At 33.2% G+C, this 53,172-nt stretch overlaps 2 protein-coding genes across 2 annotated transcripts; both read left to right on the forward strand.

Moving 5' to 3' along the window:
- The first annotated feature begins 29,273 nt into the window (after positions 1-29,273).
- Positions 29,274-41,213, forward strand: LOC147388376 (uncharacterized). Its single transcript, XM_086420369.1, has 22 exons — positions 29,274-29,685; positions 29,810-29,950; positions 30,589-30,668; positions 30,942-31,028; positions 31,192-31,242; positions 31,379-31,496; positions 31,582-31,638; positions 31,753-31,817; positions 31,998-32,081; positions 32,170-32,220; positions 32,358-32,420; positions 32,501-32,547; positions 32,634-32,703; positions 32,797-32,859; positions 34,474-34,563; positions 34,750-34,788; positions 34,891-35,118; positions 35,252-35,337; positions 39,857-39,905; positions 40,051-40,131; positions 40,214-40,307; positions 40,687-41,213. Exons 2-22 carry the CDS (start codon positions 29,818-29,820, stop codon positions 40,881-40,883), a joined length of 1,833 nt encoding a protein of 610 aa, XP_086276495.1. The 5' UTR covers positions 29,274-29,685; positions 29,810-29,817; the 3' UTR covers positions 40,884-41,213.
- Positions 41,214-50,506: 9,293 nt separating this feature from the next.
- Positions 50,507-52,247, forward strand: LOC147388377 (Exostosin family protein). Its single transcript, XM_086421861.1, has one exon. The coding sequence runs from the start codon at positions 50,588-50,590 to the stop codon at positions 52,004-52,006; it is 1,419 nt and encodes a 472-aa protein (XP_086277987.1). The 5' UTR covers positions 50,507-50,587; the 3' UTR covers positions 52,007-52,247.
- The last annotated feature ends 925 nt before the right edge of the window (positions 52,248-53,172 follow it).

Here is a 53,172-nt window from a genome sequence, read left to right on the forward strand (position 1 = left end):
CATGTAGGGATATATTGGAGTTTTATTCAGATATATGTCCATGATATCTTGTTGAGATTATTTGTCTACTTGAAATTTATGGTTTAGGATAGTATAAAATGGTTCAAAAGTATAACTTTGACTTTGAGAGTTCCAAAATTAGATAGTCATAGATGAGATCGTGGGTTGGAGGTAATCAAAGTAAAATTATCAGTATCACTTCAGAGTTCAAGGAAAGAAATTTTATAAATAGGAAGTATAATGTCAAATTAAAATTGATTTGTATTTAAGACTCTCTGATAGAAATCATCGATACTTAATGATAAATAAGTTATCATCAACATCAAATTTTAACATGAATCAACTAACGAGCGCTCAATGCACATCCTTAAAAAAGGGAGAGGTCTTGAGTTCAAATTATAAGAATTTATCCATACTTACTTGATATACGTGATTAGTGGGATATTCCATGTATTAAGGGGATTTATGCAAGATATGATGCATTAAGAGGTCAATTAATTCGGCCCTCAAGTTGGGCCTACGGTCCAGAATCCCATCATAAAAGAAAAAAAAGAAAAAAAAAATTGAATCATTGATAATCCCAAGATATTTGTGATAGACAAAAAGATCACTTGAGAGTAAATATCGAAATCCTTAAAAGTAAATATTGGAACCCAATGATAAAATAAATGGTCCATGTTAGAGGGGCAGCCTCTCATGAAATCATCTACTAGAGTTTATGCTGTCGGCTGTTTACTCACCACCATGACCCTCTCTAAACCCTATTCATTGGCAGAAATGCACGTTGATTTCTATCGACAAATATTATGAGACACGTGTCTGGTCAAATATTGACCATCAATTGGGTGGGCCCTTATTAGCCGTACAGATTCAACTGTCAACGTGGGGGCACAAATCTGGAAGCAGATGAGATAGCCACGTGCTTCTAACGTGGCAACGGTTGAAAAAATTGACAATTAACTTCCTCCCTCTCTCTCTCTCTCTCTTTCACGCTTCCATGTGAGGCTAAAAGTCCTAGGCACGTTGGTGTGGGCCCATTCAAAGGATGGCGTGGCTCTATTAGATGTAACGTCATAATAGCAGACACCTTTCCATGTTTTTCTGGATACCTCTTTGTTTTTAAATTGATGACATGCCCCCTTGACCTCAGACTTCTTTAATAGATTAATGAAGAGTGACCTAAATGTCCTTGTCTTGAACATGGTAGTTAAAAAAACTCTATTTTCCTTCCCAAAACTAATCATCTTCAACCTGTAAGATCCTATTTACTTTGACATTTACCACAATAATAAAATAGGATTTTGGAGAAATAAAAAACGATAAAATTTTAAATAGAAAAGTTGAGTGTTTTCTACAATTGATTGAAGCAAACTTGGAAAACGAAGAAATGAAGATAAGGTGACTCCAAGTTGAGCAAAGTAGAAGACAAACACCTAAATCGTCATAGATACTACATGATGGGACATGTCAAACACCATCTCATGGATGTCACATGGTGTGTAGGAGGGGGACAAGAGAAGATCTTGAATTCGAATATAGACATCGGTTTCGATTTAATTTGATATATTTATATTGAGAACCCATTAATCTAGGTGAAATTTTGTTTCAACTTGTTTATTTAAATGGTGATTAAAACATACCTCTTAAAGATTTGGCCAATATTTGAGATATCCTATGTTTGCATGGTGAATTGTCCTCCTTGATGTTGGTCTTATTGTATAAGTTAGTACCCTCATACTCAACCTTCAAGCCTCTCACGAAAAACATAATTTCTTTGGATAGGAAAATCAGTAGTTTTCTACAAGGAGTCATAGAATTTCAAGACTTTAAAGATGAGAAAAAATTTGAAAAAGAATCGAGTGTTTTTAGTTGTAGAGATTGAAGAACAAAAGAGGGCATTTATGCATATTTTTATGGGTTTCTCAAGTATTCACACCTAAACTTGAGAGATTATATCTAAATAATCATTTATTTAAAGACCATAATTAGGTCTACTTTTGACTGGGTACATATATTTAATGCGATTATTACTCTAAAAAATAGAGTGGTTATTACTCTAAAAGTAGATATTTTTCACCCATAAATTTTAATTTCAAATTTGGGTTTGGGAGTTTGGTAGACATCCATTTTCAACATCTTGGATCAAGCTAAAAAGAGATTGATATTTTTTTCGAATATGAGTTTTTCGATGAAATCTAGAAGGTTGGTTGTTGGATTGTCAATATGATAATCCATGTGGGCCCAATAACCCTGTGTAAGATTTGAAATCTTACTAAGTTTGTTATTCTAACGTGACTCTTTGAGAAACCCTTTCTAAAATCCTTAGTTTTTGGACAAATTTGTCCTTATAAAAAAATCTAAAATCCCTATATATCCCAAGATAATTGACCAACAATTTATGTTGGAAGATATTAGTTTATGATTGTGTGATTTTATCTTTAGTAATGATATTTTATTTTGTAGACACCCCAATTTGAACGAGCCCTCTATTCGAAAGGACAAAAAAATATCGATTTTCCAAATAAGATTGACCAACGGACCTCAAAAGCCCGAATCACTAAAACATGACATTTTTATCAAATTGAGAGTCCCTAAGACCCCTTAAGGGTCTAATGGACCCACTCAAAAGACTTGGCCTATCCCATACCTTCCCCACCTTCACTGCTCCCCTCCCGAATCCAAAATTACCTCAAACCCGTTCAAAGCCCACGAACCCTCAACTCACAAAAAATTCATTTCTCACCTTATCCAACCTAACCTAAACTTAATTCTATATTACCCAAATCCTAAAAACCGTCAACCATTAAGCCTCATCCTAAAATAAACCCTACCTAATCCCAAATAACCTACAATCTTACAAAAACCCAAACCCAACACACTAAAGCTCACAAATCATTATTCATACTAAACCATATCCATAATCCATAACCCTAACCCACAAACCATTATCCATATCAACCAATCACTCTTTTGATCATCAAATATGACACATGTCATCACCTTAACTCACCTCCCTCATCCAACTACCTATCCCCATCACCTTTCTCTAACAAATCATCAGCCCACATCACCTCTCTCTAAAAATCATCTCAACCCATACCCTTCCCTAACTTACTCACATCTTCTTCTCGAAAAAATCATTTACCCCAATCTCAATCCATACCCTTATCTAACTTACCCTCATCATTTCTTACAAATACATCTCCACAAACTAAACCCACACTCTTCTCCAATCAACCCATCTAATCACTTCACTTCTCTATCCCTTTTTGACACATGTCATCATCCCCTTAACCCTCTCAAAATTCAATCAATTAACCCCTTACACAACTCATTCTCCTACTCTAAACACCACTCCCCTTTAACCTACTTAACACTCCATCAACAAATCACTCCCTTATACCTCCATTCTCTCTATCACACATTACACATCACTCATCTCACATCACCAAACACTCCATCCAAATGGATTGGGTAGAATCCAAATCATTTGGATAAAAAACCTATCCATTTACCCTTCTTACACAACTATTCCCATCCTCACTCTAAATTTCATACCCCCCACCCTCAAAACCCATGTCATTATCTATTCTTCCAATACGTCACCCTATTATATCCTTAAAGTAACCTCCAAACACCTATAAATACCCCATTTCCTTTCAAAATGGGTGACCATTTCTCACACTAAAAAACCTACACTCAACTCCACTCTTTACTCATCTCTTCTCTACTCCCTCACTTTATTTACTCTAAAAAATTACATTATCATAACTCAATAAGAACTAAAAGAAGAAGAAAAAGGAAAGAAGAAAGAAAATATCAAGTTAAGGTCTCAAGGTGGGTCAAAGGAACACATACCCCCCTCTCTCTCTATCTTTTCCATATCCCTCTTCTACTATCCCCTTCATTTCTTTTTTTTTTCTTTTAGAAAGCCTTTAAGGTGTGATGTTCCCCCTCCCCTATCTATAGTAGATCGGATTTCTGTTCAGTTAAAAGTATAGGAGTTGTAACCATTTTCAAAACAAAATCGATTTAATCATTCAAATCGTTTTGAGGCAATCGACATTTGAGTTCTTCTCAACTCATGAGAATAGACCCGTAACCAAAGCTAATACTTTTCAAATATGTGTTATTTCCAAGGCTAATGCCCATTATGATCATTTCCTTCGATGAGATGATTCTTATAAGCTAAAGTCGATAGTAAATCTCTACTTAGGTCACGTCGTCGATACTTGGCACTTTATTTTATTTTGCATTTTTATCCAAAAATGATTGAGTTGTGTTGAGGTTACTAGGGTTGCAACTTAATTCGGTTCAAACCGAGAACCGAACCAAACCGTGAAATTTGGATTGGTTTGGTTCGGTTTTAATTAATATCGGTTCGGTTTCGGATTTAGAAAATAAAAAATCGATGAATTCGGTTCGGTTCGGTTCTCGGTTCAGGTAATATAAAAACCCGAACCAAACCGAAAATCGAATTCCTATCAATTTTAAATAAAATATTTAATTTATATTTAATTTTTAATTTTTAATTTTTATAAAAACTAACCTAACCTTGTCTCGTCTCTCTCGTCTCTCATGCTAATCTGCAACCTGTTGCCAACGGCTGCCAGCCTGCCACCTGCCGATGAATCAATATCTTTCTCTCTCTCTCGTCACTCTCGCTGGTCTCTGCAACCTGCTGCCAGCGGTTGCCAGCCTGCACCAGCTGATCGCTGGTCTCTCTCACTCTCGATCGTCTTTGCAACCCGTCGACAGCGGCTACCACCGGCCGATCAATCTCTCTCTCTCTCTTCTCTGCGACCGGCTGCCAACCTACCATCGACTGATCTCGTCTCTACGACCAGCTGCTAGCCTGCCATCGACTGATCTCGTCTCTACGACCTGCTGCTAGCCTGCCACCGGCTGATTTCTCTCCCTCTACGACTACGATACACGACCAAACCGTAAGTCTCTTCGCAACCATGGAACCGAACCGAACCAAACCGAATAAAGGTCGGTTTGGATTGGTTCGATTTTAGAATAATTCGGTTCGGTTCTAGTTCTCATATGATGGAACCGATCTTGATCGATTCAGTTCTGATTTTGCTCTAATCCGAACCAACCCGAACCGAGTTGCACCCTTAGAGGTTACCACCACTTGGTGGGGAGAAAACGGTGCCAAACATTTTCCCTTTTCTTCAATTGATTCGCTTACCCCGATCTCAAGTTGATTGATACCTTATCCAAACGAAAGTCACTGAACGCCAAAAATGACACTTTTCTAAAAATGAACATTAGGTGACTATTCACACCCTTTTACAAAAATGAATGGTGGCGACTCCAAATTTTAATAGAAGTGGTATTTGAAAATCTAAGAATCACGTATCTACATATTTTATATGGTGGAAATAGAAATTATTATTTTTCACTTATGATTAGAATCTTATTGAATAGGTTACATGTGTCAAGTCGAGTTACCTATTTAATAAATAAGTTGGGTTGGGGTTAAATTTTTTACATGATTATTAAAAGCGTCTGTTTGTGTTGGGTAAATTTTCAAAATACTCTTACCTTGACATGGCACGAACATGACAAGACCCAATCCATTGTCACCTCTAATGCCCCTTTGACTTTGTCATTCTTTTATAAAAGTAACTTAAATATTTTCATTTTCAACATCTAATAAAAAAAATAAAAAAATATTTTATTTTTCGTCCTAAGAACCACCTTTGAGCTCTTTAAACTTTATGATAAATTAATTTCAATCTATTTAAGCTCGTCTTCAATCCATCATTTGAACCCCACCTTAATCCTCTATAAAAAAATCTTATAATTTTTATCAAAAAATCCCATCGTCTTCACTTCAAAATTCCTATATTATTCTTTAGAATTTAAGGTTAATTAATCTTAAGGTGTTAGGATAAAAAGTGAGGATGACATGTTGATCTTAAGGTGTTAGAGATTGAGGATGACATCTGGATTTTAGTTTTAAATTGAAGATGAGGGTAATGGGGTCATTTTGCAATTATTTATTAGAGAAGACCGAGGTCAAGTGGTAGATAGGTGTTTCGGTGAGTATTTGAAATATCCTAGACTTTTAAACTAACACTGCCTTCTTTGATTTAGGTATTCTCTTATAGAATATTGGGAAATGACCTAAATACCCTTTCCTTCAACTTCCAACCAAAAATCCTATAATTTTCTCTCCAAACCAGACTTATTCAAGCACTTCATCCTTACCCGTGAAGTATAATTGACCCCCCTAGAAGAAAATATTGGTTTATTCCCTGATCGTCATGGACTGAGGCATGGAACATAAAGATCAAAAGAAGTTGGCCTCATAAGCACAATTTTCACTATTCTAATAGGAAACTATGTCTAATTCTTAATTATGAAAAAGTTGTATTACTCCCTTGGATCACTTATTACTTTATTGTCAGAGTGTATGTATGAAGGAATGACTTTTTCTATTGGTAAGAAAATCAGGAGAAGCCTAATGCAATGGTATTGTGAGAAGTGGAGAGGCTTTTCTTGAGGAATAAGCCACTTAGGAGGGGATTTAGAAAGTCATTTCCTTAAGCATGTCTTGAGCACGCATGAGCTCATAACTGCTTAACCGAATTGACTTTAGGTGAGTGAATGACAGAGCAAAAATGACTTGCATATAGGTGAATGAAAACCAAGGCAATATTGACATTTACAACTACCAAGTAAAAAAGTAGTACAAGAGATCATTTGCCCTTTAGGTGACCAACAACCAGGCAAGCCTAAGCTTAGTCTTTGGTTACTAATAGACATGCTTAAATTAATATTTTGATCATACTTCTAACTTTCTCAATGGGTCCCATTTGATTAATCAAAGTTCTTCTATGTAATTGGGTTCGACTAAGGTCTCGAACTTGTTCAATCAAATTGAGGTGTCTACAGATCTATTACAAGAACCCCAATAGGATTTATCAGGGGCGGAGCTTGTGGGAGCAATTGCTCCCATAAAACTTTGAGACAGTCATGTATTTTCAACTAAATACATGCCTCATTTGCCCCAATTCACTCATCTCCCTCCTTATTTGCCCCCACCCCATTACCTCCCTCCAATTTTTTCCCTAGCCCCCTTACAGTTTTTTAAGATGACATTGTCTCTTGATTGGGCCTTCTCTCATGGACTAATTGAAAAAGACCTAAATAACATTTTCTTTAACTTCCAACAAAAAATCTTTGAATTGCTCTCCAAAACTATTAATATTCAAGTTTTTCAACTGTACCATTAATTATAGTTTGCCCCCATTACAATAAAATCTAGGCTCCGCCCCTGGAATTTATATTGAAGACAATAGAAAGAAATCATAAGTAGAAATAAACTCTTAACTCATTTGATCTAACTCTAATCTTAAATTATTTTAAATAAATCTAATATTTTTTAAAATAGGATTGTGTATCACAATAGACCTTATTGCAATGTATCGTAACATAATACTCTTATACTCTACCTCAAATTCATGGAATGAATATCATATGAGTTTGACACAATTTAAATCATTAAAATATTTAAACTTCATCTTGTAAGATAAGAATCACTACTTATACCAAATTTGAGTTAATGAGTAGTTGAAATGATTGATTGTGAGATTGTTGAAGAATCATAGTTAGCAAAACTATTATCGATGAGATGATAGTTGTACAATGATTAATCCCAAAGAGATACGATGAATCAAATACCGACCCATGTGTAGAAGAAATGAATGGGCAAATAATAACTTTATTTAAATGGAGCTCGACAGGTTGAGACATGATTGATTTAGGCTAGATTGAAATCTGTCTAATTTTAATTCGGAAATGCTTAAGAGAATCAAATTATTTCTATTAGACTAACAAATGGACTCTTGTATAATTGGTCATTATTTTAAGATTAAATAATATATACTTTTTATAATGCAACATTAGTAATGTGACAAGTACGTGTTTAAAGACAATTGGATCTAACTAATATCGAGGAAGAGTGGGAGAAATTTTCGGTGCCCAAGGTTTTATAATTGAGTGGTTTTCTTTTCTCTCTCTCTCTATCTCTGTGTGAATGATTAATTAAATTTAATGCATTGTGTCGTGTTGTTTATAAAACAAACAAAAACAAGGCAGTGGTGTGTATCATTTTTGTGTTTCGAAGTTCGTTACTTTGGTCTTCTTCTACGAAGCCAATTAATTAATTAAACCTTTAAATATTTTCCTTTCCTGATAGCTAATTTCAAACTTTGTCATTTCTTTTTAATATTTCTCATGCAATTTTGTCATGTTTCTCTAGCAACAGAAGACCATGCATGTGATGTCAATCACAAAGCTTCACGGACACTTAAGTTATAATCACACACCCCTTCTTACCAAAAGTACCTATCCAAGCATTTTTTTATATTTTATTTTATAAAAAATTAAACAAATATTCCATCAAAAGATACATTATCATCCTATTATTATTAAACTATTCATAGGATCCGGGATCGACGAATCGCATGTGACTGCATGTATTTTTTGGCATTCAAAATTACCCACGTTGGACTTGATGTGATGGGCAGTGGAGAGCTACAAAATCTTTGATGAAAAAAATTTGTGAGTAAAAAATCCCTACATTAGATTCTGTATTAAGCCCACCATAGAAAGAGAATGCATTAAAACCTTGCTAAGTAAATTTTTAATAGAAATTTTAATAATTGGTTCATATAATTTCATAAAATGTCAGAAATCATGTAAATTATAATATGTATTTTTTTAAATATATAAAATTTTGAAACTGATAGGTTTCGAGTCCTAATAGCGAGATCCAATAAAAACCCTATTTGACAAATGTCTAATGCTATAAAATCCAATCCAGAAACAACCCATTAATAACCATATTGTCCAATTGATTGCACCTAAGATAATCCACCCAATCCCTTAATTACAAAACATTTTCATTATATTACCTTTAATATTTGTTAGATTACACAATTAACAACAATCAAAGCTAGCTAATTAATAAACATTCAAAACCCACAACACATGATATCTATATATCATTTGTACACTTTCCTTTAGATCAAAGGATTCTTGAGATTTTCTCTCTTTTTTTTTTTTTTCTTTCGACATTAATTAATGATCTAAGAATATACTTTTCTTCACGACGACTAGTACTAGTTTAAAGGAAATTGCCGGCCGGCCATTGCTTCACTTTTCCTCGCATATAATTCTTTATGTCACAGTCAAAATAAGGATATTTGGAAAGAAGGAATGGAAGAAAAACCTTAAAGCAGTCAAAGTTTCCTTCCTTTCTCACTTTCCACAAGGTCCCTCACCTCAACCACTTTTCCATGCACCTAATGACTTTTCCTCTCTCTAAAATTTAATGCTATTAGTGACATCAAAAGTTAGATGTTTCTCCAATGGAAATTTGCCATGTATCTCTAAAACTTAAAGTTTATGCTCATGAATTAACTATATTATGCATAATTTGTCCAAATTATGGATTGTTGACCGATTTCATGGTATTCAGACCATAGTTTTAAAATTTGTCTAGTTAACTCAATTAGATTTGGAAGTTGACTCTTCCCAAAATCACAAAGAATCAACTTGGAAAATTATCCAAGTCAATTTGGAAGTTGACATAATAGATCTAAATCTTCCATCATGTACAAGTCGTCACATAGATTGCTTCAGACGACCCATAAGGAAATTCAATGGAGCGGATCCTCTGTAGCCCCCCCCCCCTTTTTTTTTCTTGTAGCGTTTGTTCTATAGTCCATAGAACATCATATTGAAGAAAAGACTAATGATAAAATTGTTGGAATTTAGAGGGTTGGATTTGAAAACCCTTTTGTAATATCCCAAGTTTTTAATTCGTATTTCGAGAAAATCGAATGGTGAAATTTTGAGAAAATTTTAGAAGAGGAACTTAGGGAAAAACACTCAAATTTTATTTTGTTCATTTTTAACGAAAACTGACTCCGTCGTTGGATTCAAAATGGTCACAAACATACTTTAGCCTGTAAGCACGCTTGAATTTGAGTTTGGATGAAAAAGTTATAAAATCCTCGAATTTCATGTTGGATGGGACTTAAAAGAATGAACTTTCGTTAGAGAGAGAATCAGTAAAATTTGATTGCACCATTAGTTCTGCAATGAAAAATCATTAAGAATCGAGTATTCATTCATCGATTTTTTAGTTCGAAAAATCAAGTTACGGTCGAACATAAAAACAAACAAATGAATACAAAAAATACTCCTCCAGCTCTTTATAAAAGAATAAATATATTCTTTTATTTCATTTTCTCTTCTCTTCCATGACTCAAACCTCAACCGATTTAACACCCAAGGGTTTCAACACCTTCTCATCAAGATCCATTGTGAACTAGTCTGAATTGAACCTCGACAAAGAAGGAAAAGTTATCGGCTTCGACAAGATCTACAACTTCACTATCGTAGATTGTCCATTTCTGTTCTTCTTCCCCATACTCCATAAAAAATTAGCTGCATAGTTCTAATGGATTTCAACGCATTCTCTTTGAGGGTTTCATCAAGTTAGAGTTAGATTCATCTTTTATCAATATTTTATCGTAGAAGAAAAAGGAGAGTACCATCATTGAGAAGCTTCACAAACCATCGTTCTTTTGCAACCAAACACACATAACCTCGAGTTCCGTGCTATCAATTCTCGACTTCTGTGTTAGCTTATCACCTCTGACAACCATGACATTTAGTAGGGGATTCTCAATTCCTAGTAATAACCGTAGAGTTCAAAACTTACATCTAGGGATTTTATTGAATGTGTGCGTGTTTATAAATCGTAAAAGTTCTTTGTTTTTATTTTCAAATTCATGCTAGAATTACATATTTTATGTTTTTTTTAATCGTATTTTAACAACTATATGTGGGTGGGATTGTATGCCAAAGAATCGTTGAAGAAACCCAAAGAAAATTAGATGAAAATCCAATTTTCGCGCAAGCTGTAGTAAATGTCATGTTTAATTTTTTTACTTTCCATTTACTTTAACTTCTTTAATGAAATTAGAATTTTATCCTCCATTTCGAAATAATGGGAATGGTTTCAATATCCCAATCTCAAAGGATCAAAATCTAATTTTTGGTTTCAAGAACAAAATGTAAATTTCGACGTTTTTGTCAAATTTTCAAAAGTCTATATCTTTGGTGTTACTTTGAATTAAGCTATAAAATTGATATGATGTCGAATCTTATGTTCAAGGCTTTCATTTCTAAAATTTTATTTTCAATTTAAAGAACTTTGAAAAAATACATTTTTGACACTTAGCCAAATTTTCATCAGCTTTATCGGTTTTGACAGTTTAACTTCGCGCATTTATTGGAATCCCGTTTTGACTAGATTGTGGTAGTTTTTTTATTGAATGATCAAAATAAATTTAAAAGTTTGAAAAAAAAATGTTGTATTCAAAAAAGTGAAAAATGAAAATAGGAAAAAAATGAGAAAATTGCTGAAACGGTAAAATGTCAGAATCACATCCGATGAGTGATGTCTGCATTTTACATTGTTATGTTGTGTGTGGATTGGTGAACTGATGTCCAGGGTAATTAATTGTGGTTACATGTTAATTTCCTTTCTGCAGCGCAAGACACAGTTTATTTTTTATTATATTATTTATTTTAGGTCGGTGGACCACAGTTGCATAGTAAGAAATTTGATATCCATTCTCAACCTTGTAATGTTAATTTCTCATTTGTTTTCAAAGAAAAACGATATGTATATGTAATTATTTTGTGAGTTATTAAAGAGCTTGTGAATGTTTGAAGGGATAATGTTTCATATCATCCGGATTGATATATTATCCCAGATGTACGGTAGGGACAACCAAGCTCATTCGTGGAATAGGACATGTATGAGAGTATATTTATAACTAGAATCTAGGTCCATTCCTCTCTATCTTTGTTAGTGAACTTGTAATATAAAAATAGTCGTACACGAATGGGGTTATATAATGGGAATCACATGCACGTCTGATAGGCATAGACGAAGATGATTAATCAGTGATCACTAACAATCTAGAGTAGTCAAACGTTTTGACACATCAAAAAGAGATCCATTGCTTACGGTCACGTCAAACTGTCAGTCTAAGCCAGATAAATGGTCCCACAAGTGTAGTAAACAACGACCATCCACAAAATCAGAAACTAATACTTTATTTTGGAACATCATGTCCCAACTAGGAGCGATCCAGTCGTAGAATCCCAACTCTCTAATTCCACTACTCCACCATTGTGTATTTTGTATTTGTTGCTCTATTTTAAATTATAAAATGAAAATCATATTTACTGTTTCAATGTTATAAATTAGAATGGTATAAAAAGAAATGCTATAGTGAGTATTGCTGATTGATGTAATGTGAATCTTTTAAAATGTTTAGTTGTTCATCCCTAGTTATATGCACCAGTTAATCGTAGTTTAATTTATAAAATGTTACATGTATTGAAATGTTTCAATATGCTTACTCGATCATGTTTAGGAGATGTTATTAGTAGGAATTGTGTATAAACTTACTAGGTCCATCATTACCCACTATTATTTCCTTCTTCTTTTTTTAGTTTCAGAACCTATAGTTACCGAAACGAGTATGGAGCCGGTGAGTAAGGAACATCTGGTTGGTCATATAGACGACCAGAGTCCGTTACTTAGTAAACACTAAGGGCCTGTTTGGATTGACTTCTCTAAGTGCTTCTGACTCTTGCGGGGAGTCAGAAGCACTTACTCTATTGTTTGGACATCCGATGTTTTGAAAAAGTAACTTTTTAAAAGAGTCAAAATAATACTTTTATGAGAAGTACGAAAATTGGTACTTCTCAATTTCGTCTTTGCGGAGAATAATTTTTTCGTCAAAAATTTCTGTATTATTCTAATTTTACCCTTCCTTTTTTATATTTTCCCCCTAACCTAACAAAGAGTAAAACAGAATGACAAAGTGTAATTGAGTAAAACAGAATGACTCCATATGAAGAGTGAACAGATCGACTCCACACCACATCATAAGGAAACTCGTTTGACAAAACCCTCAATAAAGTCTGAGAGTGATCTTTCTCCCTCCGACTGTTTTCTCCCTCGGACAACTACAGTTGCTGGTTCTCCATCAACGGAAACCCTCAACGGAACATCGACAGAACCCTCTACGATGGCGAGATCTCTCTGATCTTTGAAACCCTTGATAAAACCCTTTACTGAACCTCAATAGAGAGAGGTAACCCTCGTCTGAACTTTCTTTTTGTAAGAGTTCTTTTTATTCTCTTTTTGGTTTTTTATTTTCACTTTGAAATTCTCGACCGAACCTCGACAGAGAGAGGTAACCTTCGTCTATTCTTCAATGGATTGAGTCCAATTTTCTTCTATAATTGATTTGTCGACTGAACCTCGACAGAGAGAGGTAACTTTCATTTGAAATTCTCGACTGAACCTCGACAGAGAGGGTAAATTTTTTGTTTTGTAAAAGGTTGAAAGATTGATACAAACTTTCATATATGTTATATGAACAGAAAGACAATTAGACTGATACCATTAGAATGTTTGTATCTGTTATATGGGTGATTCATATATAGCTTGTGGGTTGTATTGATTTTCACAAATTTGCATAAATAATAAAATCCATATATTCTAAGATGATTTTTGTGTTTTGATCTAAAACATGATTTTTTTTCCTCAGAAATGTGGCTATTATTTGGAGTTTCAGCTTCAATATTATTTTTTATTAACAAATTGATTATGAATAGATTGTTTTTAATTTTAAAGCTTTTTGACAAGCATCATTGTCTTTTAGTAAATTGTTGTCGTTAGGATAAATTCTCGAGTTCTATCCATGTCTTTTAAGCTTTTTGTTGTATAAGAGTGGTACACGATAGCTTATTGAAAGAGAATTATCATATTTTAGAGGAATATAACCACCTGTGATTAAAGGTTTTAGATAAGGAGAAGAGAATCCTATTTTATTGATATTTATTTGCTCAATTTGACCTGAATAGCTAACTCGTTCTTATGGATTTGTTTGTTTGGTATGTTTCCTTTGCCCTTATTGACTAAAATCTTGGAATGAAATTTAATTATGTTTTATTAGTGTGCAATTTATGGCATTAAATTACTTTTCCAGGCTTAATTTTGTTGAAGAGTACAACTAAAACTCAGTTACCAAAGTGCATTGTCAGTCATGCGAGACAGTTGCATATTCTATTTTTTATATAAAAGAAACCTACCTTGGTGGTCAATGATCGCTAATTATTTTCTTAGTAGCTGATCATATATTTTAGTTCACTTCATATGTTGTATTTCTCTTTGGATGTCAATCCATCATAATATCTTTCAGCTTTTTTAGAGGAAAGAATGCTCAAATGATTGATATAATACTTTATATCCATCCTAGAAATATTTGATAATTGGATACCCCTTCTGTTGCATTTTTATGGTTCAGTATGCGTGGCGTGTGTCTAACTTGGATCATCGATCCATGATCCATGGTTTATGAGCTTTTCTCATTAATTCTTTTGTTCCATTTTCACATTCTCCATCCATTTCATAGATACAAGAAATCAACATACATATATAATTTTTTACTAAATCAAACTTTATTAAGATAGGATGAGGTGGCCTTAAGAATACAAAGACTATAATATCTTATTACTCATAAGATCCCACCTAAACAAAAATAATCTTAAAAAAAAAAAACCCTAAACTCTTTATTTTATTTAAACCAATCAAGAAAAAGTCCAAACTCTTTATTTTATTTACACCAATAAAAGATAAAGTCTATAATGGAGAAAAACACTTCTTGAAGAGGAAGCTCTTTCCTATAATTATTCTGTTTATTTCTTTTCATAAGTCCCAATAAATAGTAAAAGGCACTAAGTTCCAAAAAAACCTTTCTATACCAGACAACTTTGTAGCCCTCAAACTAGGAAGGAGCTGAATAATTGACCTAGGTGTGCATCAAGACATGCGGAACAGATGAGGAAAATGAGACCACACTGAGGTTGCACAAGCACAATGTGTGGAATCTTGTTACACCAACATCCTCCCAAATAAGGAATGCGATTATCATTGCCCACTTTGAAACAGATGTGTTTTTTGAAATCAAAGATTATATTACACACTCCTCTCCTATCCCACAACCTTAAGGCAAACTAGTCTGATGACTATCCCGACCTATTGGATCTTCCTCTCCATAAAAGTGATTGATGGAATGGTGAGATAGGAAGAGGTTTTCTATAGTATTGTCTTGATGCATGTAGTCATGAACTCCCCGCTTACATAAATTCTTTAAAAGATATAATCTGGTTCAGATTTTCACATTTCATAAATCCAAGCTTCATCAATTATATATGTCATGTTATTTCTTCCAAGTCTAATTTCCTTGGCATAAAATTCATAATCAATTTGTTGTGATTAATTTTTTTTCACATGATTTATTTATGTTTTTCTCTAACACGTGATTAATTTTTTGTTAAATATTTATGTACTTTTTTTCACATATTTGCTTGTTTTCATTTTAAGATGCCTTCTAAAACAATAAATATGAACAAAGACAAATAAGTTGCAACACAAAATGACAATGATAAAGTAAATTGGAGTCCGTATTTACACAAGACTTTTGTTGAACTATGTGTTAAAGTAGTCACGCAAGGTCATAGGAATATACCAACTTTAGACAGGTTAGGATGGAAGTTTATTCGAAATGAATTTTTCAAGAAAACAAGATTTAAATTCTAACAAAAATAATTAAAAAATCATTGGAACAAAATAAATTAGATTGGAAGGCTTGGTCCAATCTAATAAATTTAACTAGAATCGATTGGAACGGCTATTCTATCATCATGAGCGATAAATGGTGGATTGAACAAGAAATTATAATACATATTTTTTAATATATTTAATTTCACTTATGAAGATATCAATAAATATCTATTAATAGTATTCATCATTTTTTTATAGCAACATTCTGGAGATAAGAAGTTTTGTTATAAGGCATTGGAACACAGAAATGAGTTGGACAAATTATTTGGTGGCACCACAGCTACCGGATCTCGTGTTCGATCTTCTATAACGACAAACATGATGAATGAGTCAATTGTTGTTGATGTCGATGATGATACTCCTGAGTACATTTTAACGACACAAGAAAATATACTCCCAACTCACCCCCGATGTTGATATTGATGAGTCACCAAGTTCAAGACCATCACAGAGAAAGTCGTCAATAAGTGGGGATTCTAGATCAAAACGCAAAAAGAGAGGAAAATCTAATTTATTCGAGGTTGAATTCAGTAGTTTGGTGGATCTTTTCCAATAAAAATTCATAGGGATGAACTTTCAAATGAGCAAAAAAAACTTACTCCCGATGAATGCTTGCCACTTCTTAATGAATTAGTGAATGAGATTCCTATAGGTAGTGATCGATATCATTATGCGATATCCAAATTTGTGGAAAGTCTAGATTTTATGAATGCCTTCTATAACTTACTGACAAATAATGCTCGTCTATTGTATCTTGATTTTGAATACCGTTGTTATTGTGGTGATCACTAGAGGGTAACATAGTTTTTTTTATAGGTCGATCTTTTTTGAACCATTTTTTTGTGGACTATGTGATTAACAAAAAAAAGTTTATTTCATGGATTATATTTCTATTTATTTTTGATTTGTAGATTGTTGATTATGTCTTATGGATTATAGTTTGGTTGTTAAAAATATTTGTTTTAATATTTTATGTGATTGTTTATAGATTGATATATTTATGTGATTATTAATATAAAATATTAAATGATATTTTTATTAATAATGTAAATAGAAACAAGATGGATTATTCAAATTCAGACAATGAGATTATATGTATGGATGCACTTGTTGTAAAAAATCATTATCGTGCGACTCGTAAAAATAAATTAGTTCGACAACCCAAGACTATTTGTAATTTTACTGGATAAAATTGTATAAACTATGTTTTGTCTGGGAATAATGCAATATGTCATGAACAATTTCGAATAGAGAAACATGTATTCGAGAAATTATGTAAAACTTTATATGAAGATATGGGTCTCAAAAGAATAAAGAATGTTTCTTTAGAAGTATCCTTAGAAATGTTCTTAAAGATATTGGGACAAAACAAGGGCATGCGAAGTATTGGTGATCAATTTCAACGTTCTAAAGAAATCGTAAGCAGATACTTTCATAGTATCTTGAAAGCTGTCCTTGAATTATGCAAAACTCTTATTGTGCCCCATTCTTTGGACAAGATCCCTCATCAAATTCGCATAAATCTAAGATTCTAGCATTTCTTTAAGGTAATTTAAAAATTAAATTCAAAAAAATTATAATGTTTAATCTTTAATATAAAATTTCTTTCTATATGAATGATTGTGTGAGAGCGATTAACGGTATTTATATTAGGACACGAGTTCTAATAGCGGATCAACTTTATTATTTATATTAAAAGGGTATAACGCAGAATGTAATGGTTATATGCTCTTTCGATATGTTCTTCACATATGTAGTTATTGGTTGGGAGGGACAAGCAAATGATGCTAAACGTGTTCTTAAAAACCATAAATAATCCCAATTTGGGATTTCCTCACCCTCCGTCAGGTTGGTATTCAAAATTTTACTTACAAGTACATTCAATTTTACACTATATATATAAGAAAATAAAATTATTATTCATTTCTAAGCAAATATTACTTGGTTGACTCTAGCTATCTATTGATGGATGGGTACATGACACCATATAAAGGTATTTGTTACTATTTACAAAACTTTTGACGGGATGCATGGTAGAAAGAAAAGGAGTTGTTTAACCATCTTCATTCCTCATTGCGCAATGTTATAGAGGTATTTTGGGGTATTAAAAATAAGATGGGCAATTCTTAGGGACATGCACACATACTCCATTGATACTCAAAGGGACATCGTCATTGCTTGTATGAGACTGCACAATTTCATTCGAAATGAAGCTTTGGCAGATGTTGAGTTTGTTATATATAAAGAATTAGATTATATAGATGAAGTCGTCTCTACAAGTGTAGATGAGCCTGGACCCTCGAGACATTCACAATGGGAAGGACATAGAGAAATGAAACGTAGGAGAGAAGTCATTACTGAAGCTATAAAAAAAACTTATGATCGACGTGAGATAATTATATAATTTTATGACTTAGAAGTTACTATTAATTGAATAAATTATATTTTTAGGTATATTTAGTATGTTTCTACTATATGAACATATTTATTTATTGGTATGACGATTATATATAAATTTTGTTTATGAATGTTTTCTTTTCATTTTACATATGTTAGTGTGATTATTTCATATGATTTTATATATGATGATACATGTTTTATTATATGATAGTTGTCATGTTTTTATACAGGTTTTATTTTTCATATGTCTAATATTTAGGGGAGGTTCTGTCAAATTTAAAAAAAATAAGAATAAGTATATTTTGAGTATAAAATGATGTTATAATATTTTTATTTGATAAAAATAGTAACTGTTACTTTTTTTGAACATATGTTGTTGAGTTATAATGTAAAAATAGTAATTATTACAGATAAGGGCATTCTAGTCATTTTAACAAAATTCAGAATAGTTTTCAAACACAAAACTCTGTGAGAAGTAGTTCTTGCAGTACTTCTCAGATCCTGCATCCAAACGTATATCACGTATCCAGCTACTTCAGATAGTACTTCAGAAAATACTTTTAGAAGTACTTATGTTTTAAGTACTTTTGACTTCTGTATCCACACGAGCCTTAAGATTACACTCATTAGTATTTTCAGTTTCATTCAGGATGTATATAAATTTTAGGACGAGTGTTAGGTTCATGTTAGAGTGAGGGTATTTTTGTAATTTTGTATATTGTTAAATTTCTACACTTTGATCTACATTTACATTGTTAGATGTATATAACCTTACATTACTTGTTTATTTCTTGGTATATTTTTATACAAGGTATTATGTTTATTTTCAATCAAGTTTTCAAGTGCCTTGAAATGCTAACATAAACAGAGGAAACCATGTCAAAATTTCGAGGCACCACATAGTACCTCAGGATTTGACATTGGATTTTATGTTAGCGTTGGGCGAAGCACTACACCTTTGATATTCAATGTGTTTAAATCATAGGGTAAATCAATACTAACTTTTCTTTATTGTTTTATACTTTTTACTTTTTGCTTTAAGCTTTAATTGTTAATATTAATTTTACCTTGTGTAATTTTAGTCTCACATCAATTAGGAAAATAATTGATTTGTAATTCTTAAATAGTTGTACTTTAATAGCTTTAAAGTTGATAGAAGTAGTAGATGGGCTTGCGCAAACACATGGGGGGTCTAAGAGGAAAACCCAAGATTCCATTGGGATTTGGATCTACCAGTCCAAAAATCTTAATGTGTATGTGTGTATAGGGAGGGTGTAAAATCTCGAATTTATACCTCATGTGGGTGCAAGTGAAAGCCTAGCCATTTTAATTCGTTTGTATTCATTGTTTTATCACTATCAGTATACTTCTATTATTTGTTGTGAGAACACACAACATCGTCGGGTTCGAAGTTACGTTCCAATTAGAGTACTACAATAGGGACACATTTTGTTTTAGGACAATGCTTAATGCATGCCTCAATCATTAATTTTAGGTAACAATTTGCTATTACATTTAATTTAAAAATCATGAATTATTTCAAACTTCTTCTCTTTTTCCATAAGAAATCAGTACACAAGATTATAACAAAAATGACACGTTAAAATAAAATGTATGTGGTTGACGTGGCAAGTGCATATAATTGTAGATCTTTTTCCTTATGTATCCCAAAGAAAAAGATTTATTGTTTTGTGCACTTGTCATGTCAACCGTGTACATTTTAGCACGTCAATTTATCACAGCTCAATCCTCTTGGACTCATGGTCTAGACTAGATTTCAAAAAATAAAATAAGATAAAAATTACTTCCTTTTTTTTTGGGTTCTAATCAAGTATTTGAAAATGGACAGTTATTGAACCCTTAAATTTAAATGATTGGATATAACCGTCTTGATGATGTGACACACCCTCAACCATTGATAAGAGCTACATAAAAAAGGGGTGATAGAAGATTTGCTCCTCTCCAAATGAGGGTATGCAAAATTGCACTCATCTCTCTTAATCAATGAACTTATTCTTTATAGATTTTGTTTGTTACAATAAAGTTATGAAAATCATACAATTATTAGATGAAGAAAATATTCTTTTGTACAATGTAATAATTGAAAATATATAACTACATCTTTAAAACTGTTCGTGGGATATGATATGATTTTCTAAATCAAATTTTTTTTAGAAGATTCAATGGTGGGTGAGACCTTTCAGATCTATTGAGACTTCTCAACAAGGGGCAGGCAAGCAATCCGATATAATTCTGGTGGCTCAGATCGCGGGAAAGATACAAATTAGGAAGATATGTGAAAGACGATAAAAAAAACATGTTTACAAAGAACGAGTCACTCAAGAAACAATAGGAGGCTGAGCAACTCGCCAAAAAAGCAATAATGGACTCTCCACTTGGTCGAAGAGTCTCAAGCACACTATTACATAAATGAATTTAGGCATCACTTTTAAAATGATTTCCATAAGAGTGATTGATGTTTATTGTTTTAACGAAAAAAATGCGTAAAATGAGGTTTCATACATCAATTTTTGCAAAATTGATGTCTAAAATTCATACACAAACAATGTCCAATTCTAGCACATTTTGGCACAATCCCTCCACCTATGAAAATTACACTTTATATGTGATTTTTTTATTATAAAAAAATCGATATCTATTTTAAAAAAAAGTGATGCTTAAAGTCTTGTTTCTAGTGGCACCTGAGAGAATTGTGGAAGCTGTAGTGATAGCTTGTACGACTACCCCATTATAGTTGCCCATGGGTTTGACGAGGGAATAAGTGAAAGAAATGATCAGGAGAGAAAAAGATAACTCTAAGGGGGCAAAGGTTGATCGTGCGGCTATTAAGGCCATGATGGATTTCCAATGATTCTTTTTTTATGTCGAAATCTTGGCGCTTGAACCCCAAAGTAGTCTGAGGCTCTTCGTTTCAACATTTTCAATGAAATGAATGACCTATTAGAGCACTACTATCACTTTTTCTAGATGTTAGTTATTTAGGAGGGAGGTTATTCTTTTCATGCATCACGAAAATGTACTAGCGTAGTGTCATAGGATCCTCAATAGGTCCATCTCAAATGTTGAAGAGATTGACACAACTTTGTGGCCTAGTACACCAACAACAAAAAGTAGGGAAATGATGTAGATTTTCTATTTTATTTGAAAATGTTAAGTAGTAAGTTACTAAGATTGCGATTTTTTCATAAGATTGCAATATTTTACATCTACAATTTATCGTTGTCCATGAAAAACTTATAAGGAAAGAAACAACTAACTCCATAGCAATAAGGACTAGGCAAATAGAATAAAGCAAAACTACCCCTAACATCAATCCTTTCTGGGTTTATGATTTTTACCAGACCTTGTCGAGGAATGGATCATAGTTGTTGGTATGATTATTTGATAATTATAATTATGCAAATCTATATCTTTGCACATCTATATTCACAATAATGAGCATAGATCTAACATGTAGTAATTTAAGCTTTATGGTTTAAAGTTTAAACCTCGTTATTATGTGGGTTTGAGAGTTGCCACTGTTCAAAAAGTTTAAGGTGTGAATGGACACCATAAAAACAGTTTTAAAAATCATTTTTCAAGGAGTTGGTGACTCAAATCTGGTCTTAACCTAAAGGTTCAGGTAATGAGGTTCGGTTGCAAAATAGAGAAAAGGTAAGGCACCTCATTTTACCTATTAGTTGGAGAGTGTTTTTAGAACATTCACCTTATATGGGTACATGAGTGGGTTTGTGTAAAAGTGAATGCATGCAAATGTCCCATAAGGAGCTTATTATGGACTTAAATGGAATGATTATCTCACATAGAGGAATTACTCTCTAACCACCATTGTCATTCAAGAATTCTTACAATACATGATGCATACAAAACTTGAAAGCAACTTAAAATGGACTTATAGATTTTAAGGATTTCCCTTAAAGGGATTAACTCTCAACTTATACTTTCCATTGAAAATTATATTAAGGTATTTAAAAAAAATTCAACATATCTTAAATTTTTTGAATATTTTAAATAAAATATAAAATGACTCAAATGCCTTTACCTTAAGATTATATCTATTTCAACCTTCAAACCTCAAGAACGTACAAGATGGGAGTTTTACAAAAGAAAAGAGCATCAAAATGATGGCTTTTAAAAGGAAAATAAGGTTGAAGATGTGGGCATTTAAGTCATTTTCAATTAGTCTGCTAAAGAAAACAAGGTCAAATGGTATGTCTTGAAAATCATATTTCAAAATTCGAATTTATCCTGAATGTCCCCCGAGAGAATCATAGGTAGAAATTTATCGTATCTTAACAAACAAATTGAATTCTTTTTTCTTTTCTTTTGCAAAAATTTATAGAGAAATTCTATTGGCACACCAAATTTTATTTACAACACACCAATCCCTTTTGAAATTAAAAAGTATGTATAATTTATAAATATAATTATGCATATAGATTAGTGTGTTATAATATAAGTTAAAAAAAAAAAAAAGTTTGTGTGTTAGTATAAGCTCTCTATTTAAATTAGTGAAGAGTTATGTAGTTTTAAAACTCTTTTAATTTTCTTTTGATAAATATTCAAGTTCCGTTTCATAATTGTCTTCTGCTCCTTCACTCTTTTTCTTGCATTTCGAGAGATCATTATTAATCTGTAATTTTCTTTCCATCTCCCCCACATATAAATTTTCAATTTCAAAGTTATCATCGAAAAAGAATTAGAGAAAAAAAGAAATAAGATTCAAAAGCATTCAAATCATTCCTCAACATTTGAAGAAATCTACATCGAAGACAAACTTGTTCTTACACTTCATCCTCCAACAATACCTATACCATCAACAATACAACATCTTTCTATCTTCAACAACCTTTTGATGCAGACCCACCAAGTCAAAAACATAATTCTTCACCTACCCATACTTGTATCTGATCTCCCTACAACAAAAATACTGGCATCATTGAATCTCCATATCAATGGGCAACTAACCAACATGCAAAAATTCACAATCTCAAAACTTTCTTATCGAAAAACTTAAAATTCATTCACAGTGAAGAAAGAAGTGCAATCATACTTGCACCATTGGGTTCGATTTGGAAATCAATATAAGATGATGAATATGCAAATCTTCTCAAAAAATATAAATGGTAAGGATCTTCCTACAAAGGGATTAACTCTCAACCCATACTTTGTAATGGAGGCTAAACATTATACTATATAGTTGCAATGAAATAAAATTTGAAGACAAAGTAAAGAAATTAGAGTAAGGGGAAGAAGAGGAATTGATGGGTATGCAAGTAAATAAAAAATAAAGTGCAATCCCACCTTGGTCTTTTTCTTTATTTTCTTTTTTCATTTTTTAAGACTTCAAAGTACTTGAGAGAGTATTTGGACAAAGTTTTAGGACTTTAGAAGGTCTCAAGAAGAGAATTGGACATACTTATGTGAAGATAGATTATTTTTTCTTTTTTATCTAAAAGATGTCTTTTATTTGTTAGATGACGCTTAGAGATATAAAGGTTCAAGCTTCACAAGTTCAACTTAATTTTAAAAAAAAACTTTAAAGAATGGCCTTGTTTACTCTTAATCAAAGAGTCCTTGATGATCATTTCCACCATTTTGAGTCTTGTAAATTATGACAATCAAATGATAGAAATTTAAATGCTCACAATATTCTAAAGAATTTTTTTTTAGGGGGGCAAGGCTCTCTTACACTTTGAAAATAGTCAAACTCCAATGAAAGTGAGACAAATATCATGAAAATTTTCTAATAATGGGGGGTTTTAAGAGTTAATTACTCTGAATAGAGTTTCAACAAACTTGAAAGTAAGAGAGTAATTGCTCCTAGGTTCTAGAAATCTCTAGGTAAAATGATCTTGATTCCTTGAACTTAGTCAATTTGTAAAGAATTCTTGAAGGATGACCTTGAATTATGCACAAGAAGGTGGCCTTAATGGTCAATTACCTTAGATTAAGTTTCAATTACCTAGATTATTTTAAGAATTCTAGTTGGGTTAGGAGTTTAATTTGTTTTCTATATAAAGATACCCATAACCATGAGTTAATATGTGTTGAATTTTGCCTTAGAAAAAATAAAATTTTATATTATTTTATTATTTTCTCTCCTTCATCTTCTATGTGGTGTAGTGTGTGACGTGTTTCTCTTTGTTTTATGTTTTCGCAATAATAAAAGCTCAAGAAAATTTTGACTCTACTGTGCAGAAATCTTAACACAATCTACATCCTAAATTGGTTACAAGGGGCCACTAAGCCAAACTCAACTTATTGAGAAATTCTGATCCACATTATAAGTTGGTTGTGAGGGATCACTTAGCAAAGTCTGACTTACTAGTCCAAATCCTAAGTCGATCTTGATGGACCACTTAGAGTAACTCAACTAATTGAATAAGTCTGGTCTAAATCCTAATTCGATTGAGGGGGACCACTTAGTGCAACTTGACTCATTGAGGGAGTCTGGTCTAAATTTTGAGTCAATCATGATGGACAATTTATTGCAACTTTACTCATTAAGGAAGTCTAGTTCAAATTTGAAGTCAGTCGTTAGGGACCAATTAGTAAAGCTTAATTGTTTGAGGTTTCTTTTGTCTATTTAAAACACTCAGGGTATGTTTGATTGCATGGAAAGTCACTTTCCATGAAATTTGAAATCCATAAAAAATTAGTTGTGGAAAATAGGTAGGGTTGAAAAATCAAATTCCATTGTTTGATTTCACTTGGATAAAATCATAGAAAAAATATGAGAAAAAAGAAGAAGATGAGAATGAGGAAGAAGATGAGAGGAGGGGGAGAGGAAGAAGAAGATGACGAGGAAGAGGGAGGGGGAAGGATGTGGCGACGGTGGAGAAGAAGGTGGCGGCGACGGCGACAGTGAAGGCGGCGACGATGGCGACGATGGAGGTAAGTGAGGAAGATGGGGGGAGAACGTGGTGGTGGTGGTGGTGGAGGAGGTGAGGGATGGAGAAGAAGAAGAAGAAAAAGAAGAAGAGAGAGAGAGAAGGTGGTTGGAGACGGAGCCGACGGGGACGGCGATGGTGACGACGACGGCGAGGTTAGTGTAATGGTGGTGGTGGTGATGGTGGTGGTGGTGGTGGTAGGGAAGAATTGAATATGAAAAATATGGGTGGATTTCATTTTCTCACTCATATGGGTGGGAAAGTGAAATCCATAATTTAGTGGACTTTTTGAATGGGGTGAAAAATGAATTTCCATTTCCATGTGCAATCAAACACTTGAAAAATGTCATTTTCCATGGAAATTGATTTTCCACTCTATTTTCCATGTGCAATCAAACATACCCTTAGTTCATTTGTAGGTACTAAGTCCAACTATTAAGGATTAGATCTGTTGAATTATAAGTCTTGTATCATTGAGAGAGCAAAGTTCAACCCTTCGAGGGTCAAATTTATTTACTTAAGAAGACTTGGCTCATGGGAGAGTCGAGCCCGATTTGAAAAAATTCAAAGTTATTCACTTGATGTCCTGGCTGATTGAGAGAACTAGACCCAACCTTTTGGGCTTGAATTTAGTCACCTAAAAAGTTTAGGTTCATGAGTGAACCATCAACCATTAGGGGTCGATCTTGTTCAACATAAATTTAGGTATTGGTTCATGAGGGAATTGAAGTTGATCATGGGGAGTTGACCTTTTTCAAAATTTAAGCCTTGGTTCATAAGGGAACCAAACTCGATCAATGGGGGTCGTTGTTGCTCAATTGATTAAAATCTTGGTTCACAAAGGGAACTAAGCTTCCACCATTGGGGGTTGGATTTGTTTACTAAGACACTTGGATCATTTAAGGAGTTAAGTCCAACTATTAAGAGTCTGTTTTATTTATTATAAGCCTGGGTTTGAGAAGGGAACCAAACATTGGTTCATTTGAGGAGTCAAACTCAACCATTGCAGGTCAGGTCTATTTGATTAAAGGCCTTGGTTCATTTTGGAAATCAAACTCGACCTTTTAAGGGTCAATTTCATTCTATTAAAATGACTCATTTTGGAATCAAACATAATCATTTTGGAAACAAGTCGGTTATTAAAAGCTACTAATTTGGGGAGTCAACTCCAATCATTTGGGGGACGATTTTATTTAATTCACAGAACTCATTTTGGAGTAACGTCCGACAACTTGGTATTGGACCTGTTCAATTCAAGCCTTGGCCTTTTTGGAGCCAAGTCTAAATCTCAAGGGATCAAGAGTTCTAGAATTGGGGTTGGTTCACATTCAAATTCTAGTTGGTGTTCATTCAATCCATCTTTGGGAGGATTTCCGACAATTTCAAGATTCTTGAATGGGAATGTTGATTATATCAATATTCACCTTTGAGAAGGGGTAATTATGGAGGATTAAAATTGTCACTAACATCTGGACCGTTCATATGACACCAACCAATTCGAATCTTGATGTAGGTATGGATCAAGAAGTCCATATTGATGTGTATCCCTAGATTTATGTCGAATACATTGACTGTGCGATGTGTCATTCTTGAATTGGAACTTATCTAATCTGAAAAATGATTTCAATATGGAAGGATTCTTTTCCTAAGGATAACTACCTTATTTGGATAAGATTAATGAAGTAACTGTAATTTAATTAAGATTACATTTCTTCTTTCTAGGTTTAAGATTTCTATCCATTTAGAGGGGGGAAATACATTCCAAAGGGGATAGATGGAAAAATGGATATAGAAAAAGGAAGCCTAAGGACTATCATGTAACAATAAAACACAAGTAACAAGGATATGAATTATAGATTCGGCTCCCATGGATTCTGATATAGGCATCTTTGTCGAATCACGTAAAATCTTTAGTATTATTTGTTTTTTTTTATAGATTTATTTGGGAATCATTCTTCATTTTGCCATCTTTAGTCTTTCTACTCATTCATCTCCAACTTTGTACTATTTAATAACCATCTCAAATCCCGTTTTCAATTCCTCATGGGAGATAGAAGAACTTCCAATTGGTTTGAACCTATTTGGATAGAGAAGCAACTACTTCCGCTTATCACTTCCCATGGTTGCTATAAACATGTTCTAAGGGAGCATAATCCTAGAGTTAATCCAAATAGGACTATTCACCCAGTCATCACTTCAAAAGTATAGTCAATTTATTATCATCTTATATAATATTCTTTTGATTAATATGTTAGCCATGTATCATTTTATACATAATATTTGTACTCTTTTTTGTGAGGCCCACATGAAAATTATGTTCAATGATCCAACAATACAATGTGTAGTATGTATCGGAGAGACTTCATACACAAATTGTTCGGTTTACCTAATATTTTCACCAAGTTAAAAAAAAAACTTGCTTATTCGATCGAATTGTTTCTTTGTGTATCTTGGAATATACTTTTTCTTTCCTTTTTTTTTTTTTTTTCATAACAAGGATAAATTTGCAATGGGAATTGTGAATATAATTTCTATGTAGGTGGCCATAAAGCAATTAGTACCCCTTTATGGAGATTGGTGCATCCATGCATTTACGTATCGTCGATACATATGATTAGACAATATATTCATTCTTGACCATGTGTAAAGGAGAATATCGACCTTGTGATATAAGGATTGACCTGACCTATTCCAATAACAAAAAAACAAAAACAAAAACAAAAACAAAGAATTTTTACAAAGAAAATTATGTTTAGAAGATTCTTCCTTAACTTTCTACAACTTTACTTAAACTTTTAATTCCACGTTCTACTTTTAAATGTGAACATAAGTTTTCTTTAACACTAAATTCTAGGTTGGCGAAAAGTAAATAGTTAGAAGATGTGTAACGACTAAGGTGGAGTTAAAGAGAAAAGATAGTAATTAAAAAGAAGGTCAAGTCATCTCGACAAGAATTCTAATCCCCCTAAAAAAAAAAAATTTTATTAAAGAAAAAAAAACTTGGAGATATTTTCTCTCGATTTTACACAACTTTACTTAAACTTTTAATTTGATTATCTACTATCAAATGTGAACATAGGTATTTTTACACTACATCTAGGAAGGTAAAAAACAAATAGTAAAAAAGAAGGGGATTCTTAACAATTAAGGTGAAATCAAGGAAAAAAATAGTCAAAAAGAGGGTCAAGTTGTTTTGTATTTATGTTAGCCCCACCACCTACCACTAAGTTGAACGATTAAATTCAAAATCTCTCTCTCACATGATAGACCCACCTCAAAATTTTAATTTTAAATCATAATGATAACGATCAAGATGATGATGAGGGAATGTAAAAGAGAAGTGGAAGATTATAACTATTTTCGTAAATCACTTTTATAGTATGACCCACCTAAAAAGAGTGTGTCTCACCACTTGAATTGTTTAAAAAGAGTGAGTTGGTTGGGGGCCACTTATAGAAAATGAGAAAGGGAGAGTAGGGAAGAGTGATTGAGTAAAATGGGTCCAAAAGAGAATGGAGGAGGAAAAAGTTATTCATACTTTAACAAGAAATAAACATTTTCACAATAACTCTAATTTAATCACAATGTCATAAATTAAAATAATATTACGTGTACAAGAAGTAAGCCAAGTCACAATCGAAGAAGGCTTATACCCAATTAGCCCAAGCCAAGATGAAGACGGCAAGATATAATTACCATAGACCATTTAGTTTGATTGTAAATTGCTCCAAATTGAACAGAAACAAAAACAAAAATAAAATGTAGTTGTCGGATGCTTAATTATCCTCAATCCACAAATCGTCATAAAATTTTATCTAATATTTAGATGCCGATCTTTTTCTTGTAATTTTGTTGTAAGTATATATGAAATTTTATTAATAATAAAAAAAAAAACTATAAATTTTATAATATAAAACTTTGCAAATTTATTTGCAATGATACTAAGCATGACCCATGATTTTTTTAATTTTATTTATAAGAGGTTGGTGTAGGGAACGGGGGGAGATGTAACCTTAGAAAGGGATAATGTATTTTATTAAATAGAGAGATTAAAAAATTTCTAATCACTTTTGTTCAAAAATCTATGTATGTTTAAAACAAACAAATGGGACCATTCAAAGACGAAAGAGTAATAGAAGGTATTTGTTGTGTAATCTTTTTTTTTTTTTTTTTGTTCTCCCTCTCTTATTTCTTATAAATCTTAAAACCCAACCTAAAGAAACCCTAAAAGCATAAATTATATAAGAAAGAAAGGATGGGAACTCGGTGTGTCTCTTAAAAGTCTGCAACAGAAAAGAGGAGGGTCTTTGGGTAGATATATATAAAAATACATATATTCCCCCAACACCAAACAACACCACCAACACCCTCTCTGCCTCTCTCTCTCTCTCTCTCTCTGTATCACGGTCTTTGGAAGAGGTTTTGAAGATAACTGTAACAACTACTTGTTGGATTGGATAGATAAATAACAGAGAGAACGAGAAGAATGTGTGACTGACTGACTGACTAAGTCAGTTGTTTTGAAGATAAGAACTCAAGAACAGTACCACCCACCCACCCAACCTTGTTAATCCCGTCCTTGTTCTCCTTTTATTATTATTCTTGAAAACCAACAACAACAATAACAAGGTTTGTTTGTTTGTTTTTTTTTAAAACTTAAATCCGTTTGTATCTCTGTTTCCTTTGAAAACTTGTTATTCTCATTGTCAATCTCTATTGATTCTTCTTTCTTATTGGGTTGTTGGGTATTTAGAGATTGGGATGATGAATCGCAAAATGAAGTATGTTTTGGTGACTGGTGGAGTTGTTAGCGGTCTTGGAAAAGGGGTTACTGCAAGTAGCATCGGTGTGGTTCTCAAGTCTTGTGGTCTTCGCGTTACTTCCATTAAAATAGGTTCAACTCTCTCTCTCTCTCTCTCTCTCAAGATGCAGATTGAAAGATTAATCTTTCCCACCCATACTTCTTTCAGTCTCCCTCTTCCTCTCTCTATTGCTTCTTCTTTTTGTTTAAACATGTAAAATGTCTCCTTTATCCTTTATCTTATGTTTTTGTCCCTGGTTTTTTTTTTTTGAAGGATCTTTCTTTTGATGCTTTAATATCTCTGTTTTTGTCCTATTTCTTTTTCTTTATATGAATAAACTGAAGAAGAAAAATGGCTATATTCTTATATTGAATTTTTTTTTTTTCATTTTTCCCTAAGCTAAAATGAAAATGAGGGGTTTTTTTTTTAATGGGTTTTTTTTTTTTTTTTTGTGGGTTATGATTTGAATGGTGTTGTTTGGACATAATGGGTTACTTCTTTCTTTTCTTATTTTGTTAAAGAGATTAACTAGTAACACAGAAAATGGTGTTATGTTCACTAAAGTAAAATAGTTACAATTTTGGATTGTGTTGGTTTGGTTTTACTCATTTTTTTTTTCTGGGGTCACTTAAATTTTGCAGAATTGTTTGATTTTCATTTTCTTCTTTTATTTAAAAGACTATGAGATCATATGTAAATTTTTTTTGCTCTGTAATATCCACATGTGCAGATCCCTACTTGAACACTGATGCAGGAACAATGTCCCCTTTCGAGCACGGAGAGGTTTTTGTCTTGGATGATGGTGGTGAGGTAAAGAAATCTCCTTAAAGAATACTTCCTTGTATATGTTTGAATGCCATTATGACTTTTTTTATTTGTTCTATAGACCATGAACACGGATTCTAGAACATCAATAATTGCCCTAGTATAGGTGATAATGCTTCTCGTGTTATAATTTAGTGTACATTGTATGTTTGATTTAAATTAAATTGTTGTTAGCATTGCTTTCCGCATAAGGTGGCTTGAAGTCAAAAATTAAGTTACCATTCTTAAAAAAAATGACATCTTTTTGTTGTTTTGAAGGTGGACCTGGACCTTGGCAACTATGAACGGTTCTTAGATATCAAGTTGACCCGTGACAATAATATCACTACTGGGAAGATTTACCAGGTAATTTGGCTAATTGAACATCATTATACGGCTATTATCTTCTTTAGTTTACATGTTTTGGCAAATTTTTTATGTCGATTCCTAGAGAATCAAACGGTAACAAGGCCTTGATGAAGCCTAAAGTTTACTAGAGCCACTGATTTTTGTTCTTAATGTACAACAGTATGTTATTAACAAAGAGAGAAAAGGAGATTATCTGGGAAAAACTGTACAGGTGTGTTTCAATTGTTACCAAAGTTGTGTATTTGCTTAAAGCTTGACAAGTTTTTGTTTGATCCTGAATTTTGTATATCGTTACATATTAAAAAATAGAATAAAATAAAATTGTTTCACGTTTTCCTCTTTCGCAGGTTGTTCCTCACATTACAGATGCCATTCAAGAGTGGATTGAGCAGGTAGCTATGATACCTGTGGATGGTAAAGAAGGCCCAGCTGATGTTTGCGTCATAGAATTAGGGGGAACTATAGGTAATGTTAAGATCATCATTCTTGAAGCAGGGGCATGCAAACTATTAATGTGTTATGGTTAACTTACAAGAAACTCTTGATTCAGGAGACATAGAATCTATGCCATTTATTGAGGCATTGGGTCAATTTTCATACCGTGTAGGTAAGGAAATTTTGAATCTGCTTCTATCATTTGTTACCTGTCTCACAGAAATCATCTCTCTTTTGTTTTCTTTATATAATAATTCCATTTTTTCTTCAAATGATGCTCTTTCAGGCCCTGGGAATTTCTGCCTTGTTCATGTCAGTCTTGTGCCTGTTTTGAATGTTGTTGGTGAACAGGTATATTGAACTGCTTGTGAATGTTAATGCATACTTAGGAAAAAAATGTATATGGTAGATACGTGCACAAGTAATCTTTGGATTTAATCACCGAGTTGTCTATAAGCAAACTCTGGACTTGTAAGCATATAATTATGTATTGGCTCTGACTAGTTCTGTAATTATTTTGTCCACTTTTAGAAAACAAAGCCTACCCAGCATAGTGTTCGGGGCCTAAGGGGATTAGGATTGACACCAAACATATTGGCTTGTCGCAGTGCAAAGGTTTTGATCTCTCTTGCTTCCACCGTTTCTCCTCTATTTGGACTGATTGTGCTAGTCTCAAGTTTCCAAATTTAAATTTCTTGGACAGGCTCTGGAGGAAAATGTGAAAGAAAAACTCTCTCAATTTTGCCATGTCCCGGTACTATTACCAAATTAGTGATGTTACTCCTTCTGTGCTCATTGAAAATAATTATATAATTTGTTATTTACTTATAAAAAAAAATTATATAATTTGTTATTCAAGGTATTAATTGTTGTAAAATGTGTGTTACACAGGCAGAAAACATTCTCACTCTTTATGATGTTTCCAACATTTGGCATATTCCTTTGCTATTAAGAGTAAGTTGTTTAATGGCACTTTAAAGTTTATTTTCAGCCATGGTTATCTTTTTAACAACAATTATGTGGAATTTAACCAGGACCAGAATGCACATGAAGCAATCTTGAAAGCATTGAACCTTATGGGGTTTGTCTAAATTCACTTATGATTATCACCTTTTTTTTGCAGTTTTTTGTGTGTGACCTGACAGCATAATTTTTCATCATGTGCAGTGTTGCTAGGAAGCCTGCTCTGGAGGAGTGGACTGCTAGGGCCAAGCTAAGTGACATGTTGCATGAACCTGTGGGTCCCAAAACATTTCCAGTACTCTTTGTAGTAGTTTCATGATCTAGTTACTGCAAATTCTCATACATTGAAATGCCATGTAATTTACAGGTCAGAATTGCCATGGTTGGAAAATATACCGGTCTTTCAGATTCTTACCTTTCTGTGTTGAAGGTGAAAGTGGCATGCAATTTATATTCTATGATTTCTTATCCTATGGGCATTCCAACTTTTCATTTATTTTTTATGCAGTAATTTTCCTTGATTGGTTACAAGTCCAACTAAAACATGGACACTTCTGGACATGAACAAAAAACTATCATATTATATCGTCAAAATGCGTGTCTCATTTCAACGCAGTAAAAGCAGGTGTCCTTTTAGGCTAATCTATTTAAAGTTTCATTTAATTATCGTAACATATAAATAAATAAAAAATTATTGGGTCCTAAAAAATTATTTGTATGATATGAAATAATTAAAGTTAGGTTCTGACACACAGTTTGATCTTTCATATTTTCATAAAGTATATTTTTCAACCTGCTCTAAGTTTTCTTTGTAGTTTTATTTCATTAGTATACGGTACCATCTAATATACTAGACAATTTGCATATCTTACTCTTTTTTATTTTCTTACATTATGCTCTCTATTTTTAAGGGTGTAATAGGTGCTTACGTAATCATGATCTTTAAAATAATTTGAGATTGTATTCATCTGGTTTTTATTTTTTAATATTTTTGTACAGCCCTATTAACATATTCGAATTTTCAGAAGTTGGAGTGCCAATCACCTCTCAACTCCTCGACACTTGGCACTTGTGCCATGTGTCTAGGTAACACTGATTTTCTTCGCTTGTCAGAAAAAGATTTGAACCTTGTGATCCGTAATAAATATCATGAAAGGCAAGGATACTTGTTGGAGCTGGCGTCTAATATCTTTAATTCTAAAAGAACAAAGATACTTGTAAAGATACATTCCCAAAACATTGAGTTTTTTCGGAGTCAATGTTTTGTTTCGTTCTTGATTAAAACATTTTGAGACAACCTTATGCATTTCACTGCTCCACTGGAAATTCTCTCTGCCCCTACCGTACTCCAGCTTGCTAGTTTCCACTGCCTGTCCAAGGGTTGAGCCCTGGTATTTGACAGTGGACTTGAAAAGCCAATCCAAAACATTCCTTAAGCATTGAATGTTTCAGGTCAATGTTTCATTCCAATCTCGACCAAAACCACAATGATTTGCAGAACATTCCGGAACGGAACGAAAGTTGTTACTTAGTACATTTATCATATGCTCTCATCTCCTTGTACCATGAACTCGTGGTTGAGAAATTGTAAATCCTATTTCTGTAAGAAAGATATGGATGTCCCTGCACCTAGGTAACATAGGATGTTTTAAGGAAATAATTGATTTTGATTGTTTTGTGGTGTGAACTTCTGGTTCAAGCCGTTACCTACTTCATTATTTTTCGTAACTCTGGATTTTTTTCCAGATATGATCCTATTTGTTTTTTTTTCATATTCTTTTGATATTTTGTTCAGTTTCTTGATCAGTCCCATACTAAGAAATTGTTATAACCCATGCTTTATTTAAAAAAAAAAATAGTCAATGTTTCACCTACTGAACATGTAGCCCTGTATATGTGCATGTTTGTATTATGAGCCTCTCTTAGTGAGTAAACAGTGATGTGTCTCTTATAAATATTTTTTTTAAAGTTGATCAAAGAGTGGGGTCGCTCTTCCAATTCTAGTAGTGTACTTACTAATTGGATGAAATATGTTTGTTTGCAGGCACTTTTGCATGCTTCTGTTGCTTGCCGCAAGAAACTGATAGTGGAATGGGTTCCAGCTAGTGACCTTGAAGATGCAACTGCGAAAGAGGTTATTTTTTATTTTGACCGCATTTTTTTTTTTAATGTACAATGCGTTTTTTTTTAATGGGTAAACTGGACTTGAACCCACGACCTCAAAGTTGTTTTGCAATGTGTCAAACCAACCGAGCTATGGGTCTAAAGCCCATACAAGACTTATTTTGTTGATAGTTGGAGAAATATTTTGTATTTGCAGATGCCCAATGCTTATAATTCTGCATGGAATCTATTGAAGGTAGGCCCTAGTTAAGGGTTCTGATGTTATTGGTGGATTGGCTGAGTGAAAGTTCCGTCCTAGTTTTGTATTCCTATTTATATCTGTTGTCTTTCACTTCAGGGTGCAGATGGTGTTCTAGTTCCAGGAGGGTTTGGTGACCGAGGGGTTGAAGGAAAAATTCTAGCGGCAAAATATGCTAGAGAAAATAGAATTCCATTTCTTGGCATTTGCCTAGGGATGCAAATTGCTGTAATTGAGTTTGCGCGCGCCGTACTTAAGATGAAAGATGCTAATAGCACTGAGTTTGATCCTGAAACTACGAATCCTTGTGTAATATTTATGCCAGAGGTATATAATTCTATCATTTTTTTTTTTTTTTTTTGGGGGGGGGGGGGGGGGGGTTCACATTCAAATGTACCCATTTATCTTTTATGCTCATTTTATTTATTTTAGTGACGGCTATTCTCTCTCAATGTTGCAGGGTTCCAAAACTCATATGGGAGGCACTATGCGCCTTGGATCGAGAAGGACATACTTCCAAGTTCCTGATTGCAAATCCGCAAAGTTGTGAGTACTATGACTCTCTTAATCATCTTTATTTGTTGATTGTCTTGTACTGTTGGCATTCCTTTCTCCACTTGCATTTCACATATTTTTGTATGTGACATAGTGTTGCAAAATGTTCTTAAGCCTCTCAAGCACATGCCTCAAGGGAACCAAAGCACCCCTCAACTTATTAAAAAAAATGTGAAGTTTATGAGCCATACGGCTCATCCATTGAAGCTTAGAAAGGGTCAAAGCCTTTCCCCAAAAGTCTGGGATTTGTTGGACAAATCATGCTCCTCCATTGAATTTTACAATTTCTTCTGTTAATTCAAATGAATTAATTACCACTATCATCACCTACCTCAATTCACATTCTTTATGTCCTTGCCCTTCCTTTCTCTCTTATAGAACTTCCAACTTGCAAAGTCTTTCTAATTGGTACTGTAATCAGCCTTTGTAAGACATGACTTAGGAGGTGTTTGTTTAACACTGATTTCAGCACTTAATACTGAATGCAATTCAGCTTCAGCAATCAGCACGTTTGTTTACTCTACATTTTCAACACTTATTGCTGAAAAATAAGTGAAAAGCATTAAGTGAAGTTGGATCACTTAATTTTTTTGCTGAAGCAGTAAGCACCGGTCTTTTTCAACACGGACAAGTATGCCCTTATACTTGAAATGATATTACCTCTTATGTCCTAAGGATAATGATATAAGCACCCCACAAATTAATGAGGCAACCCACACCAATATTATCTCTCCTATTTTCTCTCTCATCTACGTATTTAAATAATATTAATTCAAATTAAATAATATTAATTCAAATTAAAATATAATATTAATTCAAATTAAAAAAATAATATTAATTTAAATTAAAAAATAATATTAATTCAAATTAAAGAGAGAAAATTTCGACCTTTAAAGGGTCGAAATTTTCTCTCTCCTCCACGCATTTAATAATATTAAATATTTCGAAAAAATAAAAGAGGAGACAGAAATTTCCTCTTTCCTTTTTTATTTATTTGGAATATTTAATATTTAATATTTAACGAAATATTTATATTTAATATTCTCTCTTTTTAATTTGAATTAATATTATTTTTTAATTTGAATTAAAAAAATTTTAAATTTACTTTTTAAATGATGTGGAGGAGAGAATTTGTTCGGCTAGGTTCCCAAAACGAATTTCATTAAATTTAATATTTTTTTAATAAATAATTTTTATTTTTGGATTTTATTAATAATTTCCCCTTAAACATACAACTGTTGAAAAGGGTAATATAGTCAATTTATCAGTTTTCAGTATTAAATAAGAAACAGATTTATGTAATTACAACGCTTAATTTGAATCAGTTCAGCACAATTCAGATCTGTAAACAGACAACAATTTCAGCACTTAAATTCAACGCTTATACAGTTTCAGTAATTATAATCATTCAGCACTTATTTGTTCAGTTTAACAAACAACACCTTAATCTTTGGGCTGCGTTTACATTTTCACAAATGAGTTCATTTTTTATTTTATTTTCGTCTTTTCACTCATCAAATTCAAGACCCTCATCTCTCTGATGCTCAATCCATGAACATGTCGTTTCTTGATTGCAATCACGCCATAACTCTGTCTTATTGAACTTTCCTATTAATTTGATTGGAATACATCACTCACATAGCACACCTCCACTTTAACCATCATGCTCTAGTTCTATGGACAACATCCTCCTCAATCTTCCCATCATTATGTATGATGATAGTCTTGAAAGGTGTGCTCCATACATATATTTATGCCCGTCTTTGCAATTTTAGTGTGTCCGACCTATTCTTCATCATGGACCAACTTTATGGTCATGTGTTTTTTTTTTTTTTTTTTCTTTTCTTGTATTGGGTATATGGTTTGGTTTTCATCTTTGGACCAACCATGTTTCTCTGAAGACCATCATCATAGCATGGTCCTATTGGAGTAAGTGTATAGTTTGATCATTGTCATAAACCATGGGTTGGTCTTATGGGGGTTAGATAGCATGCACTCGTTGGTGCTATGCATAACCACTTACCTGAGACTTAACCCAAAAACCTCTAGTTCAATTTGCCTCACATGACATATTAAGTTCATTTTTTGCCATCATCAAGTTTCTGATCTCGGTAAAAATAGGGTTACTGATCAAAAATAAGTTGGTCCTCAATGTGGAAGACATCTCTTGTTGCTTATGTCGTTCATATCCCATTTGGGAAATCATGAACTACTATATCTGCCGCATCCATCACTACTGGTAGCGTGAGCACTGTACACATGCACCCATAAACCGAAGTAGAGGCCCACCACCATACATGAATAATCGTTCAAACATGATGGCCTTCATGGTTCCCCACCTTTTTAATTATTTTTTTATGATTCTAAATATTTCATGCTAAATAAGCATCTTGTCTTGTAATCACTCTTCATGGCTACTTGAGCATCACTGCATGTTGCACAACATCAAGCTCCAACATTTTTTTTCTTTTGATATATTTAAAATTGAAAATTTGTACAGGCCTATGAGGAGATGAGAGCATATGACAGCATAGGAATATATATGATCATGTCACTTATCACAAATGAATTGGCACTTTGGCAGCATTGCATTCCGTAGTGATTTGCATTTTGACTTTTGACTTGCACTTCTACACGACCAACACAAGCCAACTCTGAAACTACCACATTGTCATACATGGATTTTTCTTTGAAATCTCTATCTCCTTGACACATCACACTTAGTCAATATGAGTCTGCTCTAGGGTTGCTATCATTTTTCGTACATGGCACCCAATCAAACATGGGCTTTCAATAAGATTGTAACTTTTCCATACACAACCCTCAACCAACAATGATTATGCCTTGATATCGTTATCTTATTGCACATTATACTTTCACTTGCAACTTTTCCAACACAACCCTTAACTAATGATGAGTATGCCTTGATATCGCTATCTTATTACACATTATACTTTCACCTGCCATCACCACGACTATATAAGAAGTCACCTATCTTTCTTTGCATTCTCAAGTACGTGTTAATTCCTTGACTTAGCTCTTTCCATAGTAGCTTTTCTTCTGAGGCCCTGCCTTCTTAGGCACTAATTGGCTCTCTAACATCACTCTTCCATTGCCTTTTGTTGTTCGAGGCTGCGTGTCCATGTGTCCACTGTTTCCCTAGCATAGCTCTTGTTGTTATCGATTGTTTTTCGAGGCCTTGCTTTCTCAGATGCTTATTGGTTCTCTGGCGTGTCTGATGCAGTATATGATTGTTTTTCGAGACTTAGCTTCTTATGTTCTTATTGGCTCTTTGGTGCACAGCTCTTGCCATACTTTTTTACCTTTTGAGGTCATGCCTTTAGTCACTTATTGGACCATGGCACAACTACTGCCGTAGGTGTTAGCCTTCTAAGGACGTGCATTTCGAGGCCTGTCTTCTTAAGTTTTCATTGCCTGCCTTCATAAGTGTTCATTACCTTTCTAGCACTATAGGAATTTGCCTTTTTAAGTTCATTCCTTTTTCGGACTCTTATTGATACTCTTTCCCTAGGCACTTGCCTTCAAAGGCTGCCTTACCTTCTCTAGAGCTTAGTAGCTCTTTGGCACACTCTTTCCATAGTCATTTGCTTTTCAAGACACTACTTGGTTATCTATCATTACTTTTACCAATGTTTATTGTGTTCTGAGTTCCTGCCTTTGCAAGCTTATTTGCTCATTGGCACAACTCTTCCAAAAACTGTTTGCCTTCCAAGGTCTTGCTCTCTCAAGCAAGTGTTATCCCCATATTATAGCTTATTTCTATAGTCATTTTCCTTTTTGAGGTTCTATTCTTTCTCATAACGAAGGTCACATACTTGGCAGTATTCATCCTTACGGCAATGCTGTCCTAGGGCAAAAGGCTTTCCCTTGCAACTATTTTTCCTCGAGGAGTAGGCCATAATGATGGCACCATGTCATCTTAGGGTGAAATGACCACTCTTGGAAGTTGGAACCATTCCACCTCAGGCTGATGGTCACCCTTGCAACACCATTCTTCTTTCGGGTGGTGTCATCTTTATGACACTTGCTCCAGATGCACAACAATCTTATTCCATGTTAAGCTTCAGAAAAAATTGGCCAGGTATGACTCTTAAACATCTATGAGATAGCTCTGCCATCATACACTTTAGCAATCAACAATCACGGTAGCCGTAGCACAGCAATGCCTTTTATGCTTTTAATCTAGAAGGAATCCCCTCTCTAGTCATCAAATGAGGGGCATTTTAGTCATTTGCGCACTCATTTACCTTAAGAGAACTCTCTTTTCCTCTTCTCTCCGACTCTCTTTCGAAGCTGCATTCATCTCCTTCCCCCTGATAACTTGAGCAACAGCCCCCAAATATCCACGGCCTTCCAGTCAGTTTAGGTGGGTAACTGGAGCCACCTCATCCCTATCCTTTCACATGCATGTGTTCAAGCTTTGTCCACACATCAACACTGGAATTCTTCATGTTATTTGACCTGTCTGTGATTTGCTTTTTTTTGTTAGATATGGAAATGTAAACTTTGTGGATGAACGGCATCGGCACAGATATGAGGTATTTAGCAATGACATACATATGCTCCATACTTTGTTTTGCACAGTAGAATTTTTATTTAATATATTGTCTTCTGTTTTGTTTTATTTGTTTGTCCATCAGTAGGTTCTCATAGTGCTAGAATTTATTCTTCTGTTTTATATAGGTCAATCCTGATATGATTACACAACTTGAAAATTTTGGTCTCTCATTTGTTGGCAAAGATGAAACTGGTCGACGAATGGAGGTATCTATTCAGCACCCTATTATTTTTGAATAATTTATGCATCACTAGTGGTTCTGATTTCTTGCTGGTATACTCTCTGCAGATTGTTGAATTGCCTTCTCATCCATACTTTGTCGGGGTTCAATTCCATCCTGAATTCAAATCAAGACCTGGCAACCCTTCTGCCCTTTTCTTAGGTATTTTTTTTTTTTTTTTTCACTCATCTTGAATAGAAAAATTAAAAAATATTATTAATTAGGGAGAAAAACAATATGTTTCACGTATTAAACAAAATTACAAAACCATAAAATATTCTTCAACTTCAAACTTGACAATTAATTGATGAGACCCACCCCAAATCTTTGGTTTCAGGCTTTGTTGTACTCGTGTTTAGAAATGAAACAATTTTACATTAATGAGCTATCAACTTGGTTCACTCAGTCAAGATAGTTGGAATATGTGCTGCATTCATGTCTGTCATGCATTGAAACCTTGAAATTGGTGTTCTCCTCAAGTGTAGTATATGGATGGTTATATAAATCCGGGCCTAATAATTTATCTATCTTAATGTAACAGGGCTTATAGCAGCTTCATGTGGCAAGTTAGAAACATTCTTGGAGAAGCCCGTCTCCGGGCATGTTGTTAACAATGTAGTAACAAAGAAGGACAACATGAGTAATGGAGCTAAAGTCCACCAGAATGGTAATGGAAATAAGACTGTCAGCAAATTAGTAAATGGAGTATATGCTAATGGTAATGGATTGCACCACTAAACAAAACAAAACATTGTGCGTGCTGGGGCTCATTATGGTTTTTATTATGGTATGGTTTTATTGTCAGTAGTTTTTTTTTTTTTTTTTTTGGGAAGTGCTTGTTATTGTTGACATGCCTCCACTTATCCGGATTGTGGTCTGTACAAATTTTCTTTTTGAGTATGGTTAAGAGGGTTTATAGCTCTTCTTCTGAAGGGATGACGACTTGAGAGTGGTATGGAACAGAGCTGAGTTCCAATCTTTTAAAGGGGACAAAGCCTGTTTTAGTTTTTCTAGAGTAATTATTAGAGGAATGGAATTATACAGGTTGAGGATGTAAACTTCTCTTCTTTTCTGACGGAAATATTCAATTTTTTTTTTTTTTTTTTTTTGGTGTGTGGGAAGATTTGTGCTATTAAATTGAAAAGGTAAATTTTATATGGTAAGTGAGAGCATAAGAGCATTTATTAGATCCAAACTTAATATTTTGAATATATATTTTTTTCTTCTTATCTTTTGATTTTATGTGATTCTTGTTTTGAAAGAAGGGATCCATTCAAATGGTGGAAATAATTTCAATGGTTGAAAGATGGGTTAGTTTTAAGAAAGAAGTAGTCCTACAAAATATTCACTAAAACAAAAAAAGGTGTGTACAAAACCAAAGGGATTAATATGATTCACATAAAAACCAATGTTTTAAAAACAAGGCCGGTCATTGTGTACTTGTGTTAAATGGCCAAAAAATCTAATTAATTAATTTGTTGCTGTGTCTGTGTAGGGAGCGGTCCAATTTTTTGGGTGACTTTACAAGTGCCCCTCCATCCATGTTTTGGTGAATATTCCAGACTGTCCTTGACTAACTTAATAAGATTTTTTAAAAATAAAAATAAATGTTTTTTGTTTTTTGGGTTCTTTTAAATTTGTAATCCACATATATCCTGGTGGAAATTGATGTTGTCTTTGAAGTTGAAATGCCTTATTTTGGGAAGAAATAAAAAAAAAAAATGCTTACTTTTAATATTTAACTTTTGAGTTTGATTGGTCTAATCCGTTAGTTGGAACGATTTGGGCTGATTCAGTGAGTTATACGAGTCAACAAGCGGTCTGATTTTTAAAAAGTCGATAGGGGGACAGTTAGCAATAAATAATTAATCAGGTCCATCAAGGTAGAGGTAGAGAGGGATACCGTGAATTAGTGTTAATGTGGGTGGGTCCCACCACGTACGTACGTCGTCGTGTCAAATTTTTATTGCTATATATCATGGTAAAAAAAAGTATGTTGTTGAAAACTTTGTTTGGGTGGGACCCATTGACCAACTGTTCCCGTCGAAAATAACGTGAAACGGGACCACATTTTTTGGAATTTGGGGAGACTTTAGTTGAGATGATGAAAAAAAAACAAAAACAGGCTATTCTTAAATATCTTTGCCATTTGAGTCGATCGATGAACTGAGGAAGCTCTGGACAAACACTATACTAATATTAATTAATTATGCGATATTATTATTTCGTCAAGTCAAGTTTCAATTTCATTACAAAATACAAATATTTTGGCCAACCCAGCCGTCCACATTTGCAACCTAAATAAGAAAACGTGAAATGAACAGCAAACTTCTATGTGGACTCATTCTCTATTTCTTTTGGTACATCTATCATTAATAATCAATCATTAGTGAGAGGGGGGTAAGAAAGAGTAAGACTATTGATTTATTTGCGTGCAAGGGAATGAATGGTATCGTGTGGATGGAGAGGACCGACTACTAATAATAGGAGGGGGATTACCCTTATTATAGACATAAAGTTAATTAAAGTATATAAAGAAAAACAAATTATTTTATTTGTGTAATGATTTATTGAGATCACACAATCCCACACCTTGTAAATTGACAAGTTAAGACATTCGTCAATAAGGCAAACCCGTATACTGATAAAAAAAGACCTTGCAACAACATTTTAAAATTGAAAACTTTGCCATTTACCTACTAAAGTGTTTTTCATAAATAAGATAACTGTTGGAATTTAGAGAGTTGAATTTGAAAATCTTTTAATATTCAATGGATTTAAACCATAGGGTAAATTAATCCTAATTTTTCGTTTTTTTTTTTTTTTTTTTTAATTTTGTAATTTTAAGTTTTAATTGTTAGTATTGATTTTATCTTGTATAATTTTAATTTTACATAGACTAGGAGAAGAATTAATTTACAATTCTTAAATAGTTATATTTCTAATAATTTTAAAATTGATAGAAGTAGTGGGCGGGCTCACGTACACACACGGGACTTAAGAAAAAAACTCAAGGTTCTAATTGAGATTTGGATCCATCGATCCGAAATACTTCATGTGGGTGTGCACGAAGACTCATTCTTGCTTTAATTGTCAATGCATATTTTATTTTAAATTCTAACCATTTTAATTCGTTTGTAGTGTTTTGAACCAGTATAAAACGAAGATATTTATGTGTGTTCTAAATCAATTTTAAACAGTCACTTTCTCTTTAATTTATATGATTTGGTTTAATCCAATTATTTATTAACAATTGATCTTTTACTTAATATGGTATTTCAAAATCAAGGATTTGTGTTGTCAAGATTATACGCAACATATTGATCTATGATTAATGAGAAGCACAAAGAATAATAAAAAGGGGTCTTTTCAATTGCTTCTCTTATATAATCTTTTAGATAATAGAAAGAAAAATGAAATTTCAAGAAAATACATTACATAAGTTCACCAAGCCCAATAGTTGGAACGAATTTCATTGTATTTGAAGAACTCAAAACAAATCGTATCAGAAATTAATTTGATTTGTACTATTTTTTGCAATTCAATTTAATATTTTGGAGAAATGAATTTGATAAGTTACGTCAATATAATATAAGATTTAGAGTCGTGATAATCTAACACTCTTTTTTTAGACGCCACCCAATGCTTTCATCACTAAATCATAAATCATTTGCCTTGGGATACATTTGAAAAATATTTATGATTCTTTAAGGTCAAATAGTGTAAGGGGCGTCTGAAAAAAGAGCGCCAGATTATCATTAGTCTCAAATTTATGTTAGTTAGAATATTAATTCTTTGACCAGTCAATGGAATCCACCAAGCAATGATAGTTCATGATAAAATTAAGATCAACTTGATCAAATGATCATAGCCCTCCAACCTGTTACGTATATCTAGTCCAATCCAGATATCGAATCAATAAGAATCATAAAACCATTCAAATTTCGATCCACTACTTGTTGGGACTGGTTTAATAAAATTGTGCAACGCGTGACAACATAAAGTTGGTTGGCTGACCCTAGTGTCTAAGAATCAGTGGCACAAATAGATTTGTAGGGCTCATTGAGATATGCTCAACTTTAAATATTTCATCCTTAAAAAAAAAATAAAAAAATAAAACCTTTTAAATATTTCTAATGCTACTTTAGGTATAAAAACGACTTAACACATCTTATTAACCGTGGGGGATAAAATCTTTAACCTCCAAGATAACGACATATGTCAATAGAAAACGAGAGGTTCCACATGAGACTATATTCTAACTTATATCTTGACATTGCTATAGTGATTCATCGAGGGAAGAGACTGAGATGGAGATTAGAGAATCAGAGTTCTGTGAGCAAAAAGAGTTTCAATCCTTTAATTATCTGGATTTGAGTGATTAAATTAGAAATTACTCTAAATAAGGAAGTCTCACATGATTCTCATTCCAAAATAGAAGGAGATAAAAAAGAAAATGTGTAGAAGAAGAATTCCCCATCTATAAATAGAGGAAGATCCCCATACTAAAATATACAAAATTTTAACTCGAAAATTATGCTAAAATTTCTTTGGACTTAACATAGGCATCGGAGGCTCTATGCAACAAGGAATATGGAAGACTTCAAGGAATTTTAGGTCATCCGATCAAGAGTTTGAGAATCTCGAGGTAAATAGAAGAGTCACCTCTACATTGACTTCCCATACATTTTTTTTTTAATTGGGTGCAGATTTCGTACTCTAGGGAGTTGAACAACTAACATTCTCTAAGTCCTCTTTCTTTGTCTATAGATCACATCACCCATTTTGGTATATACTAGAATTTGCTCGTGCCTATATGACATAGACATCCTCTTTGGGTTAAAAGGGTAAAAGAGGAAAGATAATAAAATTAAAGGGGTATTATTGAAAAAAATGAAGAAGAAGACAATATGTAAAGTAGAAAAAGAGTATTTTTAAAATTAAGAACAAAGTTGAAGTCACTTCAAGATTAGGTCTCATATCGCACACCTTGACAAGAAAGTGTATGGGAACCATAGATGTTTTCCTAGAGATAAGAGTGAAAAACATTTATGGTTTCTATCCACTTTCACGTCAAGATGTATGATATGAGGTTTTATCTTAAGGTCACTCCAACACAACTCTTTTTAAAAAAGAATAGAAGAGGAAAGAGAATGAAATTAGAGGTATGCTTAGAATGGGAAGAAGAGAAAATCAAATAAATCTTGAGACAAAGAGAATAAAATCACTATTGTGTTTTATTACAGGAAAAATTACTTAAAGGACCTCAATGGAGGGAATTTTTCTAAATAATCCCTAAGTTTTGGGCGGTCTCTTAATAGAACATTTAGTAAACTTTTCTTTTTTTTTAATAGTCCTTGGACCTCATCTCACCTATATAAGGTCTTTGGAAAATTTGATTCGTATTTACAACATTGAGTTCACCACTTTTTATTGTCTAATTCACCATTTAATTACTATCAAGTTCAATAGTTTTTTAACTTATGGAAATATTGTTGAACTCGACAATAATTATATAAAAAGTAGTTTGCTCGACACTAAGTTAAAAAGTGTTGAACTTGACACTCAGTGTCAAGTTCACCACTTTTTATTTAATTACTATCAAGTTCAACAATATTTTCGTAAGTAAAAAAACGTCGATCTCAATAGTAATTAAATGGTAAATTCGACACTGTAATGTGAACCAATTTTTTCATTTTTTCAATTTCAATACTTAGTAAATCTTCTCGAAATACCAAAAATGCATAAATCGTAGTTGCAAATCAACAGTTACAATGTAATCATCAAAAATTCAAATCTCAATTTTATTGTTCATTTTTTTTTATAAATCATCGAAAAAAAAAAATGTTCAAATGTTCAACATTAAGATAACATCATTCTCCATTTGTCATTCATGATCAATGATCGTCGCAAAATTATCACAATCATCGTTGAAAAATCTAACTATGTGAAGAAGATGAGAAAATAATAGTTTGACTATTTCAATGACATTATACACGTGAGATGAGATCCATCGAATAGTTAAGAAAATAAGAATTTACTAAATGAACTATTAAGATACCATCCAAAACTTAAGGACTACTTAGAAAAAAGTCCTTCACCAAGGTCTTCTAAGTATTTTTTCTTTTATTATATAGATATAGATATAAACATGTTAGAATTTGCCATACCTCTTTAGGATAAGGTGGTAAAAGAAGAAAGACAATAAAATTATATGGTTATTAGTGAAAATGAGAAGACGAGGGAAAACAATATATAAAGCAGAAGGAGGCAATGAGGATAGAAGAGAAAAAGCAATAAAGGTAGGCATAGGTGGTCTCGAAGTTAAAGTGAAATAACTACACTTTGGAAATTGAATTTTGTACCAAAAGTGCCCTTAAAAAATTATCTTCTTACCAAAATACTATTTCAATTCCCCAAGGGTATTTATTGAACTTTAACATGTGCCCTAAGGGCACATGTTAATATGCATTAAATACACCTCCAAAATTTTTAGCTAAATAAAATGTCCTAAAAAAATACTTTCCTACCAAAAACAAATTCCTCACATGCTGATTTTCAAGGTGTATTCTTAACAAAACCCTTAAAAGAAAAGAAGTATGCAGTCAAAATATTTTGGCAATAAATAACTGCTGAAGATGATTATGATGATGACGATGATCTACGGTGTAACATCACTGTCGGTGAGCCAAAAAGAGTGTGAATGATGCCAAGTCAAAGTTACAAAGTGGCTTTAGAAGAAGATTTGTTTTGTTCCTACAACGCAACAAAGCAAAACATGTGGTGGGGTCCGTTGGACAAACACTATACGACAGCATATAGACTAATGGACTTTCTAGATATCATACAAAACGGATTTTTATTTTTATTTTTATACCACTTGTTCATGGAATCCCTCGAATTATTCTTTCGAACAAAACCGTTCGTTTGATAGAAAACTTTAAACGTCGTTTGAGTAATGTTTTATTTGCAGTTCACACTTGACCCACTCTTTCTTTCCTAGTATTTATTTACAAGGGCTTCTCGGCACCCTAACTTTTACTTACTAGACTCCAATTAATTAATTTAAAAAGAATAGCTCTTATTATAGGAAAAATTACTCTTAAAATCACATTTATTACAGTACGGACCAACAGGTCCCTAGTTATATAATATGGACCTTTAAAGATCCCGATTTTGAAACGTTTTCCTAGTTACTTCTGTCACATTTTTTTTTCTTCAAAACTACTAGAAATATCCTTCATATATATATATATATATATATATAATATATAGATAGAGGGAGCATTCGGAGGCCCTAAAGAGAATCAAACATTGTGCCAAACATTTTTTCAATGTATGGATTAGAAATTTTGGAATGAGCTGATTTTTGGTGAGGATGATCTATATGATGAGGAGATCATCCTCAACAAATATCAACTCATTCCAAAACTTTTAACCCCTTCAAAAGTGGTTTATAAAAAATTGGACGGTCCACGATTCTTCAACTTGTAAACTAGGGTTCTCATTCCAAAACTTTTAACCCCTTCAAAAGTGGTTTACAAAAATTGAATGGTCCACGATTCTTCAACTTGTAAACTAGGGTTAGAAGTTTTGGAATGAGCTGATTTTTGGTGAGGATGATCTCCTCACCATAGAGATCATGCTCACAAAAAATCAGTCCATTCCGAAACTTCTAACCCCTATTTTGAAAAATGTTTAGGGCCTCCGAACGCTTCCCATATATATATATAAGTTCGGCACCCAACATTTGCCCAACATGTTTTGTCCTACATGGGTTAAAAGTTTTAGAATAGTCTGATTTTTGGTGAGGAGATCATCCTCACCAAAAATCAGTCCATTCCAAAACTTCTAACGTCATAAAAAATGATTTACAAAAAATGGACAGTTCACGATTGTTCAACTTGTATATGTGGGGCTAGAAATTTCGGAATGGGCTGATTTTTGGTGAGGAAGATCTTCTAACTGTAGAAATCATCCTCACAAAAATCAGTCAATTCCAAAACTTCTAACCCATGTAAGACAAAACACGTATGGTAAACTTTAGGGTAAAGCATAAGGTGCCGAACATTTCCCTATATATATATATATATATATATATATATATTAAGTTACTAATTTGTTCTTAAGTATTTAATAAATTACTAAAAATACCTTAATCTTTTATATGTTTCTCTTTCCTCTCTCTCAAATCTAATTAAAAGAAGAGAGTTTTTATTGGCATCCCAACTTTTACCTATTACACCCCATTTTAAATGTTGATACAATCAAATTTATTACTTGACCCATTTTTTTAAAGTAAGATCTTATAATTGAGAATCCACTATTATTAATCAATAATTACAAATTTATAACTGAGAATCTACTATTATTTCGCTCATTTTGAAATTCTACCCCTAGTTTACATGTTGAAGAATCGTGGAACGTCCGATTTTTGTAAACCACTTTTGATGGGGTTAGAAATTTCGGAATTAGCTGATTTTTTGTGAGGATTTGGCACTTTTTAGGGCCTCCGAATGCTTCCCATTAATAATAGTAGTTTTTTAATTATAAAATCTTCCTTTAAAAAAATGGGTCAAACAATAAATTCGATTATATCAACATTTAAAAGTTGGGGTGAGATAAATAATGTACAAAATTGGGGTGTAATAAGTAAAGTTGGGTATCAACATTTAAAAGTTGGGGTGTGATAAATAATTTGAGAAATTGGGGTATAAAAAAAGTATTTCTGATATTAAAAAAAAAAGAGAAACATATAAGGGGTTAGGGCATTTTCAATAATTTATTAAATACTTAATGACAAATTAATAACTTAATATATATAAAGGGTATTTCTGATAGTTTTGGATAAAATTGTGATGGAAGTTTCATAAAGTCTCTACTAAGAAAACGTTTCAGAAACGAGGTCTTTAAAGGTTCATATTCTATCACTAGGGACTTGTTGGTCCGTATTTTAATAAATATTATTTTAAGAGTAATTTTCCCCATATTATAACATTTTTAATTTATGGTTGAACATTAGATCTCAATATTTTATTCTCTTTTGTGGAAAAAAAATCGAATAACAAAGAGCATGACATCAACATCATAAAGATTGGAGAAATGATCACCGTCAACGTTGATAAATTCTCTTTGATGTATTGTTTTAGCTAGTGGCATTCCTGACTTTTTCATTTTGATTAATTTTTGTTAGTGTATTATAAAAGAAATGAGTTAATTCTTTTTAGGAAAAAGCACTTTCCTTACTAACTTAGTAAGATTTTAAGCCTTACTAAGCGTAATTTTGCTCAAATGGAATACTACAGTAGTAATCCAACACCATAGTCCTCTAAATTTCATGGAAAACATAGATTTGAAAAAAAAAAAAGGATTTTGATCTATGGTTTTGATAATGAAATGCTATCAAACTTCCATAAAATTCACAAATTTAAAATTAAATACAGTGGTGAAAAATAACTTTTTTTTTTTTTTTTTTTTTCAAAAGTAGATAGAATTTTTTCCTCTACAACCAACCGTATGGCATCGGATCATGTTTTGGATGCTACAAGGTGAACTCCACAAGCCCTTAGGAAGACTAGTTGGACATAATTTTTTAAGGTAAATTCTCAAATAATTATCTAAGTTTTCAAAAATATTGAAAATGTTACATGTGTCGACACAATTATCATATAACGTTAACAAAACATTATTAAATTATCGATACTATATGATAACTTTGTCAACATTTCACACATAATTTTTTTTTTTAATTATTTGAAAATTTACCCAATTTTTTATTAGGGTATTACAAGAAAATCCTGCACGTGAAAATGTTAGTTCTTATTTTAAATGGCACGCCTTAATTTTTTATTGAGTTGTGATGATACTCATATGACTGTATGACATGGACAAATTCGAAAATCGTAGATCTATATGTCTCGGGATACATAGTTCCCTTAGGATACAGTTTTTTAAAATGAGGAAGTGTAATCATGTTTCCCGAGGAGTTCAAATCGACGGTACCCAAATTTGAAAGGTCATTGAGTCATTTGAGCATGCACGTGGCAATCATATTATCAAGACTCTTTTTTACTAGTGTATCATAAGAAATTCCTGATATCAAAATGGTACTTGTTATTTTAAATGGCATGTGTTAATTTTAATTAAAGTGTTATAAATAATTTAAGAATTAGATTACAACAAGTCAAAAATTGGACTGCCAACTGCCAATAGAATCACTCTCTATTTAATACTTTTCTTACCTACATCTGCGTCTACAATTATATACGGCCAATGCACCGAATTTAACGCAAAAAAAAAAAAAAAAAAAAAAAAGTCATCTCTTCTCTTGTCTTAAAGTCTTTAAAGATATATATATATTTTTTTTCTTTCACTGTCTCTCTCTCTCTCTCTCCTCTTGGGTTTTCGAGAATTTCTCATAGACCACTTGATCACCACTCAACATGTTCTTTAGAAAATTTTCATCTGTAGCTTTAATGGCGGAAAGACACAGTAGATATCCCTTCAAATACAAAGACGGCAAAATAATCCCACCTCTTTCATATTTAAAATACTCTCTTTTCTCTCTCGTCTTTCTCTCTCTCTGGCTTATTTTTCTCACCTTTTGCTTTAGATCCACAAATCTCGTTCACGATGGTCGGAAAATGTCTGTCTGTGACGGAAGTGTGTCAGTTTACGTGTACGAATTGCCGGAGAAATTCAACCAAGGACTCCTCCTTGACTGCCGAAATCTCAATGTCTACACCGACATGTGCCCACACGTATCTAACCGTGGATTGGGGCAACCACTCGTCCAAATGGGTCCAAGCTGGTTCGCCACGCACCAATTCATAGCAGAGATGATCTTCCACGCACGTGTCGAGAACCATCCTTGTCGTACGTGGGAACCTGACAACGCGACGTTGTTCTACGTGCCGTTCTACGGTGGGCTACACGCGTCTAGCAAGTTTCGTGAGCCAGACCTCGAGATACGAGACAGATTGGCTGTTGAGTTGACGGAATATCTGAGTCAGCAGCCCATGTGGGAAAGAAATTACGGTGGGGACCACTTCTTAGCCCTAGGGAGGACGGCTTGGGATTTCATGAGGACGGAAGACGGTCCGGACTTTGGGGCAAACCGCCTTCTCAAACTTCCAGAGGTGAAGAACATGTCTGTGTTGACTGTGGAGAGACACCCATGGGAAGGAACCAATCAGTACGGAGTACCATACGCCTCTTATTTTCATCCGTCCACGTCGGATGAGATGATGACGTGGCAGGATAATATGATGAGTTCCGATCGGCCCTACTTGTTTTCCTTTGTTGGTGCTCCACGAACCGGTGTGGAGAAAGCTGCCATAAGAGACGAGATCCTAAAGCAATGTTCCGAGTCGACTCGGTGTTTCCTCTTGAAATGCGGACGTGGAGCAAGCAAGTGCCACGAACCAGCCGAGGTGCTAAAAGTGATGACTCGGTCACAATTCTGTATGCAAGCACCAGGTGACTCGTTCACTAGACGATCCACATTCGACTCGGTACTTGCGGGTTGTATTCCAGTGTTCTTCTCTCCACATACGGCGTACACACAGTACGAGTGGTATCTACCAAAGGAAACGAGTGAGTACTCGGTGTACTTAAAGGAGGGGGAGAATGAGAATGCGAGTCGTCGGATCGAAGAAGAGTTGTTGAAGATTCCAAAAGAGAAGGTGGAGAGAATGAGGAGGACAGTTATCGAGCTGATTCCAAGGCTAACCTACATGCATCCAAATGCCTCCACCACCGACATCAAAGATGCTGTCGATGTTGCACTTGAGAAATTGTCGAAACACGTGCGATCCTCCAAATTAGTGCCCACCACAACGACTACTGCCACTACAACATAACATTAACACAAGCCATAGGGGGAATCCCTAGGAATCAACTTTTCGTTTGATGGAGAGCCTGGTGTTGTTTTAAGGACACACGTGTCTGTATGGATATGGTGGACGTAGGAACTATTTTTCTGTTGTTCAACTAAGAGTTGATTTCCTAGAGATTGGATATGTTACCAAGATTCATTTCATTGATTAAGTAAGTGAGTTAGAAGCTCTAATAATAAATAGGTATATCTCTGTTGATTGTTTTTGTTTACTCTATTTATATAGCTTTTGAAAATTGTTGGTTGATTAGTCAATTTCTTCCCTATTATTATGTTTCTCAATTCGACTAATTTCCATCTTCACAAACCTAATAATTTTGTTCACTTCACCCCATAGTTTAACCTCATCAGCAAATCGACTATTGACAATGAATTGTGATTAAGAGATTATATCTTGAAAAAACTTATTATTGGAAACCCTTTTACAAATTTAAAATTTTAGTTGAGTTTGGAGTGAATATCATTTAAAGGAAAGATAAAAAAAATAATAATAATAAAAATAAAAAAATTGATCTTCATTTATTTATTTTCTCAAATTCTAGACCAACTCTACCAAACAATTATGTAGTGGTCTTGGGTCTTGCCCTTGACCATAGATTTAATATTATTCGCAAATGGGGACCAAGCAATCACAATGAGGATTCCGAAGCCCAGCATCTTGCCTTAGGCCCAATATCAAGCCCATAAGACTCTGCAAGTAAAACTGAAGCCATCAGAGAAAAAGGTAATTGGGTGCAAATGGTGGCCCCACTACCAACTCAAAGATGACTTTGTTTCACTTACATTCTATATTAAGACCTTAAAAGGAAAAGTTAATTTAGACACACCCCTTTTGGTTTTGGTGAATTTTTAAGATACCCCTACTTTTTCAAAATAATGAAATACCCCTTGGCCTTATTACGGCCTTAGTATTTTAACAGAAAATGATGAAAACTCAAAATATCCTTGTATTCAACTTCTTGTTAAAAAAACTCTTGATTTTTCAACAAGAATGCTTCATGTTAAACCTTGGGTTTTGGTGATAAGACCACCATTTATTCTGATTTGATTAATTACTTCATTATTTTCCATTATTTAGACTTTTAAATCAATGAGTAGAAAAGCGGGAAAAAAAAAAAAAATCTACCTTAG

The sequence above is a fragment of the Akebia trifoliata genome, chromosome 13 (genome assembly GCF_017979445.1).
Source record: "Akebia trifoliata isolate Shusen 1 chromosome 13, ASM1797944v1, whole genome shotgun sequence".
In the NCBI taxonomy this organism is placed as follows: Eukaryota; Viridiplantae; Streptophyta; class Magnoliopsida; order Ranunculales; family Lardizabalaceae; genus Akebia; species Akebia trifoliata.

Excerpts from the sequence above, each read along its gene's own strand:
- LOC147388377 (XM_086421861.1), top strand. The coding sequence starts at position 50,588 with ATGTTCTTTAGAAAATTTTCATCTGTAGCTTTAATGGCGGAAAGACAC.
- LOC147388376 (XM_086420369.1), top strand. The coding sequence starts at position 29,818 with ATGATGAATCGCAAAATGAAGTATGTTTTGGTGACTGGTGGAGTTGTT. Across the intron at positions 31,639-31,752 it reads TCAATTTTCATACCGTGTAG|GCCCTGGGAATTTCTGCCTT; the intron begins GTAAGGAAATTT and ends ATGCTCTTTCAG. Across the intron at positions 32,548-32,633 it reads AAAGCATTGAACCTTATGGG|TGTTGCTAGGAAGCCTGCTC; the intron begins GTTTGTCTAAAT and ends CATCATGTGCAG.